The sequence below is a fragment of the Oreochromis aureus genome, linkage group 3, assembly GCF_013358895.1.
Source record: "Oreochromis aureus strain Israel breed Guangdong linkage group 3, ZZ_aureus, whole genome shotgun sequence".
NCBI lineage: Eukaryota > Metazoa > Chordata > Actinopteri > Cichliformes > Cichlidae > Oreochromis > Oreochromis aureus.
Genome location: NC_052944.1, coordinates 20,335,195 through 20,402,821, shown reverse-complemented (window position 1 = coordinate 20,402,821; position 67,627 = coordinate 20,335,195). Strand labels below are relative to the sequence as shown.

General features: G+C 40.3%; 2 protein-coding genes across 3 annotated transcripts; both read left to right on the top strand.

Moving 5' to 3' along the window:
* The first annotated feature begins 7,312 nt into the window (after positions 1-7,312).
* On the top strand, positions 7,313-25,244 carry trmt44 (tRNA methyltransferase 44 homolog). 2 transcript variants are annotated; one of them, XM_039610071.1, is made up of 12 exons: positions 7,313-7,885; positions 7,962-8,079; positions 9,224-9,443; positions 9,542-9,610; positions 9,956-10,063; positions 11,426-11,497; positions 13,572-13,678; positions 14,022-14,205; positions 15,872-16,220; positions 20,102-20,275; positions 21,646-21,762; positions 23,208-25,244. In XM_039610071.1, the coding sequence occupies exons 1-12, from the start codon at positions 7,555-7,557 to the stop codon at positions 23,438-23,440; spliced, it is 2,082 nt and encodes a 693-aa protein (XP_039466005.1). In that variant the 5' UTR covers positions 7,313-7,554; the 3' UTR covers positions 23,441-25,244. The 2 variants fall into 2 exon arrangements, with proteins under 2 accessions (XP_039466005.1, XP_031583033.1); XM_031727173.2 differs by lacking the exon at positions 20,102-20,275.
* Positions 25,245-57,313: 32,069 nt separating this feature from the next.
* LOC116310381 (G-protein coupled receptor 26-like) lies at positions 57,314-61,469 on the top strand. Its single transcript, XM_031727147.2, has 3 exons — positions 57,314-57,984; positions 58,081-58,194; positions 61,162-61,469. The coding sequence occupies exons 1-3, from the start codon at positions 57,314-57,316 to the stop codon at positions 61,397-61,399; spliced, it is 1,023 nt and encodes a 340-aa protein (XP_031583007.1). The 3' UTR covers positions 61,400-61,469.
* Positions 61,470-67,627: the final 6,158 nt, after the last annotated feature.

Below are 67,627 nucleotides of genomic sequence, written 5' to 3'. Positions count from 1 at the left end.
TAAAACTGTTTTCATTAAGTTTATTTGTATAAAACGATCTCTAAATAAAAACTAATATATAAGGGTCGACAGTTTAGTGAAACTGATAAAGCAAAATAAAGTCTGTCTTATTTTAGTTAAAATATCAGCTAATTTTATTTAACGTTAGCTTTGAAGCTAATAGCGATTTCTTATGTGCACTTAGTTAAAAGTAGGTAAATTTATTGGCAGATAAACATTAGGCAGCTAAAACTGCTTAAAGGTTCAGAAAAGTGTAAGTTGCTTAAGCAGCTCTAGCTGATTTTGACTATAATAATTATAATCATCATCATCATGCCACGTTGAACATATGTTGCCTGCATGTAACTTAATTCTCTCAGAACTTGCATCTGTGACAGAATTTGGTTCAGTCGCCACTAAATGCTGAATAAATATTTAGAAATAAAGTACTTAACTATCATTGACATATAGCTTAACAGACCGCAACTCGAACTGAAGACATTTTTGATGACCTTCAGGACTGTGTGAACCCTTTAGCAAATACTGCTAAAGTTTATGTAAAACTTTTAATTTTAAATGTTTTGTGGGTTGCCACTGCTGTAACTAGCACGTGTTATTGCACTGGTAAAAACCAACAAACAATGTGGTCACTTTGTAAATACATGTTAGTAAAACAGCAATGTGTGTTGTCTTGCTAATACGTGTGCTGCTTGTAATGTGATTACTTTTAATCAGACATTGACTATAGTTTGAAAAGAAGATATATATATTATTTTGGTAAAGTGTTTGTAAACAACCATGTCTTTGTCACCGTATACTGAAGACATTAAGAATGACAAGATGAACTATCTGTAGATGCATGTGCTACATGATGAATCCAAAAAACTGCCTTTAGGCTGGATGTTTGCTAAGAATAATAATTATAATGATGATGGAAATAATATAACAACATAAAAAAATGACAACTTTCAAAAAGATTACAAGGTTTAATTAATACTTCTTTGAACTACTTTTAGTTTGAATCTCTGACTGTATTACTGAATGTATTACTTGCCTTAACTGATCAGGAAATGACCATACTAAATCATAACACTACTCCACATGAATAGTGTTGTGATTAATTTAAGTTAATGAATACTAGAGTACAAACTGTTACTACGGTGTAATTAACACTATTGTGTTACTCTTAAGACTGAGCATGGATGAAACCTGCTATTAAGTTTGAGTCATATGAAGTGTCACAGATGGTTTTCTGTTTCAGTCTTTCTTTCCTCCATGCCTGTTGTTGCTGAGCCAGTTTGACGAGATTTTTAACCTCTCAAGTTGCACATGAATGCAAAGCAGGCAGCACAGATAGAAGACCTGCCTGAACTTTGCACTTCCTGGTACAGTCTCTCCTACTTTACTCCTCTCTGCCTGCCTGCCTCGGTTATACAACCATGACAGCAGAGGAGCCTATCAAAGGACCGTGCACACATGATCGCCCTAAAAGATCTGTTTCCACTTCTTTCAAGCGCTTCCAGCTCGGCTACGGCTTAACAGACACAACAGGCTTGTGATGACTTAGACCTCTTTCAGGAATATGTTTGGGTTTTTTTTTTTCTGTAATTAGCTTCAGGCAAACAATAGAAACATTACGACATAATGAGGTGACAAATTATGGTGTCATAAAATTTCTTAAATTAAGATGATAATAACCCGTTACACATTTATTTAGAGAGAAATGTGTTGTTTCCAGCAAGCGACGACAGGGTAGAGGCTGACAGGAAGTGTGTGTGGGAGAGATGTTTCCTGTTCTCCTAAATCTCCTGGTTTTCTGTTACACTGGGCATAACTCTGATTTATAGGACACAAGCTTAGCTGGAGTTCATTTCATTTCTGTCTGACCGTAGCAAGATAGGCAGTACCATCCAAAACACAGAAAAACAAACAAAAGGGGATGAAAAAGATACATATAATAAAAATAAAGGGGAAACATGACTTATAGAAGATAAATATGTTGAAAAGTGCGAGAGCTCGTATATGTGAACTTGTATTTTTTTAAATGAGATACAGCAAAATATTTAGTAATGTGTAGACTGCTATTTACACACAGAAATATTTGACTCATATATTTATGTTTTTTAGTTAATATTTACAAGTTCTCACATTCACAAGCTCTTGTATTTTGCAATGTATTTAACTCTACACGGGCGAATCATTGCTGTGAAAATGAAAAATGTCACGACTGAACTGAAAAGACCAGAAGCAGAAAGAAATATAATAGTCTTCACTGTCACTGTTTGTAACTCACACACAGCCAGACTCATATTCATACAGTAAATAAAAGAAATAAGAGACTGAGAACCAGTGCTACCTCTGGGCTGGGCTGGGTTCACCCTGTCAAAAAATGTTAATTATCTTAAAGAGTCCCATGAAGAGAAATAAGATATATGGAGGATGGGTAAAGAATAGAGACTTTGACAAGTTCATTCAGCATCTTGTTATTTTAAACCTTTTGTGTCCGTGTACTTGCTGCATTGTGTGACACTTGTGTTATAAAACTCCACAAGGACTATTTGTTTCAGGTATAATTATTGTAGTAGTCAAAACAACAAAAAAAATCTAATAACCATTTATTGTGTTGTAAACACACACACACACACTGTACCACTTACCAAATCTCACTTTAACCCCCGACTGTTCTTGTTTTTCTGTTTAGGTGTAGAGGTAAAGCCAACCATGTAGGCAACAGAAAATATATTTTTTAAATTCTCTTTTAGTGCTTACAGCTGTAACATGGATTTAAACCATAGCCCAGCAGTGATCGCGCTAATGAATGAAGCGATTCCTGAAGTCTGGGCCAGGACCACCCCCCCTTGTGGGCTGCGAAGGTACTGCAGCTCGATGGCAGTAACAACAAATGAGCCACAGCTACAGTTACATATTTAAAGAAATCTATCTATTTCTATTAAAAAGTCAATCAAAACTGGTACTAAGAGGCTGTTAGTTTGCGATATTACGCATTACTCTGAGCTAATTTTCACTGCTTAGGTCTTAACACTTTGCACAAGAGTGGACAGTATTAGCAAGTTAAAGCCACTAGCCAGTTTTGTTTATGCTTTGAATAAAAATGTAAAGGAAACAGATCATTTTCTTGGCAGCGGGGGGTCTTGAGTTCAACTCCAGCATCTGGCCAGGTCCTTTCTGTGTGGAGTGTGAGTGGGTTCTCCCTCAGTACTCTGGCTTCTTCCCACAGTCCAAAGACATGCAAGTAGCGGTTTTAAGTTAATTGGTGATTCAGAATTGATTGTGTGAATGTGAATGGTTGTCTGTCTCTCAGTGCTAGCCCTGCGATAGACTGGTGACCTATCCAGGGTGTACCCCACCTCTCACCCTATGGTAGCTGGGATAGGCTCTTGATAAGGATAAGGGAAAGAGAGTGGATGAATGGATAGATCACCTTCTCTGATTAGACAGAGGATTTCAGATTAGAAGCAGAAGCAGCTTTTTCATTGTTTTTTTTTCTCTAGAGATTCTTCTCCTTTTCTTTAATCAGCCAGGATCTCTCCTGGACGTACAACACCACAGCACTGGCCAAGAAATCACAGCAGCGTCTCTTCTTTCTCCGCAAACTAAGAAGAGCAGGAACACCAGCCCCCATCATGTACACTTTCTACAGAGGCACCATCAAGAGCATCCTGTCGAGCTGCATCACTGTGTGGTTTGGAGCCTGCAATGTGTCCTGTCATAGAACCCTCCAACGCATAGTGAGAGCTGCAGAGAGGATCATTGGTGTCTCTCTCCCCTCCCTCCAGGACATTTACAGCACCCGTCTCACTAAAAAAGCCCTTTGCATAGCGGCTGATCCCACGCACCCAATGCAAAGCTTCTTCAAGCTGCTGCCGTCAGGGAGGAGACTGCGGAGTCTCCAGGCCAGGACCAGCAGACTGAAGGACAGCTTCATCCATCAGGCTGTCAGGAAGCTTAACTCCCTCCCGATTCTGCCCCCTCTCCCCTCTCTCCTCCACAGTCTCACTGAACTCTGTCACACACACACACACACACACACTCTCTGACTCACTCACTGGCCTGCACCAGTTATTAGTCACTTTGTGGAGCATTGGACTGCCATTACCTCATAAGACTTTGTTGTTACACTATCTCCTACCGTACATTACCAAATCTCCATTTGCACTATTTGCCTATTTGCACTACCTTGCCTGGTTTACACTCAATGTCATTTACCCTTACCTGAATATTGTATATTGTATAGCTTTTTTTTTGTTATATGTAAAATTATACTGTATTTATTTAAATTTTTACTTTTTAATTATTTTACTTGCATTTTTAACCACTCTCTTATATTTAAATGTTCATTTGGGTTTGAGAGTAACGAAATTTCTATTCTCTGTATGTCCTGTACATGTGGCAGAATTGACAAATAAAGTTGACTTTGACTTTTGACTTTGACTTTCCTCACACAGTGAGCTGTTTATTCTGTGCATTATGGCTAAGGAACAGAGGAATCAAGGTCATGTTTGAATCCATCTTTAATTGGACCACAGAGGAAATATTTGCTGGAGGACACATGGTGTCTCCCAAATTTCTTCCTTTTTTTAAAGTTTAAAGGGTCAAACTTTTGAAAATGACCACAACTTGAAATCAGAACTTCTATTTTTAACAGAGACATAATATGTCTCCCGTGCACCAGAAAGATGGTGCACCATTTTTGGTGTTGTAGGTTAGATTTCAGTTCAGTTCATTGTTAGAGTCAAAATGGGCACAGGGTTTTGGACCCAAAGGCAGACAGTGAGAGAGAAACCAGGTTTGATTACACAAGAGAACGGGTCTGAGCCAAAGGCAGACAGGTGAACAAAGTTTTTCCTAGACAGTTTGTTTTCTTTCAGATGGGCAGACCAGAGGGGATCTAAGACCGATGGAGAAAAACAACCAATGAAGACGATTTCCTAGAGCTGCACTAGTTACTGAGTCCAACACTGAGCTGGACATAAGTGGATGAAGAGCCGATTCGTACACGTGCAGGTAACTAATGATGGAAAGTTTGTGTGCCAGCAGCACCAGGTGAGGAGAAGCTCCCACATCTCATCGCACCAAGAAGGTGTCCTGACACACTCACTCAGGAAACAGGGAGAGAGAGAGGACACTGTGGAGTCAGGATAATAACGTCCAGCAGGAAAAACCTTTTGAAATCCAAGCAAAATCACAAAGTCACACTTGACCTATTAGATTTGACTGGTGATTCTATATGTGCAGTTTTTATGATGTGATGACCACTGAAAATAGATATGTTAATGAGTCGGTGTATAATAATATGAATGTCACAATAATTGCAGAGATTGAAACTTTACTTATAATTCTTCCAATAAAATAAAATAAAATAGGAAAAAAATCCCCTATTCAAAAGTGTCATGTGACCAGCTAATTTGCACATGTAGTGTTGACCTCAGCAGCAGCCTTGTGAGATTTTTAGGATATAAAATTCACCTTTCTTTGGTCTGAACTTTTAAGTAGGCAGAGAGAAAGTTCCATTTTCAGCCCAAATGTCTGTTTGTTCAGAGCTTTAATGTTCACAGCCATCAATCATTCAGTATCAACTAAGAAGAATTCGAAAACATTCAGATTCTTAGAAGAGTCGTAGTATCGAGATACTAAAACTAAAAAAAAACAACCATGAAAAAAGGCTCACCCCATCGCTCCTGAGTGGAGTGAATTTGTAGCACTCAGAAAGGGATTTGATAAACGTAGTGAGGAAAAACTCCACCTGGAGAACAGGATTAAGCAAAGGCATGTGGAAAAAACTCAGTTGGACAAGAAGTATCGTGAAGTGCGGTCAGTGTTCCAAGACATGGAGAACAAAAATAAAGGCCTGCAAAAAATGTTTGATGAAAGAGAAAGAGGAGCAGGAGGAATTACGCCAACAAATGCAATGTAAGCTTCAAGATATGGAAGCTGAACTGAAAGCAGTTCAGCAAGAGAAGCAAGAGGCACTGAGATGGAGATCATGACCCAAGACATGATTGATGAAGCACAGCAAAGACATAAACAAATGTTGTATGAGCATGAACAGCAGGAGGAAATACAACAACATTTGCAGTGCAAACGTCATAATATGGAAGCTATACACCAAGTGATGAAGTGCAAGCTTCAAGTGGAAGAGAAGAAAAAATGAAGGGCTGCAAGTAATGTTGGAAGAATCAGTGAGACGAAATACCCAACTGTTGAAAGACAAAGAACAGCAGGAGGCAGCACACCAACTGATGAATGGCAAAATTCAAGAATTGTAAGCTATAAATCAAGAGATACAAAGCAAGCTCCAAGACATGGAAAGAAAAAATCAAGGCTCACACACAATGTTTGATAAAGCCTGCCAAAGAAATGCACAAATGCTGAAAAAAAAGAAAGGGAAGAGTCCAAGCTTGAAGCCAGGGAGAAGAAACATGAAGAGCTGAGATTATTTTAATAATTTGCCTTAAATTTGTGAAGTAATCTATGTATTAGTGTTGACTAATCCTAAAATCAGTTGAAATGGTTCAGCAAGGGGAAGAACTCACAACTCAGAATAAGTTCTATAGCAGGGGTAGGGAACGTTAGTCCTCGAGAGCCAGTGTCCTGCAGGTTTTAAATCTCACCCTGGGTCACCACACCTGAATCAAATGATTAGTTCATTACCAGCCTTTGAAGAACTACAAGACATGTTGAGGAGCTAATTTAGCCATTTGAATCAGCTGTGTTGGATCAAGGACACATCTAAAACCTGCAGGACACCGGCCCTTGAGGCCTGGAGTTGGAGACCCCTGCTCTACACTGACAGTACACTGTTCATACTAACTTATAATAGATATTATAAAGTTGGTACGAAGGAGGAATTCGGTGAATGAATTTCATCCGCTAAAAATCATATTAATCTCTGCTACACCTGATGTAACCTAACTCTGACCATGAGAACAGCTGCTGTGCAACAGTCCAACACCGTGTTACTTTCACTTTATACCACAGGCATCCAAGCTGGTAGCAGTTAAATCGTTGCTTATAAAGCCATCAGTTGACCTAGCTTTCTTAGGCCAATCTCCAACCTAGTAAAACAGCATCCTGATCATCTGCAGAGGAATGGTTTATTTGAAGAGTTTCGGTCAGGTTTCAGAGCTCATCGCAGTACAAAAACAGCTTTAGTGAAGGCTACAAATAATCTTCTTATACTTTTAATGATTTCGTTTTGACTTGTTCGCTATTTAATAAAACAAAAACATCCCCCTAAACCGTGAATGACCACAGAGTCATACAGACAAAGATAAACAGCACCCTCTATTGGGCATGCGACGTAGATGATAGAGTTTTGTCGCTGGTGTAAACGTCATCACTCAGCGACATAGTAGTGTGTTTTTCTAGCTCCCTCTCGCTTTTTCTTTTAAATAAAGCTCTATAAAGGTTTTTGGACCAAAGTAGGATTTATCGTAAATGATCCGTTTTTGATTTCATTGTTCTTGGAAACATATATCGGTGCAAAAAACCAAAAACAACCTGTCCGGAAGTTGATTCAGTGATTGTAAACACACATGGTTCGCTTGCTCAATTATGCCAAAGCTCTTCGATATAAAGTTCCCGGGAGGATGTAAGAGTCTCCCCGATGGCTTCTGGTCAGCCGTAGACGTGTGGATAAAGAAACCTCATGTTGTAAACAAGCGTCTTTGCGGAGTTAAAGAGACAGACAGCAAAGATGCGGACCAAGACGACCTACGGCTCCTGCTGCATGATCCTGAACTCTTCACAGATGTGCTGCTCTTCATGATCAGTGGGGCCTCACCTGCCCACGAACCCGACAAACCATGGTCCTCCAGCGTCAGGACATTTATTCCCAAAGTAAACTGTTATGGGACAAACCTGCATAAAGAAATAATTCTGAAAGGTAAGAGCTTCTCACTTCTACAAACTGTTGTATCAGTTATATTAGTTTCTAAGGCCTTTTCTCTTGTTCTCTGCAGACTTTGGTAGACATCGAGTGACCTTTATTCCATTTGAAGAGGATGCAGAGGGAAAAGTGTCGCTGAGGAAAGGCAACATTTATCAGATTCAACTCTGTAATCAGGACTGTGAGGAATGGTGAGTCTGCAGTCATCATCTTTACGTCAGCACATTAAAAAAAAGAGGAAATGTCTTGTTTTGGATGATAGTTTACTGGTTGATTATACAATCCTTATTAATGCAAATGTCTAATCAGTCAACCACATGGCAGTAATTCATTACATTTAGGCATGTAGACATGGTAAAGGTGACCTGCTGAAGTTCAAACTGAGCATCAGAATGAGGAAGAAAGGTGATTTAAGTGACTTTGAGCATGGCATGGTTGTTGCTGCCAGACGTATAGGTCGGGATATTTCAGAAACTGCTGATCTGCTGACATTTCTAGAGTTTACAGGGAATGGAGTGGAAAAAGAGAAAATATCCAATGTGCTGCAGCTCTGCTTCTTCATGTCAGAGGTCAGAGTATGTCCAGACTTCTTCGAGCTGATAGGAAGCCAACAGTAACTCAAATAAACACTTGTTATAACAAAATTTATAACAAGAATTTAGCATTGCTGTTGCTTGAACATGACAATGAGTTCACCGTATGCAAATAGTACCTCCACCTCTCCACTCACCAGTCAGTCTCAGTCCAACAGAGCACCTTTGGGATGTGGTTTAACATTTTGGGCCAAAATCTTTGAGACATGTTTCCAGCACCTTGTTGAATCTGTGCCATGAAGAATTAAAGCAGCTCTGAATACCAAAGAGGTCCAAGTTGGTGCTAAAGGCAAACCTAACAGTGGGTGTATGAAAGAAAGACAAGTTATCAGGATTTTTTGAGGGTCTTCACCATATATTCCATACTACACCACACCATATAGTATTATTATTTTTGTAGTCCACCACTGATGTTTAAAAATGGGTCAGGCATTCAGTGTCAACAGATATAAGAAAATTTAAACCACAGAATATAATTTAGAGTTGTTATTCTTATTGTTTAATAGTTTTAAATAAAAAAGACTTTGTTACATTGTTTCTGGTTTTTTATTTATTTTGGGTTATCTCCTTTTTCTTGTTAATATTTACAATTATTTTCATATTTAAAATCCTCCTCATGTTGAAATAAAGGAACTTGGAGCAGCGCACTCAGGAAAGGCGACATCACAAACTCTCAGTTAATATACATGTTACTATACTTAAATGAGCACAACACTGTAGATGACTTGTGCTTTATCTGCAGGTCCCTGGAGTTGTGTGCGCTGTCGGTCGATTCCTGGTTCTCTGATGGCGTCGCCTACCCCAAGCTGCCCTGGCTGTCCTCTGACCTGCTGCCTAAACTGGTGCGCTGGGCCACCGAGTGCAGGAGTAGCGAGTTCAGGAACACGTTGTCTCTGCTGCCAGTGGAGAAGTACAGCCTCATGTACCAACAGCTGAAGGACAAGTACAAGGCCATGGTGAAGGTGAGGAGACTGGATGATGTGAGGCTTGTTTATTCTTTTGTTTACGTCCTATTCTCTTGTGTTGATATATTCATATATATTTTTCATACTGTTTCCAGGTTTGGCCTGAGGTTACAGATCCTGAAAAGTTTGTCTATGAGGATGTTGCTATTGCTACGTATCTCCTGGTAACTTCAAACCTTCCAATAATGTTCTTTTCACCAAATGAGTGGATCCTATCACGATTATACTTGTGTTAGCTTTTGAAATAATTAACAAATATGTCCACACAGGTACTGTGTGTGCAGGTAAAAACAACAAATAACTCACATGACCTTATGCCACGTGTCACAGGGTCATGCAACTTAAGCTAAGTCAGTCAACCTGAATGTGAAAAATGACCTTTGACCTTAGGAATCTATACGTAGGTCACGAGTATCAGCAGCATCAGCAGCATCAGCAGCATTTGTCACTCTGCAAATTTGACTACAAAGCTCCCTAACCATGAGTCTGTGTCACCGTGCACGCTGCAGGTGCTGTGGGCTGAGGAGAGAGCAGAGAAAGGTCTGACTGCCAGGCAGTCCTTTGTGGACCTCGGCTGTGGAAATGGCCTCTTGGTTCACATTCTGACCAATGAAGGGGTGAGTTCAGTGCTTGATGAATTCATGTAAAAGCAGCAGTTTATTAGGCCAGATCTTCACGCTGAACCTAGTGTTTGATCTTTGCGAGTGACTGAATCATCAGCTTTTGTTCTGCACATTGATTTTCTTCTAAACTCAAACAAACAGCAGCTACTTCCTGGTTACATTCTCACCCAAAGCCCACAAAGTCCTCAAAATCAACCACAGTATGAGATCACTGTTCATATTTGATAACCCTGTATATGGTGGTCACATATAAAACATTTCACACTAACTTTAGGAAAGCCAGAAGCGCTGTCTTAAAGGTACAGTCAGTATATTTCTTTTAGTTTATTTGATAAAAAAAAAAAAAGATAGTTGTACTCATAAATATACATATATTAGTGTGTAATTACCTCTTTCACCAAACTGATATGTTCATATAAACTTAGAATGAATCCATTAAAATTACATCGTAGAAACGGACTGCCATGTTTCGCCGTATTTGACTACCGTAGTCGGGAAGGACATCTCCCTTATGATTAAAGGCTTTTTAAATATCTGTCTAAGCCAAAGTCGAAGCAAAAGAGAACTCGTAGACTTTTGAGTGCCGTGGAGGGACATTTAAATTTGTGCCTGCACATTTAGGCTCGCGACATGAAAAACTATACCTGACCACTTCTCTGTTATCTGAGAAGTGGTCTGCTTCCCCAAACAAGCAAAAATGCAAAGGCAGGAGACAACGTCACCGGCATCTTAATAAAATATAATATAAACCTTATCTCATACCTTGTTTCTTGAACTGAAGACACGAAAATATTCATAACTATGCTGATTTATTCCAGATATTGTCCCAATTACATATTTTCAACAGATTAGAAATGTGACCCTCTCATATTCGGGCAACTGACAATGAGCTGGCTAAACAACAACAACAGTTAGTATAATATAGTTTAAAGGTCACATTTTCCCTCTGATAATCAGTTTGATTGCATTCTCACATTGGATACAAGTTTATTCAGTAAGTGTCTGATTCCAACAATGTTGGATCCACTTCACTGACGTTGGCTAACAGGAGCTAACAGCGGCAAAAACAGCAGCTCAACCCGTTTCGATCTCCTTTGACAAAGTAAAGCGTAAATAAAGATGCACATCTGTCACTCAGAAGCTGAGGTAAACATTGGACTGACAGCCTTTTATAGACAGGGGAAAATGCCGGGGCAGATCCAGATCTGGTCCAAACAGTAGTAGAAACAATTCGGCCGCCATTGTCGTTAAGGGGTTCATTCTAAATTTGAATGTTTTTGATCTGACTTGGCTGAGTGTGTGAATGTGTTTGAGGTTGATTGGCCTCTCTGACCATCAGGCCATCTTGTGTTGCAGCACCCTGGAAGGGGCATCGATGTTCGCAGGAGGAAGATCTGGGACATGTACGGCCCCCAGACTCTGCTGGAGGTGAGCGAGCCGAGCATGTGTCGTTATCTTTTCACATGAAATGTCTGACTCCGTGTCCTCACTTTGTGCTTCAGTTTATTGTAATGAGAAAGTACAATGCAGCATTCATAAAGATGTAAAAGTAATGATCAGTGAGAATTTTACACCCGCAGTGCTGTGAAAAAGTATTTTCCCTCTTCCTTATGTGTTTAGAAATTAGAAAAAGACAACCCGAATAAATAAAAAGTGCAGTTTTTAAATCGGGATTTAATTTATTCAGGCCAACAAAAATCTATCCAAGCATACACGGCCCTGTGTGGAAAAGTAATTGCCACCCTAAACCTATGAATGTGGTTTTGCCTCCCTTGGCAGCAAGAACTGCAATCAAGTGATTGTGATAACTGGCAGTGAGTCTCACATCAGCGTGGAGGAATTTTGGCCCACTCATCTTTGCAGAATAGTTTTAATTCAGCCACGTTTGAGGGGTTTCCAGCATGAACTGCTTGGTTAAGGTCACACCAAAGCATCTCAATTGGATTTAAGTCCACACTTTGACTAGGTCACACAGAGAGAGCATGCAGACTCCACACAGAAAGGCCTGACAACATGGCGGATTTGAACCCTGGACGTGTGCGACGGTGAGGCAACAGTGCCGTTATCTGAGCCGTTTAGAGGTGGACCTGCTGGTGTGTTTCAGATCTTGAGGTTTAGGGCAGAACTTGATGGTCGTCCCATCAGACGTTCTTTTTATGAATTGCTTTGTTCGATTTATGCCCGATGTAACGGGACTCAAACGTTCCAAAAAGTTCAAATTTTGTCTCATCAGTCCACAGAATATTTTCCAAAGGTCTCTGTGATCATCAAGATGTTTTTTGGCAAATGTGAAACAAGTTTTTTTTGGTCTGCAGTGGATTTCTCCTTGTTCTCTCCCCTTGATGCTGTTTTTGCTCAGTCTCTTTCTATCGTTGAATCATGAACGCTGACATTAACTGAGTCATACGAGGCCTTCAGGTCTTTAGATGTTGTTCTGGGTTCTTTTCTGACCTCCTGGATGAGTTGTCAGTACTCTTGGAGTCAATTTGGGAAGCCGACCCCTCCTGGGAAGGTCCACACTGTTCCAAGTGTTCTCCATTTGGGGATTATGGCTCTCAGTGTGGTTCAGTGGAGACTCGAAGCCTTTGTGACCCTTTCCAGACTGATAGATGTCAGTGACTTTGTTTCTCAGCTGTGTCTTGAGATCGCGCCATGATGGATTGCTTTTTGAGATCTTTTCGTCTGCTTCACTTTGTCACACAGGTTCTGTTTAAGTGGTTTCTTGACTCAAAAAGTTTTTTTTTTTTTACCCTTAATAGTGAAAATGTAATCTAAAACCTTCAGTTTGCATTTGCTTGGGTTACCTTTGTCTAATATTAAAATGGGATTTTAAGTGTTAAAATTACACAGAAATGCTTTTTCACAGCACTGTACATTTCTCGTAGTATACTTAAGAGATTCTTGCTTTTATGATTGTATTAAGCTGCACAAAGAAAATACTACCAGAGAAGCTTGCATACACATGTGGACACACACATTTCCAGAGAAACCTGCCCTGAAAACGCCGCTTTCTCCCATCTGCCTCCTGTCCTCAGTCGCTCATTTAACAACAAGCTGCTGACTGCTTCCATTTCAGGTCATCTATTATTGACCGATTTTAGCGGAGCGGATGTGGTAGAACAATCTCTCTGCGCCCCCGGGGCAGCTGTACTCAGTCCTCAACCTTTATTCGGAAGCTCTCTGGACTTCACAGGCTCTTAACTCTCATCATTTGTGATGTTGGTGTCAGGGCCATCTGTTATATATAAAAGGATTTATATAAACTCTCTAAAAAAAAAAAAAGTTGTTGGGATCTTGTAGTTGTTTTCTAATTGCAATTAAAAAGAAAATTAGTTGAGCCCACTAAGAAAAAAACAAGCCAAAACTTTAAATGCATCTCAAATAAAAGTCTAAGAAGATAAAAAGACTTATTTCTATTAAATGATTCTGAATTAAATTAGACCAGCGTGCATCCCTCCTGCTCTAAGGACCTCTTGTGCTCTTTGGGTCTGTGCTATTTCAGGAAAAGGCAATTACTCCCAGCGAGAGCTTCTTATTCCCGGGTACAGACTGGCTGATTGGGAACCATTCGGACGAGCTCACACCGTGGATCCCCGTTATAGCAGCCAGGCGAGTCATCAGGAGACACAATCACACTCAGCAGCTCAAGTGCCAGCTGATCTCTCCAGTTTTGGAATAACATTATGGGCAGGGGGTGATGTGTGAAGAGTGTGTGTGTGTGTGTTTACTGAGACGGCCACCTGATGGCGATGTTGAGCCTCAGTGTGAGGAGTCAGATTTTTCCTTGTTTGAGACTGCAGATGATGATTTCTTGTAGTGTGTGTGTCGCTTCCTGTCTGAAAGCTTTCAGTTAAAGGTGGAAAAATGCTTAACGAAAACAAGTCCTCTGCAGTCTGACTGTATTAAAGAGTAATGTAATGATTTATTTTGTCCCTTCTTTTTCAAATTATAGGTCGTCTTATTCCTGCCGCTACTTTGTCCTCCCCTGCTGTTTCTTCGACTTCTGTGGAAAATACCAGAGACGCCAGTGTAAGAAGTCTCAGTATAAGGAATACATCGACTTCATCGCTGAGGTCAGCCAAGTCTGTGGCTTCAACACTGACGAAGACTGTTTGAGAATACCTTCTACTAAACGGGTAGGCTGACAAAAACAGAGTGGAGGCGGCTTCACAGTAAATCCATCTGACTTGTTGTAAACATTTGTTTGACTCCGGCCCCTGTTTTTTTCTTCTCCTTTCAGTCTGTGCTCCAGAACAAATCACATTGTATTAGTTCAGCAATTTGTGAATTCTTCTTCTCTCTCCACCCGTCTACCGCGCAGCTCTGCTGTCAGCTATCAAATATTTAATACAAGACAGAAAGGGAAAGAAATAAAGACAGAAATCCGTTTGATCCATTTGATTTGTGAAAATTAAAACACACTCTAGTTATGACGTTTCCCATAATGCACCTCAACTGCATTTCTCCCCTGCACATATCTGAAAGTTATAACTCTTCTTAAAGAATAGCACAAAAGGTCCGCGTTGCCAAGACAGCATCACAGTTGCTGCACATCCATGATGAGAATCTGCCGTTCCACCGCATCACAAAGGGGCTGTGTTGGGTTGAGATCTGGTGACTGTGGAGGATATTTGAGTACAGGGAACTCGCTGTCATGTTGAGCTTTGTGACATGGAGTGTTATCCTGCTGGAAGCAGCCATCAGAAGAAGCTACACTGTGGTCATGAATGTATGGACATGGTCAACAACAAAACACATGCAGATTGTGGTGTTTAACATTTGGTTAGTACTGAGTGTCCCACAGTGTGCCAAGACTGCCTGTTGATCCAAGGCAGGATCCATGCTTTCATGTTTACACCAAATACTGACTCTACCATCTGAATGTCACAGCACATAATTGAGACTTATTGGATCAGGCAATGGTTTTCCAGTCTTCTGTTGTTTGGAAAGTCTGTGTGAACTGTAGCCTCAGCTTCCTGTCAGCTGGTATGGTCTTCTGCTGCTGTAGCCCAACTGCTTCAAGGCTGGATCTGTTGTGCACTGAGATGCCTTTCTGCACCTCGGTTGGAATGAGTGGTTATTTAAGTTACTGCTACCTTCCTGTCAGCTCGAAACAGCTTGGACCTTCATCAGGTTGTCTTGACCAGCTGCTGTCATGCAATTAGCTTATTAGCATATGAGCAGTTGAAGCTAATAGTGGTGAGAAGGTGAATTTTACGTTTCGATAGAACAGAAAATCAGTACTTGTAGAAGTTTGTCAGCAAATTCATTACATGCTTTTTATAATCCTGGGATTATGTGGAAACACTTCTCAGCGCTATGACAGTGGATGGCTGAAGTAAATCATACAGCTGTGCTTCCCAGCCTTTTCTCCACCTGGGCTTCGTTTAGTGTAGACGTACAATAAATCAAGGATGTCTTTATAATCCCAGAGGGAACAATAAATCTGTTAGCGGGTAGCCATTAATAGCTACAATATACACGTGGCCATAAAAAGAACAAGCTATTATTTTCTGGGCTTTGCTGTTTGCTCATCAGTAACACTCAGTTTGCTCATATCAGCAAAAGCTCTCCCACAAAATTATTTCAGTGTGAACATTTTCAAATGAAAAGAAAAAGTATGATTTCTTTTTTTTAATCATGAACATAATTCATCTCATTTAAAATGAATGACAAGAAAAGAAACCAAAACAGGGAGAAGAAAATAATTATTTGTCGTTCCTGGTTTTACAATTTTAATCCTCAGCACGTGGGAGTTGCCCTCACACTCAGCTCTCTTTTTTTTTTCTGTTTTTCCTGCAGGTGTGTCTTTTAGGAAAGTCAAGAAACTATCAGTTATCTGACGAACCTGAGGTAGAGCAACAAAGGGCTCATTACATCCACAGCCGCTGCACTGCTCCCGGGGTCACAGTTCAGAGGTCAGACGTCAGTAATGACGAGGACTGTTGCAATGGGAACGGAAGCTGTAACGGCACCCCCGGGAGCTCCTGGGGAGCCGGGTTCCAGCCGCGAGATCGCGTCGAAACGGTGCGAAATTGTGCTGCTCTCCCGCGGGACGTTGTTGATGGTGTTGTTCTGCGGGTTGCTAATGCTCTTCTGGGAATGACCGTGGGCGATGGAGAAGGATCCTGCCATGACTGGAACCAAGGAGGTAAAACGACTGACATGAGTCGCTGCTGAACCGAGTCACAGGTTCAGATCAAATCCAGAATAGGATCAGTATCTGTGAAGTGTTCCTATTTGCCTGTAGGACAGAAAGTCTCAGCTCTGGCATTCAGATGCATCTTAGGAAGGTTCTTGTCTATATGAGATATTATGATGTCATCATGTTGCCTAACAACCACCTAGCAGTGGGCTAAATTCACCAATTTTTCGCACCATAAACAGCTTTTAAAGGCATTGTCACGTTTTTATATCACAATTATTATTAATTATTGTCTTTACCAAAAAAAAGCACCTTGAGGCAACTGCTGTTGTGATTTGGCGCTATGTAAATGACCCAGTTTTAGCATATCAAAAACATCTATCACCCCTATTTTTTTATTAACTTTTCTCACTGTGATTAAGTGTATCAACCTGTAATTAAAGGCAAAATGACTTTATAATGTGTTTTCTGCTGGAGAGGTGGCTGAGAAGAACATTAGATGAGCTTGAAAGTGTATATAATGTAAGAAAGCCTAAAAGGGCTGGTAGGTGGATGTGAATGTCTTCGGATAAGCAGCTGTTGTGAACCACACTATTTAAGCCTTGTCCACATATACAGGATACAGATTCACTGCTCTCCCTTTGCTTCGTAGCTAATCGTTGGCTATTAGTGGACATCCCGTTGCTTATGTGGTCCTGTAATGTATTTACCACATCGGTGTACAGTACTCTGCTAAAGTCTTCAGCCACACCTCATTTCTTTATATTTTGCTGGGAAAATGAGAAACGGGTCCAATGATTTATTGAAGAGTGCAAATATTTGAATGTGGGAGACAGACCTTTTAAAATCAGGCTTATCTTTCCTTTTTTTGAGAAAGATTATAATTAAGGCTCGATCAGGTAACCCTTAGTTACGCTGCTGAGTTGCCAGGGGCTTGTTGAGTGTTTCTTGTTCTTTCACCCTTTTTTACTCTTTGTTTTTATGCACCACTCTGGATTTCCACAGTGTGCCTTTTTTCCTGTCTCCCTCCCCTCACCCCCAACCAGTCACGACAGATGGCTGCCCCCCCCCCCGAGCCTGGTTCTGCTGGGGGTTTCTTCCTGTTAAAAGGGATGTTTTCCTTCCCACTGTTGCCAAGTGCTTGCTCATAAGGGGTCATCTGATTGTTGAGGTTTTGTCTTTATCATTGTAGAGTCTTTACCTTACAGTATAAAGCGCCTTGAGGCATCTGATGATGTGATTTGGTGATGTCACCCTCTGCTGGCCATTACAAAGAATGCAGGTTTGGGGCATTTCCCTACCACGGTCACTTTTCCGATCCCCGGGGCTACCTCCATCTTTTGTACACAGGCTTTGCCCTTGATCAGTTACATAGTGAGTGCTTTTCACCTCGTGTGGTGCGGTGCAGATGTAACCAGATGCCTCTGAAACGGCACCGTCACAATCAATCGTTACATATAGTGTCAGCACTTTTTAAAATACACCAGCTACACCATTACATCAGCAGCACCTACTGCCTGAACTTCGAATTTCACTCTTCGTCCATCATCCCATCTAACCCCCCACCTCGCTGATTACCATCCTGCCCCTCAGCATCAGCCGGTGAGACCTCATGACACAGAGCGACGCCTCTTTGAACTCTGCCACACCCTCCGCCAGCTGCGTACCACACAGCCCGTATCAAACACCCACAGACACGCACACACATGCTCTTTTACAGCACCCACGCAATCACCTTTGTCAACACCTCTGCAGCCCCGCTGACACACACACTCACACACAGTCACACATTATGAACGAGATAAGAGCATGAAGCCCGCTATTATTAAAACAGAACGTTTCTCGTCAGGGTGTCGGTGGAATTAAAGGTAGAAAATTTTAGGGAGAGTGAATAAAGGGAGAGTGTAACTCTGTATGGAGATGACTGGATGAATAATGCACCACCATCTATGATTTATGCATGAGCATGCATTTGTATTGAGGGATTCCTACCAGTTATCTGCTGTGTACGAACAAAGGCTAAATTGAGAGGGAGCCAGCGCATGTTAAATAAATCCAGATGGGTCTCGGAGTCATTTAAAGTGCTTTGGAGTTTAGTTTCTGTCTGTTCTTTAATGCATCTTCAAAAAGTCTAATCATTTTCAATATGTGATGCATCTCTTTTTGGCACTTAAGCGGATATTTTATGATCATTTTGTTTCTGTGGCTCTGGTGCGACGTCAGACGATGTTCTTTTATCTTTTCTTTTATCTCTTTTACTGTAAAGACAAACAAATAATCCGGTTTAAGCTCTGAAACTATCAGAAACAGGTTTTCACTATGCATAAGAGTCAGTATTTTTCCTGTTTGGCCAACTAGTGTTGGGTTTGTATCATAAGACTGATACTCAGTGATTTATAGTAATTCTTTGAAATGAGAATTCCCGATTAACATCAATCGGACTCTTTTTTTTATTTGGGCCAAGTTCTTATATTTAACAGATTTGCACTGAGCAGTTTGGCGTATTTTACTAAGTGAAAAAAAACAAGTTAAAACATCTTAGTATTGTTGCTGCTGCTGCTTATATCAGTTGCATATATTGTGCTTCCTGTGCATTAAACTTAAATATATCTCACAGCTCTTCTGAGACACTGTAAATATGAAGCAAGTTACTAATTCATGCATGCTGTAGTGCTGAGTCACAGAGTTATGCAATCATGCCGAGAATGAAAATCTGTGTGTAGCTGTACATCGAGCGACACTAAATGTCAACTCAGTAAAATGTCAGAGGTACAGTAAACACGCTATTGTAGTGAATAGAAGCAGCCTGCGTGGAAGGGCGCGGTGTGTTTTTGATGAGTGAATGCTTCACTTCACTCTTTTTCACGCTGGAACATTTTCTGCTTTCTGCTTTCCTTCAGTTTAAACCAAATATTTTTCAGATTGTCGGTTTGAAAAAATCCAAACTGTGTTTTTTGGGTTGTTTTTTTTTTTTTGTATACTTTTGCTTTTGTCTCCAAAATGTCATTCATACAAAGACCGGTTTAAAAGTTGCTTTCAGCTGCTCCCTTTTTCGCAAAGGGTCACCACAGCAGGTAGCTCCGCATGTTTGATCTGGATGTGCTGGACGCACTTCCTGACACAACCCCAAAGGGATTTGTGTCTCCTCCCAGACTGAACCGGGGGATCTTTTGCTTGGCAGGGAAATGTGTAAGCCACATGCTCGAGCCATAGATATATGAAGATGAGTGTAAACATTATTTATTGGGTGCTATAAGAAGATTCAGCAAGCATGCATATTAACTTTTAGTAGTAATAATAATGTAATTATTGGTTCTAGTACATGTCAGTGTCCTGCATTACTATATAAATGCCAGTAGTCCATTTTTTTTAGGTTGCCAGGCAACATGGTGGCATCATAATATAGCAAGTTCATGTTTCAGTTCACCTGATTGTTACTAGCTTTGCACCTTTGCCAGAACGTTTACCAACTTTTCATCACCCTGTTAATAGATTTTTTTTAAAGGTCTAGCAAAAAGCTGGCGTACTCATTCCTTTGCATTGCAGGGCCGTCTTGCTCTCCCGGCACAGCAATAGCATGTCTCCTTTCCTCTCTATCTGCTGTGTTTATTGCTCTGTGAGCTGAGGTTGCAAAGAGAGACGGAGCGCAGCCGTGTACAGAGAGATGTGATGGAAAAAAGTGAGACTTCTGTTGTTGTTTGTCTGAGTGACCATTTTATACGCAAGTTAAACGGTTTGCAGAATCATAGCATTGCTATTGTCTCCAAACACTATGATTCCCCCTCCCTCTGCTCGCCTGGAGAAGCTTTGATTGTTTCTCAAGCCCAAAACTGGTATTCAGGACAAGTATATAGATTTATTCTTCTTCTTTTGGCTGCTCCATTTAGGGGTCACCACAACAAATCACCAGCCTCCAACCTCTTCTGTCACCCCAACCCTCCGCATGTCCTCCTTCTCCACATTCATGAATCTTCTCTGTGGCCTCCCTCTATTCCTCCTGCCTGGGCAGCTCCGTGTCCACTACCCCTCCTCTGCTCATCAAGACAAATATCACCCTGAAAGTATGTCATCCCTCAGAAATATGTCCTGTCATCCTTAGTCGCCTTGTGAGAGTTGCAGTTTTTGCAAAGATGGAAATCACAGCTGAGCTCTTCTCTTTTTTTTCCTTCAGCACAACAAAAACAATCCTACACAACAGGCATCGTTTCAAACACACAAGTCCAACTGTACTTTAAGCCAAGCCATTAATACTCGTCTGCACCTGGTCTTAGTCCAAGCTGCATCTACTCTGTCGATACTGTCCCTATCCCATTAATCCCCATTAACATTGTAGGCAGTAAAGGGCAGCTCTAAACGGTGTATTGATATTATATTAAGGCCTGGAGCTCCCTGGCGTCAGAGCTGTGGGATGAGAGTCTGCCCAGTTTCACACTCTGCAGCATACGACTGGGTTTGGCTGCACTAGTGTCTGTGAATGTGGGAGTGTGTTGCATATTTTAGGGATTAACGCAGCAATTTGGCCAACTAAAATTAGGATGTATTTGGGTGGACAATATGTTTTTCGATGAATTTCAGCAGCAGAAAGACAAAGTTCAGAGACCCGACAAGCAGAAGAGTTTAAAGCTGAACAGTTTCTTTGAGGAACTGAGTTTTGGATAAGAGGGGCAGACGGTGCTTTTCATTCATATTCAGTATTCATATCGTCTCTAAGCCAGCAGGGATTGCAGGGAGTGACCACAGAGGTATGATGAAGATGTCATTGAAGATGCAGAATTAAGTCAAATATAGTTATGAAATCATGTGGCGTGTCTCTCCCTCCAATACGTCAGAGAAAGGAGGAAGATTGTCATTTGTATAAACCAAAGGTCAGCTCTGATTCAATTCCCTTGTGGTGTAAAAAGGGCAAGGCCAGAAATGCCAAAAGATCTTTCTAACCATTGCGTGAAAGCATGTGTGAATACAAAGGGGTTTGTCACCTATACTATGCTAATCCTAGAGGTTAGAACTGTATATATCCTCTTTTTCCTTTCTAAAATCTCTGCCCCAGTGGAGAGGTGACAAAAATGATTCAGGCTCCCAAATGGCTACTCTGGCAAAAGGCGTTCCAGTTGCCCTGACAGCTTGTTGGAACAGCTTTAACTGAGCATACTTTACAGCTCTGACAAACACTGACAGATAGCTACTCTCTACTGTAAACCGATCTGTATATACTATGTGTATATATAGCTTTGCTCGCATTTTCTTGTCATAAAACAGCTGATAACATCAACTCAAGCCGAGTGGTTCTTTGTCTGAAATGCTGGATAAAAACGATCTCTGTGCATGCTGAAGCACCGTGTTAATGCATTGATGATTATAAAATCAATAGACCTCTTCCTGCACATGTGTAACTCCCATCTTTCATTGTTTGTCCCTCTTCCCTGCTCTTCAGGCAGCCTTTCTGTGAGCGAGGTTGCGGGGCTGTTGGGGCAGGAAACCCTGCGGCTCCTGAAGAAAGAGTGCGGAGGTCTTCAGACGCTTCTGAGGAACAATCATCAAGTATTTAGAGGTAGCTTTTCTGCACGCTTCTCTACGTTATCATAGATGGTTCATTTGAAAGTCGTATTGTTGAGAACTAGACTATTCATTAAGTACAATATAGTGCTTAAATGAAACCAGTGACAGTGAGAGAGATACTGGAGGTTATATGAGTAACAGAAAGGGTGTTAAATAAAAAACGTTAGCTTCTTTTTAAAAAAAGATTTTGTTTGAAAGAATTTTTTCCAACAGTTCAAATCATAGACTGTATATAAAAGATGGAGACCTTAACCCTACTTTCTGGGGATATTTCAAAGTTACCCTATTTCTTGTTTGTTTTATGACTTGAGTAAACGGTTAAAAGTAAAAGTCTATCTTCCTAGATTCTGGTTTCAAGTCTTCTTTAATAGATCCCCCCAAAAATGTCTTAATTAGAATACAGCTTCTGCTTTATTTTTTACACCTTGCTCGTTCAGTGTTCGTCAGTAGAAAAAGCCCTCAGAGGAGTCAGCTGTCCAGTTTTTCCATTACGAACATTTTGTTTGATCTAAAATGAGCATCCTATTTAACATCACAGTGAACAATGAATGTAAGCTAGTTCTTCAAACTAGCTTGCTAGCTAGCATTAGTCCCACCTCCTGGTCTAAATATGGTCACTTCTTTAAAACAATAAGGTGGCGATGGCCTCGTTCCAGGTTGCAAAATTTTACCCATATGTTGACATCTTTTAAATACAGTGTATGCTTTAACTTAAGACTTTTAAAAGGGACTATTTTTAAAGATAACCATGGCGACAACATTTTTTTTTTTTTCAAATTTTATTCACTCACTAGTCACAAAGAAGTCTCAAATGCTGCCATGGAAGTCGTACCGTCATTGACTTTGCTACTAGACCGCAAAGCAGTGTGTTTTGCTGCTGTCCCTGGTTAAAAGTGTCAGACAGCAGTGTGAGAAGTATGCCTTCCTTTTTTTCCCCGGTAACCACAACATTGACATCAAAGTGTGTTTAAGCGTACTTGTGCTTGGCAAAACTCTGAATCGTCCGATCCAAAGAGTTAGTTTGCTTGGTGTCATGGCATCAAACTGGGCTTTTGTTGATTGAAAAAGAGGGGAAATGAGCGCTTTTACCATTGTCATTTGGAATTTGGTTGGTCTCGAGGGATCAGTTTGAGAAAATTGGATCCCCTCCCCTACAGAAATTGCTTAGAGTGCAAGCAAAGTGAGACTTGAGATAGAAACAAAGTTGACAGTTCTTTCCGATAATAGATAAAAATGACCCTCGAAAGGTGAGGAGCTTAAAACCTGTGGGGGTCAGCACAGACATGACTTTTTCTGCCCTGGTGCCCTTACAGCCAGGCATCTATGTGGTGTTCTTTTCCAAATCTCTTTCTTTTGGGAAAATGTTTATTTGTATCTTTTGGGAGGAGTGTTTCAGTCTGATAGATTTTGTGTCTCCCTCTCGTCACTCGTCTTTAGTTGAAGGAGGGCGTGTCTACATAAGAGACTGGCGGGAGAGGAAGCCCTTCAGGGCGGATGCCAAAAGGAAGCCCGTCGCCCCGGGTGCCCTGAAAACTCGCCTCTGCTGGTTTCATGCTCAGCACCCTCAGGGCTGCCCCCTGCAGGCCGAAAACTGCGCCTTCGCCCACGGAGCAGACGATCTCCGACCCTCGACGAGGCCGCTGAAGAAGATAAAGAATGACGCCTTTTGATTGACTTGTTCGTCACGACTTTTCATTGACTTTGTTTGGATTTTTAATTTGTGCAGAGCTCTGCACATCGTTGTTTGAACTCTAGTTCCCAGCCCTGTAGCCTCAAAGATAAGATTCAGGTCCAAGCAACGAGTTTTATTGAGGCAACGTTACATCATTTCTGGGAATTGAAGCCTTGAAATCTCACTGTCCTCTTTCTTCTTTGTAAGGCTGCCAACATGCGATGCTTCCTGGTGGGGCTTCACTGCTGGAGCTCTCTAAACCTCTGGGTTATGTTGTCTTGTGAAATTTAATTTCAAAGCATCCTGTCTCCTATTTATTTAACTGTTGGTCTTCTGTCGAGTTCAGGTATACTTACTCACTATATAAAGCTGATTTCAAGCTACGTCTTTGTATTTTTATTTAAAGATTATCAGCTCTGTGGTGGATCTTCTCCTCGCCCACAGCATAAAAAACTCTAAAAGCTCCTGTAAACTTTCAGTATTTAGCTGCGTGCTTCACTTAGACATTTCATTCAGCTCAGACGTGTGCTTTGAGGTTCACAGACAGGGCGGGGGAGAAAGGCCGGACAGCATTTGAACAAAGTAAATGTTAGCAGTATGAATTATTTGTTGGCAGGAGTCGAGGGCTGAGCTGCGTGTTGTCCCGTCTGGATGGGCGCTCACTGCTGCGTCTTTCTAACAGCTTCCATCACCCTGTGGCTCAAATGTCAAAGACGGTAAGGCCCTCCGAGGGACTGCAGCCGAGCAGTGAGAAGAGCCTCCCTGGGGTTTGTTTTGTGTATGTGACAGACAACAATCAGACTGCTGATACAATAAAAACATTGATTATACAATCAGTGTGTGGCAACACTTAATCATATTTTACCAGATTGCCTAACAATTTGCAATTTGAAGCCTAAATGTATTCTGAGTGCTGTGTTTCTGCTGTTTGAAGCTAAAACATATACATTTAGTTGGAGACTGTAACAAATGTAACACATACCAAAGGTCCTCAAACACCACTCAGCTATAAAGAGAGACAGTTATGTATTGTGAAAGCGAACGCACCATTAATGCTGAACGTAACGCACTGACATTCAGAAGTCTTTTTTCAGACACCAGGCAGTAAAAAGAATAAAATAAAAACACAGTAGAGGAAGCGAGACTGAAAAATACTGGTTTCAAAACTACTTTTGTCGACTCAGAAACATGACGACGTTTAAAGATTTGACTATATACACAGTGGTGTGAAAAAGCGTTTACCCCTTCATGATTTCCTATTTTTGTATGTTTGTCACAATTAAATGTTTCAGATTATCAAACAAATTTAAATATTAGACAAAGATAACACAAGTAAACACAAAATGCAGCTTCTAAATGAAGATGTTTATTTTTAAGGGGAAAAAGTGTCCTGTGTGGAAAAAAAAAGACCTAAACCTAATAACTGGTTGGGTCAACCTTAGCAATCAAGGCTGCAATCAAATGTTTGCGATAACTGGCAACGAGTCTTCTACAGCACTGTGTTGTAATTCAGCCACATTGGAGGGTTTTTCAGCATGAACCGAATTTTTAAGGTCAAGCCACAGATAATTTGTATCTGTTTGATGATCTGAAACATCTGTGCGTGCGTGCGTGTGTGTGTGTGTGTGTGTGTGTGTAGGGGGCAAATGTTTTTTGCAGACATAAATGAGAAAATCTTATTTATGTCTGCAACTGAAAATGTCTTTGAGAAAAGCTTCCTTTGTATTTTTGTACTTCACAAAATAAGATACAATCTGCTTCTGATACATTTGTCTAACACATATAAAGAAATCACCACTTTCGCTTGTTGTGTCCTAATTTCCTGACTTAACTCATGATGGTGACTCACAGTAAATGCTTGAAATTGGCTTTTGTGGCATCAAACATATACAAAATATAAAAGGAAACTCCCCAAATTTGACTGAATGACTCAATTCAGTCTAATTCAGTTTATTTATAAGTCGAGTAAGCACTTGGTGACAGTGGGAAGATAAAACTCCCTTTTAACAGGAAGAAACCTCTAGCAGAACCAGGCTCAGGGTGGGGCAGCCATCTCCCATGACCAGTTGGGGGTGAGGGGAGGAAGCCAGGACAAAAGACACACTGTGGCTCCATAAAAAGGCGAGTGTGTCTCATAAAGTCCACACTGTGGTTGAAATGGACATCTTGAGGTTACATGTAGCTGACCGGGTGCTCACGTCTCCCTGCTCAGTGGCTTCGTCACTGAATATTGATGTGGATTCACAATCATTTGCTCAGCCTGGTCAAAGGTTCAGTAGAGGAAGAAAGTTCTCTAGTGTTTTTGAGTAACTGCGATCAGTAAATAGAAACTTCCTCAGAGATGACAGAGCATTTAAACATAACAGATGCTTCAGCTGTGAGATGGACATAAACTGCTCAGTCGTAACGTGTATAGCAATGTGTGGATTTTAATGACCCGTTTAAATCACTTGTCCCCCTCCCACCCTTCACCCCACTCTGTTATGTTTCTTGGAAGAAATGAAATGATGAAAATGCTCATCTGATCGACCTGCTGCCCTATATTTAACTGCTGCGACATGGCCGGGGAGTGGAGGCGGGTACGTACCCATCCCAGCTCTACACTGTTGCTGATCCTGTTGTTGTGATCTTTTGGCCCCGGCCCTTACACTGTTGAATAAACCCACACAATGACTGTTTATGTCTGTTTCACACCGCTACCCTGGAGATCAGTAAAGCAGACCCACCCTGTCCCTATAAAACATAACAGGAAGTCTGCTGTCTACTCATTTGCAAAAACAAATATAAACAAAATAAAATATACATATGCACATGCATCAACTTAACCCTTTAAAGCCCCAAACCATGAAATACTTGGCAGCAAATTCAAATTTTTTTGAAAATTGAGTGTTTATCGAATGCTCTGACAATTTAAAAAAATTATATTATTAATTATTATTATATTATTATTGCTTAAAAATGTACTAGGTTCATTGCACTGATGATATACAAGTCTCAGAAACTCACAGGATACACCGGACGTTTAGGGGTTAAATAAAGATGCAGTGAATACGCGTCTGTGTTGAGTCGCTGTCTGGGACTAAATGTTGAAACCAGACTTCATCTAGTTCAGCAAAGAAAAAAATTTATCAGTGTTACATAAAGCCATTTCAGGAACCTGAGCGATATTAAAACGCAGTTATTAAAATGCTCTTTCCATTATTGCTGAAGGATTGTCAAGTTTCACAGCCTGCTTTTTAGCCAATTATTTAAACCTCTTCTGACTTTAAAAAAATCAGTTTCCCGGGAGCTCCTCAGTGGGTGCAGCATTAGTATTAATTATAGTAAAAATGTTCACTATTATTGAAATATGAGGTTGTAAAAAAACTAATTTGGACTCGTGATTAGAGGCACAGAGAAACAGTAAGAATGATGTAATTAAACAGCCCTCTGTCCTCTTATTCAGTCATAAACTGGAATTGTGAAATTCAGGACCAATTGTTTATCATTAGCATCAGTAGCTCTGGCCTCATAACTGCTGGGTTAGTTGTATTTAAGTAGCCTGGCTATCACAACACAGATTGCAGATTTACAGCTGGAATATGTTGAGCAACTTTCTGGTCTTGACTCACTAAGCAGTCAAGACCAGGTCATGAAGACCGGAAAAGAAGAAGAGCCCATCAAACACTGGAAACCACACAGAAAGTAGAGATGGAGCTGCCTACATGTTGCCACATAGGGGCATCAAGCTGTGATCTGATGTGTTTTTTAGGTATTGGATTAATTTTTATCCTTGAAAGCCTCAAAAGACTTTCATGGACTTTTTTTTCATAGATGTTCTGTGTTTTTTATTGTAATACCTGTACTGAGTTTATCAATCTCCTCTGAATGGGTGACCTCCATACAGTAATAATAAAAAAAACTAAAGTAAATTTAAATATTAAATAGTCCTGATTTATATTGATAAAAATAAAAGACCTTTAGATAATTAAGATTTGACAAAATGAAGCTGTAAAAAGGCAAGATTAATCCACTCCATAATAAGGCCTGCGCATTAAAAAGTATTACATTTGTACGATATAAGATCGGGAAATATTGTTTGATTTTCTGCAAATTAACATTAAGAATTGCACATTACTCAGTAATAAAATAACTGACTGAATAATTGTTTTCTTTAAAAATCGGACGTGTTACCCCTGTATTCTAGTGTGGCTACTTTAAGGAATTTTATTTAAATATAATAAAACTTTTGAAAAAGTAATTTCAAATAAAAATCATTGAAATTTCATGTAATTACAGGGAATTATGCCCTTAGTTGTGGCAAATGAGCAACTTCATTTGGAAACAAAGTGAAAACAACCAGAATTGAAAACGAAAAGTCAAACTGAAATAGAAACATCTCAGTAAAAACAGCACTTTTCTAATGTTTTACTATCATTAACATAAAGTTAACATGTATGATGCATCTAATCCACTCCTCGTGTGTCGCTCTCAAAGCGTGACAGTGGCACAAGAGAGGATTCAGGCCCTTTCAAACACCTTTGGTCAAATACAGTGCAGATCTCCTTGGCTTAGTGAACATCAGTGTCCAACGCTGCAGTGTTTTAAATCCTGGTATTTTGCTGCCTGTTGCTGGGGAAACACAAAACGACTCGACCTGATCTTTCAGTGCATTTGATATTCTGCTTGGCAGACCCCCCGAAATGGGGTGAGGCGTACAGACAGACCACCTCCCCCTGACCACTGTGAAAATGACAGCCTGACACATCACAGAACTTTGTCTTCTGTGTTATCCCAAATTCACATGCAGGTGAAGGATGCTCTTCCCACTCCAGGAAAGGAGTGGTTTTGTCTGACAACCAACAAAACCAGAGGGGAAGAAGTAAAGCGGTATCATACAGCAAACACCAGGTTTGGAAGGAAAAGCCTGTCCTCAGCTTTGTTGCTTCACTTATGAGAGAGGAGTGCTTTGCTCCAAGCTCCAGCCATCCGTCCAGCTCTGGGACAACAGAACAGGAAGGACATGTCACAGAATGAGGACCTCAACCCAACCGCTGCCATGAGCTGGATATGTGTTCATTGTGTCTGTCATATTCTCTGTTGTGTAGTGCTGTGTGTAAATCTGATGCTGCCAAGGTATATCGATCACTCCCTGTCAGATGAGTGGGTTAAGTGTGCGCCTCAGCCAGAATGTGATGAAGAATCACAAGTTTCAGTGTAAAAATGGACGTTTTGTCTCATTACTGCTTGTTACGCACCAAGGAGTGGCATTAGCATGCTTTCTGTATGACACACTGGGATGACCTCAGTCGAACTTGACTGAGTGTTTTGGGGACTGATGTTTATGTCGTAAATCTAATATACTTGTGTGATGATCAAAATGAGGAATGCAGTGGGAAATTTTTAGGATTGTGCTACTTCACCGTGTCATCTTTGAGATACACCACATGTTGATGCACAAATGACCTTTTGCAGACAGTGATACAAATCTATTCTGTGACTATGGCAAATAGATAATTTGATCTGTGTTTACAGTCCCTGTTTGTCAGAAAAGCTAAGGTAAAAGTAAATAAAACTCATACAGACGAGCTGGTTGCGTGCGCTTCAATTTATTTCAGATTTTTACAACACTGCCTCAGAAAGTGTAAAGCTTAGTGTCACCGATCCAACAGTAAATTCTCCATCATACCAGAACTTTTCAACAGGATAAAGACTGTTGAGCACACTGGCAAATCCTCAGAGAAACAAAACAGCCAACAAAAAAATAGCAGCTGAACAAATTTTCAATGATTGAGGACGTAATGTTAGAAGCTATAAGAAGTTATCTGTGCTAAAGGAGAAATAAATAGAGTAAAAGGGCAACAATGTGCATTGCAATTAATTCTTGGCCTAAGGAGTTATACAACTTAACGTCCTCCCACAAACCTTTTTTTTAATCCATAAATAGTCTGTATATAAGTAATGATTAAAACAGAAGGCATTAAAACTTATTACTGGGCTGTACATGAAAAATTATGTTCAGTACAGTAGGAGAGCAGTTTAACGTGACTATGTTCCCTAAAGATAAACACATATAACACAAATGCATTTCTTCATTTTCTTCCATTTTCAAACTGCTCAGTTTATACAAGGGTCAGAATAGCTTAATCCTATTGTTGCTCCACTGGTGAACTATGTGAATTATGTGAAATGTGTAAACAAACAGCCTTTCTTTAAAAGTGGGTCTTTGTTACGCTGAAGCCTAAAACTGATACTCTGCTACTTCACATATTTATATGTTTCTTAGCTAAAGTAGTTTGTACGACGTCCATCAGTTCTGATTAATGAACTTGGAGATGGTGAAAGCAAACGACAGGACAGATGAAATGACTCCCCGTGCCCGAAATCTAGGTCAGAGAGAAGCGGCTGCATATCTTTGCCTAAGCCAACAACTTTCCCCGTGTTTCTCTCATGCTTTATTCATCGTTGCATCATGGGACTCGATGTAACGCAACGTCTCTGAGACGCCGGATGAACAGAAGTCTCCCTTAGCAAAGCGAACCATATTGGACTGTGATGCTGACAGCTGTCACGGCGATGACTTCTTTTGTGTGTCTGTTTCCATTTTAGAAAGAAAACAAACCTTTCTTCATTTTATTCTTTAAGTTTTTTTTTAAAAATGGAGGGTGTTTTTAATACTATTATTTTGTCAGTATATGTGAGTTTGTTTACAGCTCAGTCACACTAGAGTAAAAATAGGATGGCGAGCAACTTGCAACAAGAGGAAAAAAATAAATAAATCAGTGGTTGCCTGGCGATGGCATTTTTGGCTTTGGTGATTTCAAGTAGCTGGGTAAGTAACTGGTTTCCCAGCGATTGAGCGTCCAGCCCTCTCAGTCTCTGGATGACTGTTTTCATCTCCACACAGTCATCGTCTGACTTGGACTGACCGCAGTCGCTATCAGACAGATTGTGACAATAAAAGCATATTTCATTTTACCAGAAGCTGGTCTAAACAGATAACCTGTCATTATACATGCACAAAATCATATATATATATATATTAGTAAAACTTTGAAACTCACAATGATTTGCTCTGACTAATGAATTGCATAGAATACAATAATGCTATATTCTTTGATTTGAGGCTTTACCTGACTTTGTTTTGTCTCTCAGACACATCTGGCTTCACCTGGACTTTTTCAACAGGTAGTTAAAAAGGAAAATGTTTGCATCTGTTTCATATTTTCCAAACAGCAGCTCTTACTTTTGGTCTTATTAAAGAAACAGCTTTTTAATACCCACAACCTTGAAATAGCTGTTAGTCACTAATAACTGCTGTAGGTTGGACCAATGAGTCATGTGACACACTAATGTGTGCATACTCTATATGTGTTACAGCTCTTTATGTATTACACCTTACAGAAGCTTTGCTAGTAGCTTACAAACCCAGCTGTTTTTCTTTAATGGATTTAACGAATTAAACAAAAACTACTGTATGTAGAAATGGCTTCAGCATTTAAACCCCGTCCTCGAGATCAAATCTAAAGCTATTATTTGTTGAGTGGCTCCATTAATATTCTTTCAAACTGAATTTCTTGGATGACTAAGTCGCCTCGCTCATCCCAGAAAAATTCTGACTTGTGATTTTACATTAACGAGATATCAGTGAGTCACTGGGTGATTCGTTGTGGTGATGTCATGTCATGTGTAATAACGTGTTGAAACCGAGGAATGCCACAAGATATTTTTTCACACTCTGCTTTCATGGTTCGGTTGTGTTTTCCTCCACGTTCTCTCATCCTCAGTTTGAGTTCACCTTCTTCTGGTTGTGTTTGTGATTTGTCAGGGTGCTCGGTCTTTTGACGCAGCACTTTCTCTCCATTTCCTTGTCTCCTCAGCCTGTCGTGTGCTCCCATGTTTGCTTATTCCCGTCCTAGTGTCACTGTGCGTGTTCGTGTTACTTCCTGTTTTATTTTGTTATCCTTGTCTCATGTGCATTGTGTCCAGTTTTGCTTCCCCTGTTATGTTATGCCTGATTTGTCCCTCTCGTGGTCTCATGTATCTTCACTTTCCACGCGTGTCTCCTCACGTGTATATATTGTGTCTGTTCCCCTTTGTCCCTCGCTGGATCTTCTTTTCGTCTCCATGCTCCGTGCTCTCTCTGTGCTAGTTTGAGTTTTGCCCAGATTAGTTTCTCATAAGTGAACATCCAGTCTCCTTTTGCTTTTGTTTTACATTTCCATGCAGCCCCAATAAAATAAACAACTCGCTTTTTGTTAAAAATAAATTTTGCCTCCAAGTGTCTGCTTTTGGATCCTCTCTGCAAACAGACGATCTGTGCCTGCAGATCTTGACAAATCCAGAAGGAAAATCAGAACAAAACAAAATTACTAATTACCATCCAGCCATGGATTCTCTGAATTCAGCATCTTTTGGACGAGTGATTCTAGATACTGACACCATGAAAACATGGATCAATCATGCTTTGAATCAGTGGCTCAGGCTGGTGTAATTGTGTGGGGGATATTTTCTTGTACCCATCTTCTGATGGCTGCTTCCAGCAGGATAACACAATAAAATAAAACAATTCAAACAGGCCCTCAAACAACCCTTAGTTATAAACAGACCCAATTATATACTTTGGAGCTTTGGAGGAAAAAAAGGGGGTATGGCCTCTGTCACTATATCCTGTAACTGTTATCTTTGTCCAAACAGAGTAGAAAGTACAAATAAAAAGTACATTCCAAAATCTGAAGCATTTCCTGTTTAAGGTTAGTATAGAAAAAAGTTCCTAGGAGGATTTTCCAACAGGAAATCTCTCAAAATCTCTGCCACTTGAGCTTTCATGAATTGATCCAGGCACTCGATCAATATCTCAAAGCTGCCGAGTGAATGGCCACGGTAGATGAGTCAGATGTCCCTGTACACCTGAAGGAAACACCTCTTTACCCCCTCCCACCTGCCTCAATTGTCCTCATCACCCGAGTGGCACTCAGAGATAAGGGTGTCAGGCTTACCAATTCATACCTGGTGCTTCCTCAGTTTGGCATCGTGTAAACTTTCCTGCACCCCCACAGACAGAAAGAGAAATGAAGGGAGGGTTTGTTTGGTAATATTTCCACATTCAACACGTTCTTTATTTGAAATTCAAAAAGTTTAGCTTCGTGCCATCACCAGTGGAGAGCTGCCAAGCGCTGATGGCGCTTCTTCTCAACGCAGAGCTGGAAATACACAATAGACACATGGGCTGTGCAGTGGCACCTACCCAATTCACTCAGATTAACATGCAGTTAAAATTAGTACACTGTTTCCCTGCAGATACAAGGCTGCTGGATCCCATCCATATCAGTCCATCAGTTCATCAGATTTATCAGATCCAAACTGCTGAACAGAAGAAGAATATAAATATATATTGCATTACTTTAGATGAAGTGTTAATCTTATACTGGTTTCATCACAAAATGTGAAGCCTCACAGAGTGTGAATTCCCACTCTCTTGGTCCTTTCCTTCCCCCTTCGCTACTCATCAGATAAAAATATACATTTTCTTGCTTCCACATTGCATTTAAGTCACCTAATTTTGTGCAACTGAAACATCTTTTAGCCATTAAAAGAAACAGGCCAAGGCATCATGACACTCAGACGGTTTCTTTGCTGGTTTAGCTTCAGTGTCACAACAACAACACCAGGATTAAATAATCGGAGACTTGCTGCTGCTTTCACTCAGAATGCATCATGTTGTCACACGCCCACAGGTTCTGCTTCTCCAGGTTTTTGGTTTAAAAAAAAAAAAAAAAGATTTTATAAATTCACCGCTTTAAAGTCAGTGGTGACAGCAGATGGGTACAGATACATGTAAAAAATCCAGAATTTAATTTAAAATCCTTTTCCTCACACACAAGGTTTTGAATATACAGGCCTCATCTTTTCTTAAAGGCCTCATAGTAGCACAATATCACTTTGAGGAAGGAGAGGCAGAGCTGTCAGCTTTCAGGCCTCTCTACGATGGAACCAGCTCTTAGTTTAGATTCACGAAACAGCCAACCCTTTGGTGTACATAAAATGTACATCGTACCCTCTACTTTTATGATCAGGCTCAGAAATACACTTTTTCAAAAAGCCTTATAGTTAAGGATGTTTTCTTCCTGTTAAAATGGAGTTTTTCCTTCTCACTGTCGCCAAGTGCTTGGGGGGTTTCTGATTGTTGGAGTTCTCTCTGTATTATTGTACAGTCAATTAGTGCCGTCAGCGTTAATCTCGTTAAAATGACATTAATGTCATAACCGCATTAACGCGGCAAATCTCAGTTAGCGAGTTAACGCGGATCGCCCCGTGCGTGGGGCTGCACGGCGTCAACGCATTAGCGTTGCTCGTCATTGCGTTAGTGCGGTTAGCTTATTAACGCTTTAGCGCAGTTAGCTCGTCAATGCGTTAGCGCGGTTAGCTTGTTAATGCGTTAGCGCCGTCCAGCCCCACGCACGGGGTGATCCCCATTAACGACCTAACGGAGATTTATGGCATTAACGTCATTTTAACCAGATTAACGCTGACGGCACTACTTACAATAAAAAGCACACAGAGGTGACTGTTGTTGTGATTTGGTGCTATATGAATAATGAATTGAGTTTTTTTGCTTATGCTGAAATCCTCTTGTTTTATCATAAATTAACAATATTCTCTTTTGCCAAATACAAAGTGACTTTTGGAAAAGTTGATTTATAGCAGCAAGAGCTGCAATGTTGCACATTGTTAAAGGATTTTTATATGTATTCTGCTTTATTGTAGTTAAAAAACCCCTAGTTGTTTAGCTTCATTTAAAACTCCTATTTCACTGTGTTTCATGACAAAGCTTGCATGAGGAAATATCACAGGTGCCTCCACCTTTGCTGAGTTTGCTGAGATAAGCTTGACCGGTTACTATTTTTAACAGTTTGAACATATGTTTCATGCTTATCACCTTGTAAGGAGTTGTTTTACACACAAGGGGCGCCGACCTGACATATTTTAGGAAGGAGCAGTGTATAAATAAAGAGGGAACTGATATCTCAGTGTGAGTCTCCACTGAGATCACCCATGTATATACATGTTTGAGTTGTGTCTTTCTTTGCCTGCTGAAACAATTCTTTGACACACATGACACAAAAAACTCCATCTAAATATGGAAAACCCCATAAATAATTCTTCAGTTTTAGCGTTTTGCTGTTCAAGTTTCAGCATATTTGTGGTAATTTATTAATTTCCCTTCAGTCTTTAAATCAGAATAAAATGTATTGGATCATCTACGCTCTGCTGTGGGAGTGCAACAATTCTCACAGTGTAAACGCACATCCAGTTGTGCTTTTCATTTACAGCAAATATGATGCAATGCACCATCAGAACACCCGCCGCCCCCCAATTCTTTGGTTTTTAGTTTGACATCACACCTTTAGCTGATGATCACATGAAGGATGTTAAAGTGCTGTGAAAACCCACTATCCATTAGGTAAGCCTTCACAAACCCGCTAAAATGAAAAAAAAAGAAAATGCATCTGACCAACATAAGAGCAGTGCAACGGCTCTGATGTGAAGTGAAAATGGGGTTACCACAGAGGCAGACCAGGGAGGGGGTGTTGTTACCATGGGCGACGGGCCTATGTGACCCAGATGGCACAAAAGCAGCTGAGACTATTGGACCACTGTGACAGCTACACCTAGTCTGTCTGCAGTGATTTAGAAAAGCCAACGATGCTACATTATCCACAATTTCAAATAAGGTCACACGTCTGAGTGAAGAGAAAGGCAGCATCCTTGTTTACTCATTTCCTGCTGCTGGATAATGGACTGTCAATGGTTTAATCAACAGCCATGAGTAAATGAAGATTTTAGACAAAAATAATTAAATAAATAAATGAAACCCATCAGTGGCGTGCTTTCATCAGTCACAGCTTTTCAAATACAGCTCATGTGTTTGCTTGAAGGTAGGTGGCCCTGGCAGACAGGTGATCAGATCCCACGGGTCTCTCAGGGTAGGCAAACATTGTCAAAATACAGACTTCTGCTGTCCTGTTCCATTTATGAAAGCTGACCAATGTAGCATGTGCTTTATATGGATTTTATAGATGTTAAAAGGGAGTTTTTCTTTCCCCCTGTCACCAAGTACTTGTTTATAGAGGATTATTTATATAAAAAAGCTGGAACAACTGATTGGATTAGTCTGTTTTGTACTCATGCATTTCTTTTTAAAATGTAAAACGGACACTTATTGTGGCTAACAACAGAGCGCCCTGCAGTTGCTCTCCAGAGTTTGCTGTTGATTTCCTGAAACTGTTTAATCACTGAATAAACATACTTGAGCTTGGAGTGGTATAACAGCCATTTAACATATTCTGTCATATGAATGTTTGGCAGCATAGCTTCACCACATACTTTACCTCCTAAGTCAGTCTGAATTTTAGCACATTTCCTACAAATACACATACAAGTAGCTTAACAAAAATGCTTTGCACAAGCTAACACAACAAGAAGCAAACTTATTTGCCATATTTTCTGCACTCCCGTTGCTGCCCAGGCTGCTTATTCAAGATCGGTTTTGGATTCAGGAAGTTATAATTTTTTGTAGGTTTAGTAGCTCTGCAGTTTGATTTTGAACCTCCACACTGGCGAGACAAGAATGTGGAGCTCATTTTCACTGGGTGCTACACCTCAGCAAGGTTTCCAGAAGTTGATCTATCAGAGGAAAGTGGACTTTGTAGGGAAGTGGGAAGCTTAAAAGGACAGAAGGTAATATGGCCTCTTTCAAGCACATGCTCAACTGAGGTGCTGCAAAATAGGCGATATTAAATAAAGGGTTTAATAAGGATTTATTAACTGTGAATAATGCACAGCTGTCTTAATGGAGTACCTAATTGGAAATATAGAGCATATTAGATCCACTTTATGTTTGGGTAGAGCCATGTTTATTCTCCTTACCTCTGCTGCCTGTATGCTAAACCAAATTACCTGCCTCCTGAGTCTTGCTCCTCACTTATTGAACTGATTTGAGATCGATCTTCTCATTTAACTCTTGGTTAGAAAGCCCACAAGCCCATTTCCCAAAATCCTCAACTAATCCTCCATGCTGGTGCTTGATATTGGGCTTATAATACCACTAGCATTATTCCATAAGCCTATAGCTGATGCAAACTCGGTATTTTCTAAATGATAGCAAATTTGGTGATAAAAATGGCCAGGAGATGGCTTCCAGCTACTTGAAGTAAGACCAGTTCCAGCTGAAATGGGCATGGTGTGATGTACTGTCCTAAAATATTCAGTGGTTATTCATTATTGTCTTCATCATGTCACAGTGAGAAATGCTGATATGCAATGACATTTCACTTGTTCTGGGTTCTTAGTGCACAATGTAAGCTTGATGGCAGGGCCAACATCAAGTGCCAAAGCACATGAATTATGAATCAGGAAGACTTCCTGTTTCGATATGCCACATCTCTAATCATATTCCCTGAATCTCTCGAATGATATCAAGCACAAGAAGTCACATGCTGCAGACACCATGATTATTTTACAGCATGCATGTCACAATCCAAACAGACATATGCTTTGGAGTGTCCTTCCTCAATCCAATCACTCTTTGACAGGACTGTTGGGTAGCCTCTTCTTCGCTTTTAAAGGCTTCCCCTACCTCCCCAGAGAGGGGAGGAGTGGGCAATGCTGGCTAAAAATAGATCTCGTTGAGAAAGGATGAATCAACACTGCACCTTATGCTTAATTAAAGATTAAAGAGAAAGTGCTTGCTGGCGTGGAGGTTTCTCAAAGCTTCACTTTACTTCTCTGATTAAGGTTATGTAACACTTGTTAATACTGCATAGGCCATACTAAAAAAAGCGATGACATATGCCAGTGAGGCAAAATCAATCCTGTGATGACAGGTTACAGAAAGTTTTGTATTAATTTGCTCCTCACAGCTGCTAAATCACTTAAATCATCCTGATTTGTGCAAAATGTATCTGAATTAATAATGAACCCGACATGAGAATGTCCGAGGATCTGGCCTAAATTTGTCATGTGTCTGAAGCACTGAGAAATGGTCGCTGAAATGGACTAACTTGCTCTACAGAATGACCCCAGCACCTCACCGGTTAACATGAAGACGTGGTATGTTTTCAACACGATACCTGTTGATGTGATGTTGGCTTCCTGTCGAGCTGTTTCCTGTGTTATTTTGTTGTTGCTGGCCTTTGTGTATTCTTGTAACTTCCTGTCTGTTTCAGTGTAAGCCCTGCCTTGATTCAATTAGCCCATCACAATGTAAATACTTGTAGTTATTCACTTATCTACTTGTCTTGTAGTTGGGTATTTTTACTTCAGGTCTCCTCATAATACCTGAGTTTCGGTCATTTAGTACCAGAGCCAAAGTAGAGCAATTTTAATCCTCTAATTGAAAACAGTAGTTGCTAGAAAAGTAGCAGCTACCTACCTGTCACCAATGGATATTCACCCAAACTGAGCTCAAGGTCAAAGTCACATTTGTCATTTTACCGCAAAAACCTGTGAACTGAGTTTCATCGTGAGGCATTATATGGGTTAACTCACCCGTTTAAAATGTGTTAAGTTTTAAAGTTATACAATACTCTGCAACAGTCTTGGGTTAAACTTTATATTTTACTAGAAAAATTGAAAAGTGAGTGAATCAATTTATTGAAATCTGCAAACATACATGGACTCCGGGGAATCCATGAGTTCTGCCCCATTGTGTTTTTGCATCCAGGTATGCTTTTACTGCTTTGGCAGTGTGTTTGGCATTAGAGCAAACAACGAAGCTGATGCCAGTCAGATGTTTTCCAGGTGGCACTGATTGGTGGATTTAAATCTGATGGTATTTTTCTGCATTCATAATTTTATAAATTTTGACAAGCTCTCCAACACCACTGGCTAAAATCATGACAGACCCCCCAACGTGTTTTACAGATGTCTGTAGACAATCCCTGTTGTACTTTTCTGCTTTCCTTCTGCGCACATATTGACAACTATTTGAACCAAAAACATCAAAATTGGATTTATTGCTTCATAAGACCTGTTGCTACTGATTTACAGTCCAGTCTGTCTCCTTCTTTAAGAAAGTTTTCTTGACAGCTACGCTCCAGTGAGGCCATTTCTGATGAGGCTTCAGTGAACAGTAGATGGATCAGCTGAAGGGCCAGATGCATCTCTGAGGTCCTGTGTCAGGTCTTTGCTGGATTTTGTTTAAGGCCATGTCTTTCTGATGCTGTTCATCTGCTGTAGATAGTTTCTTGGGCCTGACACCGACCACTTTCGAAAATCACTCTATAGAATCAAAATGTAAAGAAAATAGTGGAACTCTTTGGGGACAGTACAGTACATACCAGAGGATGTTATTTACAGTTCAACGACAGTTGGTGGCATTTTGTTTTTGGTCATTTTTTTCTGGTAAGTCAATTTTAGTTTAGCAGCTAGCATTAGCTGATAACTCTTCAGGTCAGAATACTACTCCACTCTCTGATTCAAGTTTATCAAATTAAAACAACAACAACAACAAAAAAAGGTGATTGTTAGATGTTTACAGAGATTAAAATTAAGAGTAGTAGTAGTCCTTGAACTTTTGGTTGACTTAACGGTGGCTAGGCTAGTCTTTTATAGTCAGAGCTAGCTATGTCTGTGAAGGTTCTCAGTTATCCAGGTCATCGTAGTCTAAGAAGCTTGAAAAGAAACGCGTCTGGACTTCTTTAAGTTTGAAGACTTCACCTCTCATCTGAGAATCTAATTGGTAGAGAGTAACAGATTTTTAAGCGGAGCTAAAAAGAAAAAAAGCTGAGCTAGCTAGTTAGCCCCCAACCTTTAAGGGTTAGGGTTTCAGACAATCTCAGTTTGGTCAGCTGTAATATATCCAATTTATGCAGCAGATGACAAACAAGGGGGAGATGATCCAGAGGTAGCTGAAGCCAAAATCAAAATCACAGCTTCTCCATCTTGCTAAACTTAAGGCAAATACAGCATCCATTAGTCAGTGTTTATCTGGCCCCAGCCATGCAATTTTCCCCCAAATCTCATTTTTATACAAGAATCCTGAATGGCGATTAGGTGTAATGGGGTACTGGCTGCCACACTCCCCTTTCTATCTTTAACTTTTTTCCGCTTTACTTTGCCTTTGACAAAAACTGTGCCTAAATGAGGCAAAAATAAATAAATAAAGCAACCGACAAAACCATTTTCTATGAAAAATGTCACAGAATGATTGTTTATCTGGATTTGATCTGAGGTGTCTCACCCACCACTTCTGCCTCGACTCCCTCCTGACCCGGAGCGTCCCCCTCGCTCCCTCTCCTTGTTTGTCTGTCTGTGTCGTGTCCTGATTATACGAGTGGGATCAGGTGCACAGGAGATGAGCAGTCGGCTGCCAATCATCTCCAATCATCCCTGCCATAAACCACACTGCCACATCATAGACTGGGATTCACAGTTAGCCCCGTTCCAGCCATTCTTTGAACATTGTTGCTTGTTAGTGCTTTTTGCCTACTCTGCTTTGCATCTGCGAGCTCTTCCTCCCCCTGCCCGACTCCTGCCAGTGCCAGAACAGTAGAGAAGTGGCACAGCCTCTGACCTGCTCTGCCATTTCCTCAAGCACGACTCGGCTCAGCTCCTGCAGCCTCTGGCCCTGCTGCTTCCTTCTTACAACTCAATTTGTTACTACATATATCCTTGCTCACTTGTGATTGTCTGTCAGGATTTTGGGTTCACGAAACAAGCACCATGACATAAAGCTGAAAGGATCTTTTATGGATCTATGTCGCCCGATTAGATTGCAGATAATGACTATTTTACAGCATAAATAATGCAGGCCGAGCTTGGAGCTTGGACTATGGTTTTTAACAGAATTTGCAAAATGCACTTTTTCTACACAGTTTGCATTAAAATATAAATGACTTCATTTCAGCGAGGAGCAGGTGGAGCTTATCATATCCTCCTTTAGGCAGAGCCCAAGCAATTACTCAACCATAAACCTCACCCGTGTCTGCTGCTCTCCTCGGGTCATCGGGTGGATAAATGGAATAAAAGTTCATGAGAAAGCAGAGGAGATTAGCATGGAAATTAAGTATAATAAGTTGTAGCGAGTACAGGATTCTTTTCTCTTTTTGCTTTCTTCCCATCTCCAACAGTCTCTCTGTCATAAATGTGAGGTCTTCAAAGTCCTCCAGCTTTTACTCTAGGCTGTCTTTATACATGTGTTGTGGTTTTCAGTCATTCCAGATGTCTTGCCTGCTCATTGTTTTGGTGTGTTTGTGTGTTACAGGCAAGTCTTTGCATTTTTTTTAACCCAAAAGAGGTGCCTGAATTAAGGCAATAACACTTTTTTAAGCTCCTGTTTCCCCAACTTTCTCCATGGCATCTAAAAAAAAGAAAAAAACCCTGCACAGTAGGCTTTAATGAAAAATTATATAATCTTCTTTCACCTAGATTGGCATCTTCATCTTCAGCTTTATTAAAAAACACAGTCTTATTCATGGACCCAGCCAGTGGGAGTAGTTGTTGAGCAAGGAAAAATTACACACATACACCCACTTGGGAGCCACCTAGTACAAATACAATCTTGTACTTGTGGCAAGTGAGCCGTGAAGCCTGCTCACCGGTGCAGTCACAGTTGTTTTTGGAAAAGGGAAGCACATTTCCTTTTAGCGGTGCTAGACAGAGTCTTCTATAACTTTCAAGTTATTGCTGTCCACTCCTGTAAACCTGTTTAGCCTCCACTTTGCAGCCTTTAAATCTTAATAAATATCACATCTCAGTGTACCTCTGCTGTGACAGGAAGTGTAAGGTGGATGTCCTGACCTTAAGCTTGGTGTGTAGTGACTCATGCAACTTATTTAGATGAGTCATGTGTACTGCAGTCCACACCTTTTCAGATCACTCAAGCCTAGAAAATGCCTTGAAGCAGATGTTTTTAGAAACATCCTGTTCTGGGGGCGTCTTGTCCTTACGGCCAATGGGCTGCAGTAAAGGTTAGGTGAGGATGAGTAAGAACCGAGGACTCGGCTTTGGATCTTGGTGTGTGCAGGGAGAGAGAAGAAAATGGGCACAGAAACGAGTGAGTCAGTGCTTGGACTGTGCGTATAACAAAAGGCTGGAGCACAAGGAGACAGCTGGTGAAATTATAGATCTCATAATATATTCACTTGCTGTGCAGAAAATGTAAAATCTCCAGAAGCCTCACGCTGCTGTAGCTGTTGGTTTCCACGAGCTATGAAAGCAAAGCTCAGTGTGCAAAGATGAGCTTTGCTTTACTCTTGGATGATCAGGAAGCTCCTGAACAGCATTATGTTGTGGTATTTGAAAGTGAAGGGCGCAGCTAGTCCCTCCTTAGCCCAGTTGTGCATTCACCAAGGCCCTCTCAGTACAGTTTGGCTTTCTTTTTAATAATATCTAAATATTTTTATTGATGAGCCAGTGATTGAAATCAGTTTTTACTATGTACAGTGGATATGGAAAGTTTTTAATACCTGTAAAAATGCATAAAAAGTTTTTATTTGCCATATACAGGTAACGATGGCTCATTACTACCTGCAATGAAATTCCTAGGCTCAGTGTCTCCTCAATCTTGAACATTGAAAGGTAAAATTGGACTTAGATGAAAAAAAATTAAACTGTATAAATAAAGAAAATATATATTTATAAAAAAGAATAGAATGAATAAATATAGAGTGTTAAAAGGACTGTAGCTGTCACGATCCTGGGTGTTTTGAGTCCTTCAGGTTTTCTAAGTTCATTTCTATTATGCCTAGGTTGACATTATAGTTCTTTGTTATTAGATTCCCCTTGTTTCTTTAACCCCTGTGTTAAGTCTTCCTTGCCCTTCATGTGTTTCATGTCTGCGTATCTTGTGTTGTCGAGTTCTTGTTGTCATGTCTGTCTCTCATTATGTTTCCTGTTTTATTTTGAAGAGGTCTTGTGTTCCTACGTTCAGTGTGTTTGGTTTTACTCTCCCCCTGTGACGTTGTTATGTTCATTCATATCAGCTGTTTCCCCATGTGTTTCCACTTCCCCTGATCACCTCATGTGTGCATTTACTCTGTGTGTTTCCAGTCATCCGTCGTCAGGTCGTCTGCTAGGTTCACCTCATGTTTCCAGGTATTCACGTATTGTTGTCAGGTTGGGAAAAACCTCCTTGTGATTCCTTTAGCCGCTAGCATATTGCTGTCCATATTGATGGACTTGAGTGCAAACACAGTCCAGCTGCTCTCTGAGTTGTTGTGAAACTGTGAAGCCCAACACAAACTGGAAAAGGCAACGGTTCAATCACAAAGTAAAAGATGTGCTTAATGAATCATGCTGGCTGCAGTGCTGCCAACATGCTACTTTAAAGGTGAATTGTCTTCATTTCCAGTTTGTGTTGCACTTTTCACAGTTTCATGACAGCTCGGAGAATAGCTGGACAGTGTTTGCACACAAGTCCATCACTTTACACGTTTCCCTAGCAACCAGTGGTTGTGTCACATCTGATATGGCAGGGAAATTTCAAGCAAAGTGGGTATTATGTGACCAACCTCAATACTAAGTTGCATCTTACAGCAAAGAGTTTACAAAGCATCAAAAGGTCTCAGTCAGGAGAAGGGTACAAAAGGCCATTAAATGTCCTGTGGAACACAGTGTAGCCGGTAAATATGGCACAAGAGTGGCATCACCAAGAACTGGATGTCCCTCTAAAATTGCTGGAAAAACACAAAGAAACCTCATCATGGAGGCTGCCAACAGTTCCGCTGTATCATTAAAGAAAAAAACTTTTTCTTAGAGAAACCATCCAAAAATGGCTAAATTAGCACCAACATACAACAACATACTGCACATCAAGCTTCCCGAAAGCGCGTGGGTAAATGTATTCTGTCCTGGTCATAACACCTACAGAGATGTTTGTTACAAAAACAGGACTGCATACAGTGGTGGTGGCAGCATCCTGGGATGAGTTTCTTCACTGGGAGATAGGGTTTTGTTTAAGGTGCAGGAAATGATCAGCAGTTCCAAATACTTCAACTTAGATACAAAGCTTCAGGGATCTACTAGAAAGCTGAAGCGGAATTCCACATTTAAGCATGATAATGACCCAAAACTCACATCCAAGCCAACAAAAGAATAACTTCACCCAAAGAAAATGAAGGTTTTAGAATGGACCAGCCAGAGCACCTACCTGAATGCAAAAAGATTCCCTTGCAATCTGTCAGACTTGGAGGACGTTTGCAAAAGAAGAGCGGCCAAATATTAACAAGTTAAGGCTGATTAACACAAACCACAGGTAACATTCACATTTTAGTGAGGCATATGCAGACTTTTCCACTGTTGTTACTGTAACAACAGTGGATATAAAACAACTGTAAAAAATGGATGAGCCACCTTGATGTTACCCATCATGGAAAATCTGAACTCCACATTTGGAAGCCTCAACTTTAGCTTTATGGCTGCTGCCATTGTGGAACCACAGGTGACAATATTTGAACAAAAGGGTGAAGATGTCATCAGGAGCAAGCCTTATTAGTAAGAACCACCCAATTTTATGTGTGTGTTGTACTGAGATGGATAACTAGTAATAAGTGCTAAGTGCCTGACTAATAAAGTAACGGCTCACAATTCCATTTAAAAGCTCACACACTGCAGAGAGCTCCAGTGCAGTGACCTGTGTCGGCACATCTACAGCCATACACCCAATTTTAAGTCTTGCCAAAAGGTTAAGTTGTTGTGATGGAGGAAAATATCTGAAGAGATTAAAACTGTTTTCTTATGTGCGCATATAAACATAAGAGTGTTATAGCTGAACTTGGCCAGTTTACGTCACTTGTGGAGACAACCTCAAGTGGTCACTAGAGGAACTGCAGTTTTTCAGACCTGTTCCTATCCTTATTTAAACCAAAATTACATTTTCCACATGCATTCCTTTATATTCATTTTAAAGTTTCTTTTAAAAGGTAAAACTCCGGAATTTATTCCAATTTTAACCTGATCCAGGAATGCATTAGGAGGCATGAAAGTATGATCATGTTTGACAAGAAAATGAGAGATGTGCTTGAAGGTTGTGCCAAATTATCATTTAAGTGCTTTTTAATTAAAGTACATGTCAAGACTGAGAAGGCTTTTGAGATTATTGCGCATTTTCTTAAGTGAAGATTCAATTATTTGTTTTGTTCAGAAATAACTCACAGCCTCCTCAGAGAGCTGTTTTCAAGAAATGACAGAGGGCGCTTTGATCATGTTTAATAGGTAATGTTATGACAGCTAAAAAATGATGACAAATCCTCTGAAATAGGTTTTAAAAATTAAAAACAAATGCCCCAATTTCAAAGATTAGCAGGGAAAAACCAATATCACGCATTACTTTTGAGAGAGGCTTTTTCTTAGCACTTTTTCTCTCTTTTCAAATTATTTTCACACAGCTATCAAATCAGCTTAAATGGGTGTCCACTGTATGTCACTTTTAAAGTCAAAGCTTTCCCATGCAGTGGCACACGAATCTTAGAAAGCAGTTCTGGTGTCTGCACATCATCATTTCTAAAGGCCTGAGCTGTTCATTAAAGCCCGCCTGTAAAAAGCAGTGTTTTCTTCATCAGTGGGCCGGCACGTTTTACGAGGCTCTTTTCATAGTTGGCTGCAGAAGCTGTAATGCACCATCACGTGCCTGCTGGCCTGGTCTGCCTGCCCACTGGCTTCAAAGCGCTGCTGTCGCCTAATGGTAATGAATGCAGTGTGTCTGCTCACTGTGCTTGCGAGCTCACTGTTAATCCATTCCAGTCAGACTCAGGTTACAGTCTGCTGTTGCTCTGCTCCCCATGCAGGAGAAGCTGCCAAGAAAGTCAGTTTTCCTGGTTCTGCGGCCTGTTGGCTGCGCTGAATCTCTGGTCGTGAACCCTCTGCCATAACAATGTGTTTGTTCCCCTGGTCCGAACCAAAGGAATGCCTTTTTAAATCCAAGACAAACACTTCGGCCAGCAGATAGAAACAGCTGAACTCGCTGCATTATTCTTCCACAGATCCTTGTGACACCATCCAGGATGGCTGTGGATCATATGGAATATATACAGTTCCACAAAGAAAATCTTTAACCATGTAAAAAAGGATTAATAAAAACATCAATACATGAGTAGGCCATTTCCTGCTGGGTCATTAATAAAACACTAAAGGAGTCCTTTCAAAAGTGGCTTTGTGTGGTCTGTCCTCATTGGGTCAAAGCAATCTATTTATGCTTCGTCCTCACCCCTGCTATCTCCTTTAGGTCTCCAGATAAAAGAGGGCTCATTGTGAACAAAGCAACTGCTTTGACAGAGCTTTGGGCACCTGCAGCGGATCAAACCGTTCTGTGCGCTCAGGTTCGATAAAACGGGGACTACGTGATGGTGGGGGAGACCACTGTGCCTACATGTTAGGAAGTCTATCAGCTGTACATGCTTCCTTTGATATGCAATTAAAAAACAAACAAACAAAAAGCAGCACCAGACAATGGAGACCTCGTAATCTCCATTAATCACAACAGCAGCCTCCACGTAAAGGATATTTACATCCACAACGAGAGCATGTGCTGCCAGAGATGGTGCGATAACTTCTTCGAATGAGGCGTTGCTATGGGAATATGACTCACCACAAGTCTTCCTGCCTTACCTGTGGCAGCTGCACAGCACTCATGAAAGCTATTTCATGCTCCTTTTGTTTGCCAACCAGCAATAACGTATCATTATCAGATGTCTGCGAAAACACAGTGAAACTCGGGTGTCTAAAAAAAGGCTACTCTCGCAAGTTTGTTATTTTTTCCTTCTGAATATGTTTTACTGACTTTAGAGTGAGGCTGCGACTGTTTCATAATCAGGCAATCAAGCGATGATGACGACATCCCTGATTGTGTAACGAGGGGCTGAAGAAACTGACATTTTCCTGCGTTTGCTTTGGTGCTGCGTTTTGTAGAGACGTGATAATTTCTTCTGAATCAGTCGAAGTCTACCCTAGCAACAATCTCAAACTCTGCGAGGAGTCTCGTACAGCATCTGACTTTTATTTAGCTACTTAGGAGCTGAAAATAGAAATGTTAAACATAAATACAAATCTGGCTTAGAGGATATGATGACTGACTGACTAGTTGGACTCGGCGTTAACTAATTGTTCTTAATTGTTTTTATGATTGTTTTGTTAATTTTGAATCAGTACTGAGGTTCAGGAATTACGCTGCAAGCTTGGAAATAATCATCATTTTTGACCTACGGATCTGAAAATGACCTTCTGCTCTGTAAGAGCAAGCAAGTCTCATGGAGCTGAAAATATCTGTGCTTGATTAGTCAGATCTTGTACTCAGAGGTTGAGTTCTGTGTTCTGCTGCCTTTTAATGACTCCTTTCAGGCACGCCATGCACCTCAGGTATGGCAAGATGCTGTGGTGGTCTCTGTACTTAAATCCAGGTAAAACTCTAATTGATTTCAGGCCAGCCACCTTTAGATCAGGGATAGTGAAACTGATGAGGACAAACGGAGCATGTGCCTGAACCCATGCAGTTAGCTTCTAGACCACATAGAGGAGCAGAAGGTGCCACAGTGACCTTTTTGAGCCTGATTGTTAAACACTTTAAGGGAAAAGTTTCTCGTGTTCGATTACTGTTTGCTGATTTTTCTTCAGCCTTCAGAAAAACTGAGCCTCATATTTTAAACAGAAGTTTTTTGGAACATTTCAGCCTGAATAATGGATTTTTAATGAACAAGACTCACAAAATCCAGATTAACGGACTCCCATGCAATAGAGTCTGCTCCTCAACTGGCTCCCAACAAGAAAGTGTGCTCTCGTCGTCGTTGTTTATCCACTACCCAAATACATGTCACAGCAGTTATGAAAATAGGATCATTTTAAAGTTTGCAGATCGGTCTATTATTGTTCTGTTAGCCATGGTCCATTCCTCTGCAACTTTGTTTAATGGTGTGATGAGTTCTTTCTTCAATTACAAATCTGAGACCAAAGATGTGACGTCCATTAAGGATCAGACGAGGGAATCTGATCAGTCTTATAAATATCTTGGAGTTCTTATTAATTCAAAGTTGAACTTTGAGCCAGGTTGTGTGTAAGAAAACCCCCCCCCCCCCACCAGTGTCTGAAGTCTGAAGAAACGTATTTATTTATTTTCAGACTGACAAAACCGCAAAGATTTCTATTTTATTGTCCTTTTACTTGGTGTCGTGGTTTTAATACTTACCCGTGAACAACAGAAACTCACTCAGTGGTGAGCTACAGCTGAACCCAGCATCTCTGTATACCACACAGTTACAGAGGTTGGCTGGTTCAATTTTACCGGACAGTTTTCAGCCTTTGCAGAGTGAGTTTCTTAAATATTTCACAAAGTGCACAACAACATAAAAAACTGCATCGTTCCATCAGCCAAAACTCAGATGTTTTTTTCTTGTCTTACATGATGCAGTGTAAATTCTTTATCATTTATTCATCTCTTCATTTTATTGTGTCACACTTGTTTGTTGACTATTGTAACTGTGTTTGTTTTGGAAATGTACTCGTGAGGATGATGACTCATCTGCTGCAGACCAAATCTGCATACAGGAACTAATAAAGTAACGTGAACCTGAAAATTCAAAGTGGTTTTTATATTGATGTTTGATGTAGATTTGTGTAACTTGATGATCATGTGACATGAGCACTGATCTTGATCAGTGATCTTAATGTATTGGTTGATGGGCTGATGTAATAGGAGCTTTGAAACATTAGCGTGAAAAAGCTAGAGTCTTACAAGTTCCAGTTGTGTTTAATATTGTATAAACTTTTAAAAATATAAATAAAGCAATTAATAATAAAGTGCAGTTGCAGTTGCTGAATGGAGTAAAATATACCACGAAGATTTATGTCATATACACCTACGAGTGAATGCAGTTAATAAATCACGTAATTTAAAAATAATTTCAAAGAAAAATTAGTCATGAGGCTTTTAAGGTTTGTTTATTGAGTGTGGCAAAAAAACGAAACAAACGCAAAGTGTGAACTGATCAGTATTTTAAAGTAAGATCTAGTAGCTGCAACTCCAGCAGTGTATTAAAAAAAGATACATTTTCTGCAACCAGCTGAATGTATCCCAATACCAGTGTGATGAACAGTTTGCACTGCTGCAACTTTAGCAGTAAGCTCAACAGGTTTCATATGTAAGTCTAAGTCATCAGCATATTGTAAATATGCTCTAACTGCAATATGAATAAGAATCTGTGAAAAAGTGCCAATTCCAGATAATTTTAACCCTTTCACGCATAGTGGTCACTACAGTGGACAGCTATTCAAAGGCTGTTTTCTTGTATTTGTGTCAGTGTTGATGGTATACTTGCACATAAACCATACATTAGACACTGATGTGGTGGTACTTTAATGTTACTATAGATGTATGACGTGTTTCATTGTAATTATTGTTATTTAACCCTGTCATGGATGACTTATAATTCATGCATGACAGGGTTAAAACAAAACTATCAACCTAACCTGCTCTGGATCATTTACCATGTTGATCTAGCCAGGTGAGATAGCCGCTTTCCTTACACTGAAAATTCTGACTTTAGGCTCAAATTATGTCGCTAACGCAGGGATCTTACTTCATTTCACGCCCCTCTGAACCTCTTCACTAATGTTTAAACTGCTGGTTCTTCTTTAACGTTGGATTTATCTGAATTAAAAGCTGTGCAGGATGTCAAATTAATCCAGTATTTCTTTTGTAACTTAGCAGTCGTTAGCAAGGATCTATGTCTATACAATATATGTAAGCAGCTTGCTATCATCAGCTGATAAATTAGCGCTCCATTGTCTGGTCCAAACATGGCCGCTTCTGTTTCCATAGCAACCTGGAACTACCCAAAATGTTGTGAATGTTTGATCTAGAATCCAGTGGGTGATGTCAGGCTGTCTACTCCCATCTTTTTTTTACAGTCTATGTTTTTTTTAAAATTAATAATCAATATTGCTGTTTTGTTTATCAAATTGCTACTGACCTGCTGTCAAGTAAACCAAGTGTCTGTTTAAGTAAAGTCTTCACAGCTGATTGGTGTGAAATTTTAAGTTTGGATTATTTGTATTGTGGCGATATAAACTTTATTTTAAGGGAAAATAAAGAGGTATGCTTCTTCCATTGCAACCGCTAAACTGCCCCCCCCCCACCCAAACACCTTGGCAGATAAATATGAATTTTTATAATTGAAGCTATATTTCATGCAAACTACTCCAGCAGGTAAAGTTACAAAATGAATGTATAAAAAGACATAAAAATGAGAATATTATTCCAACAATAATGACAATAGAACAAAAGTTTTAATTTCATTTTTACAACGTCTTTTCTGAAGGTGCAACACACTGTCTAACAGACAAACTGCAAACGGCGGTGCTTGTCACCATTAGATGTAGCACAGAAATGAACGCACGCGTGGCAGATGTTTGAGTTCGGTTTTGTTTCTGTGTGGCGCTTCAGGTATGTTGTCATACACTGAGAAGTGTGGAGGTGGCCCATCTGTCACAGCACTACTAACCCTGTAAACAAAATCCTGAGCTGTCATTCACTACACGCCCACGCTCTTTTATTCTCACTGGTTACTTCTCAGGCAGGCAGCGCCGATGAAGGTGAAAAAAAACCTCCCCCAAATATAAACAATTCTACGTTACAAATACAATGCTGAACAAACCGGTTTGCAGAAGGTGTAAGAAGTGAAAGTCACAGTGTGTCGCTCCAGGCAGGCATAAAGATTAATGAGCTGGAGGCATGAAAAAAAAATGCAAACCTCAACATGAAATTGATTTGTACATAATGAATCATTGGAGTATGAGGGTGATCTTCCTTTAAAGGTTAATAACTTCTGACCTTGTTTCTAACCAGCTGACCTGTAGTTAATATGAACGCAAACAATCAGCTGGGTATTTATACTTATCAATTTACTGTATAGACACGCAGATGCTGAATAGGTGTGTATGAAATTAGGACCAATCAGGTAGTTATGCACACTCAAGTCCATTTTCCAAGCCGTTAAAAACAGATTTTAGATTGATAACCATTCGGTGTCGCTATCATTTAGATTTATTGCACATTATACTATGCAAAAAGCAATTCATCACTTCTAGTAACTCACATTGATTTGTTATAGTTAACTATGGATTGCAGCTAATAGCAGGAACTGTTCTGAACAAGACTAGATTTTAATGGTGGGTTCAAGTCCTGCAACCAAGACCTGCACATCCAATGTTAAACTATTAACATGGTTTCAATCCCTCCTTCAAGGATGTTATTGATTTTTGTTGATTAGGATTACTCAAAAACATGTGGTTGGTTTTCTAGGATTTAGTTTTTAATCAGATGTTAGGAGTTAATCTAGATCCAAGAACGTTTATTACGAAAGTTATGAAATGGTTATAACAACTAAACAAAATTGTACAATTTTACATCCCATCTTCACAAACGCATATCAAAGAGAAATAAGAAAAGTCCAGGCAATCACTTGATGTTATCACCGAGATTTCCACTATCTGAAGGGACTTTTCAGCCCTGGCAGAGTCAAACTGCTCTTATTTCCAACTAGATTAAAATATTAAAACAAGGTTTCTCAGTTTATATCTGCACTCTGTCCCAAGCTCACTGCCTCAAAAACCTTATCAGCACAAATGCCACAATAACAGTTTATTATTTTGGCTATGAATGAAGCCGTGTGTTCCCACTTTTAATAATACCAAAACTGACCAAAAGTCTACTCACTGTTCTGTCTAATCAAAGTAGCTGTGAGGAAAAAAAAAAATCAGGTTGTATCTTTAAAGTTTATGATTGTTGTACAAAGAAAAAGCAGGTTTTTTTTAGTATGGTTAACATGAGAGCAACAACCAGTTCAATCTGTGAATATTTTAGCGGTTCAGTAGAACACAGTAAGGATCTGTGGACTGCTTGATCCTCTTTATTCCATGTACCTGTCCAAAAGCATCGTGTTACCCTCTACTGTATCTTGTGCTGTGCCTCCGAGACAAGACATACCAACTGCTGAGTTACCTAACGCATGACCTGAGATCCTCCCCCTCTTCCTTCCTGTCCTCAGGCGCTGCTCTGTGCTCTGGGGACGCTGTAAAGGCAGCGTATTTAAAAAGGCGCAGCACAGCTACTGGATCCAAGTGACATCAGGTACTTGTAGGGCCGCAGGGGGATTTCATGACTGCACTGAGATCACACTTTTTCTGAACATGAAGCACTTCTCCTACTGGCTTGAGGTGATCATGATATAGGCCTTTATGAACGTCAGACAATGTTGCATAAGATCATTGGTTAATGGAAATCTGAAGAGCTCTCAGAGAGGTTTTTGTTATGAGGCTGAGGCCGTGACATGCTCACAAAGATCCAATTTTGCTCTCACTGAGCTCACTTTCAGTCTTGCCTACGCTGCAAAAATATTCATTGTGTTGTTCTATATCGGCACTGAAAGCCCATCTTGGTGTAATTTAAGCCTCTAAACACCACATGTACCAAACAGCAGTATTACTTATTTGATATGAGGCTGTTTTGTCCAGATTTGATTCGACATCATATTTTTTAATCCGCATTTAACTGCTCCTTAACATAAATATCTAATCAGCAAATCACCTTTCAGCAATTTAAAGTAGTTAGTCAAGTAGACACAATGAAGGTGACCTGCTGAAGTTCAAACTGAGCAGGGTTGGTCCCACACAGCCATCTCTAGGGTTTAAAGAAAATGGTCTGAAACTGGAAAATATCCAGTGAGGGTTAAAATACCTTGTTGATTTCAGAGGAGAATGGACAGATTGTTTTGAACTGACAGGAAGGCAAAGGTAACTAAAATAACCACACATTACAAACAACATTTAGCCAACCAATACAAGACTGGAAAAACACTGCCTGGTGTGATGAGTCTCACTTTCTGCTGTGACATCTGGCTGTTAGGGTCAGAATTTGGCATAAACAGCAGGCATGGACTCATTCTGCCTTTTATCGATGCTTCAGGCTGCTGGTGGTGTAATGTTGTGGGGGATATCTTCTTGGCACGCTCGGCCACTTTGCACCAACTGAGCATCATTTAAACACCACAGCCATCCTGAGTGTTGTTGCTGACCATGTCCATCCTTTTATGGCCACAGTGTAAATATCTTCTGATGTCTGCTTCTAGCAGGATAACACACCATGTCACAAAGCTCAGATCACTCTAAACTGGTTTCTTGAACATGACTTGAGTTCACTGTATTCAAATGTCCTCCACAGTCACCAGATCTCAATCCAATAGAGCAACTTTGGGATGTGGTAGAACAGCAGATTTACATCATGGATGTGCAGCTGACCAGTCTGCAGCTACTGTTTAATGCTATCATGACAATATGGACCAAAATCTGTGATGAATGCTTCCAGCACCTTGTTGAATCTGTTCAATACAGAATTAAGGCTGTTCTGAATGATAAAGGGGGTGAAACCCATTACTAGCAAGACATATAATAAAGTGGCTGATGAGTGCAAGTGGTGGTTTCCGCCACAATAGCCTCATTTCCTTCATGTTGTAAAACCCAGCTGAGATGTGTTTCAGTAAGACTGATGCAAATGTTCAAAACTTTCTTCATATTAAAAACACTTCACAAACAAGTGTTTTGGGAATAACTTACATCTCATCTGAGTGAAAACTGTTGGAGCAATTCCTCACGGAGACGCATCGACCGTTTTTGTAAATAAATTCGACTTGTTTAATGTCACTCGCACCTCCTCTGGTAATCAGTCGAATGTTTTATCCCATGTAATGAAGCAGGTGATGCCTCACGATGTCCTGACCCTCAGACTGGAAAGTTTTTTCTTTTACCCGCCCACGCTGAACATCAGAAGCACAGAATACCCTCCCACTCACTACACAGAAATGAAAAATAAGCTAAAGGACCAAGGACCAATCCTGTCCTCTTGATTCAACCCACCTACATGTCCTCGGGTGTTTTTCTCATTTTACCTCTGCTTTTTCTATTTTCTGATTATTAGACGGCGAGCATCACACAGAGCCACTGTTTGCATAGATCCTTGTTTCCAGTAGCCGATGCCTGGCACCTCCTTCTGTAGCAGGTTGTGAAAGACAGCAGCGTAGGTGACCAGTCCACAGCCTGTTATGTGTCTCAGCTGAGTCACACTAAGAATTTATGACTGCAGTAGCCTAAGCTAACAGGGTGATCATCCTATCAAACAAAAATATTGTGTGTTTACTTATTGTTTTAACTGGAAGCAACAGTGCATATCCAGCCCATCTTATCTCTAAGGGATTCCCCATCTGCTCCCTTACATTTACTTTGTGGCTCATTCTGACTCACACATTCAGAAATGAAAATGTACTGAATGTTGCCTAAACTCTCGGGGACCAGTGTTCTTTTTTATTGTGAAGTTGGATTTGTTTTACAGTTAGATGGTGGATAATTAGAAGATTTTGTCGCACTGTTTGAATGCCTTCTTTTAAACTGCTAAAAGGCCTTGAGGCATTTTGGAGGAGGGGACAAAAAACAGCATTGGATAATTACTTTATGTACATAAATGCATCTTCTCAAAGGAATGTCATTTGAGGCTCTAAAGCTGTTCAGGGCTTCCACTATGATGCATCACTTGGGTAATACAGCGGTGCAGAGAGTTATATTGGAGGTGACACCCCGTCAGGGCTATAAATAGCTTTGCACTTTCCCCCCAGGAGCTCAGCTAGCGCTCTCCCAGGCATTTGATCACTTGTTTGTAGTGAACTGACATCACCCACTTCTGCCTTTTTCTCACTGACTTTCTGACTCCTACACATAAACACACGCACACACATACAAAACGCTGTAGCTTAATTATAGCTTGAATACAGTGCTCATGGAGACCTTCATCAGCTGCTGTGATGATGATGCCTTTGGGGGCAGATAGTTTGCCTCAGGGTTTCCCTAAACTACGCTACTACACTTACTGATGACTCACCTAATCGCTTAAGACTCAACTACGACTGCTGCGAACAAAGCCGTGGGCACCGAGTAAAGTCAATTCTCAGACACAGCATCACTCTTTAATAAATAAACTGCCGCTCTTAATTGAAGGGGAAGGGGATTCAGGCACAAGCCTCATAACATGTGGGAGTATGAAGCGAGTGAAAACGAAAAAAGATACACAAAACCCCTGCAGGCTGTGTCTGACCCCGGTGAGTCACTGTCTACGCGAGCTTCTGCAGAACTGAACATGACTCAGTAACAAGCACAAACATTAGTGAAGTGCACTTCTATTGCTGGTTACCTTACTCCAGCTTGGAGTTTTATCTCATTTATTGGAACACAGAGTGCCGCTTGTACAGTTTTTGCTTTTTGAAGTGCAATTCCCTTTTTCCTTTAGACAAAAATGCCTCACTGAGATGTTCCAAAAACACCGAAAATTGCAGTATGTTTTGGAGACGGGGTGAGCGTGTTCTCTTAGCACTTAATCAATTTACACTTTAAGAATTTTTAAGGAAGAAACAACTTTGTTAATGGTTAGTAAACTACTATGGTTATTGACCAATTTACGGGCAATTATAAAGTCTGAATTCATATAAAAATAGACTGGTGTTTAACTAACAACATGATGTAAACTGATTAAAACTTAATTTGATTAACATTTTATTCTTGTTTAAATGATTAATAATGGTTGTGAACCCAAACTTTGCTTTATTAACATCAGTTTTTAAATTGTCAGGCAGTGAGATGTTCCAGAAGTTACACCCTTTGACATAACATTTAACCCTATAAGCATTTTTAAAATACTATAATATATAACTAATGGCTTTATTAAACAGAGCACTGTCGTACTGAGCTTTAAGGAAACCCCCTTGTACCTTAAGAAAGACTTATGGCTGTATATGTAGCAAATGTTTCACTTACTAATAATTTAAAGCTCCACCTTCCAAAGTCATTAACATAAACAACTTCAGTGCGTCCAAATTAACTAGCTAAGATGGATTATAACACTATCTGCATCCACTGAGAGGTTTGCGAGCTGACAGAAGGCTAACAGAGGGTGAAGAACTTATTTTCCTAATTAAAGACCCACTGCTTCTGATATAGTGGCCGATTAGAAGTCAATAGATCCAGGATTATTTAACTTTCAGTTACATACGTTATTAACAAGATTATTGCCAAATTAATAAAAAGATAACTACATGGACTCCTGAGAGACAGCTGATGTTGGATCTGCAAAGCAAGTCTTTCCAAGTCGGTGGGAGAGTGGGACCAAAAACACAGCAGGTTTAAACAAAAACAAAAAACACAGTTTTCAGGCTCAGTTAGAGGTTTGATTATGTGAAAATTGGTGCTCTCTAAGAATTTACACATATCTTTATGTTGGATTTTTTTTTAAACAAATGACAAACGTAAACGTTAATTTTTCTTACTCTATGTAGCGTAACAGTCCACGGGTTGTGTAATCAAAATATATTTAAAATATATTTAAAGTGTCTAAAGTAAATGCAGTCATTATGTGATGCATGATATTGTATGTATCATATGCATGACGGTACTATATCTGATGACTGATATGTGTATATTTTCTCTCTTGAATTTTGCACCTATTGATGGTTTTAAGTACTTATGTACTGCTGGTTAGCTTCATCTGTCATAAAAACAAGTAACTATTTTAAAATTAATATTATGGAATACAAAGTACAATAACTGCATCTTATAACATAATAGAGAAAACTTTGTACTGTGGAGTAAAAGCAGAAAGCCGCATAACATGAACATATAAGCACAAGTACATAAACCTCAGTAAACTACTTGATTGTACTCGGTTACATTCTTACTGTTCCTGTTTATGCTCCAATCCAATGGAGTTGAGTACTCTTAATCTTACAGTCCTTTAGTCCATCGTATTTGATCATGTTGTAATTTCTTTGTTGTGTTACATAAATAGAAAGTGAATTCAAAAGGACATTTTTTGGCACTGTTCAATGTCCTCCCCTTAAAAATGAATCAAAGATAAATTAAATAAAAAATAAAATATAAAATCGATTCAAGATAAAATTGTGTAAAGAAAAATATATTTTACTGTTACTGCAGTAATTAGTGGCAAATAAATGTATCTTCGTATATTTAAGTCAAATTTTAGGCGAAAATCCCGTTAAGAAAATTTAAAAAGTGACATTCTAATAGTCCTTCCTTCAAACTATTTGTTTATTTTTGCATCTAAGACAGAAAATATGACATGACAAATCCACGCTCGTAATAAATAATTCATATGGGCAAAAGGAGGGCGTGTGCACCTTGTGCCATTTGGTGACGGCTGATCCGTCTCACATTATTCAGAAACACATCCCGGAGTTTATCTGTGCCCTTTGCCTCCACATCCACGCTGATTGGGAGCAAAGCGCGATCAGTGCGAAACTCGCCGGTGAATAACTGAAGCGTGACGACTTGTGTTTGTGCTCAAGTTTGCTCAAGGTGAGCCGAACGAGGCATCGACAAAACATTCGAACATGTAGGAAACGAGGTGAAGCTTGGGTTCATTTTTTTCTGTGATCAGGTTTTTGTTCAGTCATTCATCACACTTGCTTTTCTCGGTGCCCCACAGATCGCTCTCTGCCTGATGGCTGTTCCGTTCGCGTGTTGTTCAAACTGTCGTTGCTGCTGAAAGACGTGACCCCCGCGCATCGCAGAGCGCCACACGCGCACCTGTCGGATGTAAGTGGGAAGCGGTCGGTGAGCTTAGAGAGGGAGAGGGGGAGAGAGAGAGATGGTGACTGCTGGGTTCAGCACGCTGGATAGCGCTCGAGGAATTTGGAAAGTACGGCGGCGGCGGCGCGCGGACGCACGAGGATCTAAGTGAAACGAGTGCGTGGAGCCGCCGGAGAGATGAGCCACCATGGTGGATTTGAAGTTCTCGTTTGCAACAACAGGCGCAGGTAACGTGCGAGTGGACTTTCTGGAGTGAGACATGGACTTTGCTGAAATCATTTTCGCTTTGTTCATCGTCGTGGTCGCGATCGTCTCTCTGTTGTCCAACTTGTTGGTGCTGCTATGTTTCGTCCACAGCACCGAGATACGCCGACAGGTGCCCGGTGTTTTCACCATGAACTTGTCTTTCTGCAACATACTCATCACTGTTTTGAACATGCCGGCCACTCTGGTGGGGATTATCAGAAAGCAGCAGCCCTTTGGAGATTGCGTTTGCCACACGGTGAGCTTTCTGGAGACTTTTCTCACCGCAAACACCATGCTGAGCATGGCGGCTCTCAGCATAGATCGGTGGATAGCGGTCGTCTTCCCGCTCAGTTACTCCACCAAAATGCGCTACAAGGACGCGCTGATCATGGTGTGCTACTCCTGGCTGCACTCCTTTACCTTTTCCCTGACGGCGCTGCTCTTCTCCTGGGTCGACTACAGCGACGTTTACGCGTCCTGCACCTTGCAGCCGAGCGAGGAAGGCAGCGACAGGATTAAGTTTACAATCTTCACTATCGTTTTCCACGCCACCAGTTTCATTCTGTCCCTGCTCATCTTGTGTTTCACCTACTTGAAGGTGTTGAAGGTCGCTAGGTTTCACTGCAAGAGGATTGACATTATCACCATGCAGACTCTGTTCCTGCTGGTCGATATTCACCCAAGGTAGTTCACCTCGTGTATTGTGAGCATGATTTCTCCCGGTCTGTTTTGACAGTGGCCTTGTGGCAAAAAAGTCTAAATGTTCTTTGCTGTTTTCAGCGTGAAACAAAGATGCTTAGCAGAGCAAAAGAGGAGAAAGCAGAGAGCCACGAAGAAGATCAGCATCTTCATCGGCTCATTTATCATCTGCTTTGCTCCTTATGTAATCACAAGGTGAGTCAACTCATACATAATTCAACTTACTGCAAAACAACTGCTCAAGAAATAACCGACCCCACACATTTGCAAAATAATACATCTTCGACGGCATTTGACTAAGTAGAAAATACATTTAGCCAGCATGTTGAGATCCGCATCCACACTGATCAGCTTTGCAGACCTCTTTTCTTCACATGCTAATGCAGTACAAACTCACAAACCTGTCACAATGTCAGATCAGATACAAGCAAACAGTTTATTCCTTGCTGACAGCACACCGCTCATAATTTCAATGATCATTTCCTTAAACTGCGATAGGGCTCATTAGCCACCTGTGCTGCGCTAAACATGGCAGGCTACTTCCAGTGAAAGACACGCATTAGAGTCTAGGACAATAGATACAGTTTAAACAACCAAAGAGGCTCCCAGAGAAACGTGGAAATGCTTTAGTGGGCCACAAATCGCCCAGATGCGGTGCTGATGATCCATCAATCTGACATTTGTGGTGTGCTCATATATGGAAGGGAAGAAGGAGGACAAATTAGCAAAGAGCAGCGTTCGAGGTGGAGTAACCCCCCAATGACCGTGCCTGCCCACAGGAAGTGTCTAGAGTGACAGTTGGCACCAAAGCATCCAATTATAATAATATATACACATATTTTATCTTTTGTACTTTTAAAGGAGTCTTTGCCTCTTTGGTATTTTGATGGTCCTGTTTGATTTCACTGTTCCACATCCCCCCTGACCAGAAGAATACAGGAGACTGTGTTAGAAATGTGGAGAGGTGCTCAGCTGTGTGGTTTAAGTTGAAAAAGGCTACTTTAACTGATAATATAATAAGTAAATAAATAAATAAGAAAATGTAATCTCCACTGGATAGAAAAAACAAAAGAAAAAAATTCTTTTTTGGATAATTTGAAGTGCCTTAATCAAATCTACACAATACCCATGATCATATGTAATGCCTTGAAAAATTATAATTTCTCCACCTTTTTTAATGTTTTGATTTGATGTTAACATGGCATTGAAAATTCTTTAGCATTTAATTCAGTCACTAACATAATGATTTGGAAACTATCTAAATGTCTGTGTAGGTTCTCAGTAATCCAGGTCATAGTAGTCCAAGGAGCTTGAAAAGAAGGCGATGGCACTTGTTTAACTGAAGACGATTCTTAGATGAGACATGAAACATCGTCAAAAACTTAAAGTCCAGGCATCTCCTTTTAAAAAATTGTGTCAAATGAGACCATGTTTTGAAATCTATCTGTTCATTTTTAATTTGATGGGATCGATATGTTAAAAAAACGTTAACTGGTGAGACAGGGACACGTCTGTCACTGTGCTGCTTCAGCGTTTCTTCTACATGCTGTAGTTTTCAAATGTATTTTTTCACCTGCTCAGAGTATCCTTGACTAGGATTTTTAGACAAAGTCTGCCCAGTGAGAGTTAAACCTCACATTTCCTTAAACATGATGAAAGTCTTCAAGGCCTTTTTTGGGTACATTTTGCTTTTGTGGTGTTTTTAGCCAAAAAAAGTTAATTATTAGGTTATTAGAAAGTACCTTATCTAAAATATAAAAATGCAGTGAGTAGGAGGACAGCTTAACAATTGGGGTAATTGAGAGGTTTTTCTTGGTATAGTATGGTAAATAAGCCACAGTAAATAAGCCTCCTGATGTTTTCTTTCTTTACTTAGGAAACTTGGTTCTGTCAAAATATATAATAACATTAACATTTTGGCTGTTTTTTTTTTTTTTTACTTTAATCATAAAAATAAATGGTGGTTTTCCTGCAGGGTAGCCAATCTGTCATCAGGACCCCCTTACTGCAGAGTCATACTGTTAGATTACACACAACACAGTTTGGTGTTGTTGTCTTGGTGTTATAATAGGTTACACTTTCACTGACATTGTCCGTGTGGCAGCATATGTCACTTCGAAACCTGTATACATTATTCAGCATTAATGGGCCGTCATAAATGTGCATAGTACTCATGTAGTGTGCACTAATGCACCCTCACACTGTCAGAGACAATAGCTTTTGAAGTGTGCTCTGATAACAGAAAGCAATGATCCTGTTATAGTTCTGAGACTTATAGACACAAATATACATAAACGGAGACTAAGTGGTAGGAGAGGGCTATTTATACACACGGGGTAATCAGGGAAGTGGAGACAGCTGGGTGAAATGAGACACAGGTGAAAACAATCATGACAATCAGGGGAGGAAGCAAAAGTCTGATACAGGAGACGTGTTTCAAAGAAAAAACCAGAAATAGCAAAAGCTCCAACCAAAAAACAGGAACAAAAAATACAATAACAAAAAATCTAAACGGGATTTTACAGGAAAAACTCAAATCCAGATACTTTTACTGAGCAAACTGAAAACAGGGCCAAACCCAGGGACCACAGCAGGTCTTCTTTAATCCAGAGGACACAGCGTCTGTGGTTTAAAAAAAAGAGTCAGATTTAATTGAAATAAAACAAGAAAAATGATCAGTTTCATCAGCTGATAGTTTGTCTGTGTGCTGTTTTTTAGTTAAATATAGCTTTTGATCATTAGTTTTTGTTAACGTTTCACACAGCCTCCCAACTTTGGTTGAAACTGAGTTCTTTGTTTGGTTTGTTTTTCATTTAGACATTTTAAAATCTGCCACACAGTTCCTTTTGATCATTAATAACACGAGTGGTTTGAACATAAAAATCCGAGGTGAAAAAATGATAAAAGATCTCCGTCTTTTGAAAGGTCAGAGTTGTAAAAACAATTACACCACGTTACACCTACCTTTGCAAAAGAAAAAGAAAAAGAGCACACAGTTGCATTTCCAAGCCTCTTTTATGATCATTATAGAGTACCTAATGTGTTAAAGGTTTTATGGTCAGTCTTACCTAATCATCTGACATAACATCAGGACAAATCTCTGAGCGGCACCTTCACTAAAATCCACTCTGTTTAGTCATGTTTCTCCTGACGCCCCTTCAGGTTGGCCGAGCTTCTCCCGTTCGTGGACGTCAACCGCCACTGGGGAATCATCAGTAAGTGCCTGACATATAGCAAGGCTGCGTCTGACCCCTTCGCCTACTCTCTCCTACGTCAGCAGTACAAGAAAGTCCTGGTCACCGTCGTCAACAGGCTACTCCGACGTGACCTGTACCCTTCGTCTGGCCATAACAGCTCTTTAGACACGGAGAACGACTACTGTCTCCAGAGGATCAGTTAATGGCAAATGCAGGACGTGACATATACACACGCTACAGTGCAGGCCAAAAATAAAGGTTGCCTCTTGCAGAAAGAAAAGGTGGGTGGAGAGAAAAAAAAGAACAGGAGAGAGAAAGAGAGGACAGGTTATTGTTAGAAAGAGAAAAGAGAATCGAAAGATGGGACAAGGAAGTGGGTGGAAGGTGAAGAAGAGAGCAAAAAAAAAAAACCATAAGGAAGACGGTGGGCGGACAGGAATGAAAAGGTGGCGATGTGGGGGAGGATGAATGGGCAAAAAGATAAAGAAGAGATGGGTAAGACGACAGATAGGGAGCGACAGGAGCAAGGTGGAGACGTTGGGGAGTGACGGCAAACAAGGGATCTGTGATTCATCAGGAACAGCAAACCCCAGAAACCACACAGCCAGTCTGTTTCACTGAATAAGTCATTGGCTCATCTAAAACTGAAGGGCCGCACAGCTGGAGATGAGGTCCCGTCTTCACTCTGAGCGACATGTAAAAGGTGGCCTTCCTCTACTCCAACAACTTTATAATCATTTCAAACCTGTTCTTGGCCCACTTAACACGGAGGCTGGTGGTCGATAAGCAGCCGAGCGACGACGGGCAAAGACGGAAAGACTTTTGTTGCTCCTGCTTCTGTATAATGTACCGTCAGTGAATGGATGCAGACTTAAATGTGGAGGCTCAGCTGCTGCACATTATTGCCATGTTCTGTATTGACTGTGTTAGACTACTTTGCAGTGTCATGTCAGTCACTTAATATTGATGCACTTTGTCTAATTCTCTCAGAGATGCTATACCTAAAGGAGCCAAAGGCATTTGACATTTACACCCTAATCTTAAAGGATGAGTCTGGTGAGAGGCTTTATTCTTTGTTACTGTCACCAAAATCAGTTGGTTTGTTGGTTTCTCAGTATTTTCCAACTTCCCAAGCATCCCCGTTCTTTGAATTTCTCAAGTATAGACAGCAATTAATGTGCATCTTTAGACTATTTCCATTAATACACAGGCCAGTCTTTAAAAGCTTTGTTTTTTTAAAAATACCGTAATTGAAAGTTAAGCTATATTCTGTATTCATCACATGTACAATGGAATATGCCAAGGCTTTGTTTGTTTTAGTTTTTCTAATTATGTCTTATAGCTCATGAAAATCGCACATCCAGTACAACATTTACTAACATCAATCACAGAATTATTTATGATGGAGAGATGCCCAACTTTTTAAAAGTATGTAGAGGTGATCTGTGGCTCTGCTGAGGTTGTAATTGAAGCGGGGCAGGTGCAGGAAAAAGAAATCAGGATCTCCATAAGGCTCGTCAGCACATGAAAGCATGACGAGCTCTGAAACCTCCTGGTAGATGCTGCTTTGACTTTGGACTTCATAAAACACAGCGGACCAACCGTCAACAACACCAGCAGATGACATAGCAGCCCAGTTCATCAACACCAGCAGATGACTGGACTTTAAACACTCCACTCCAGTCTCCTCCAGGCACTAGGGCCGAGATTTTCAAATAATATATACAATTTTAGATTCATCTGACAAGAAGACATTGGTCCCAACAGCCCATTTCTTTCCCAGGTAAGATACTTCTGACATCTCTGGTTCAGAAGTGGCTTGATATTAGGAATCAAAGTGGTAAATGGTGATGGACTGGTTCTTATACGGCACTATTCTACTCGACTTGAGCACTCAAAGCTCTCTGATACAACACACCCATTCATACAAGCACTTTCTTTCTACTCTAACATTCACGCACACTCACACTCTGATGGATACATTGGAGAGCAACCTGGGGTTCAGTATTTTGCCCAAGGATACTTGCACGCAGACCAGAGCAGCCAGGGCTCAAATCACCAACCTTCTGGTTAGTAGATGGCCACCACCAGCTGACATTTGTACATGGTGGCCCTTGATGCCAAGTCACCAGCCTAAGTCCACTTCTTGTGAAGCTCTCACAGTTTCTTGAATCGACTTTTTGGCAGTCCTCTCATGGCTACAGTCATCACTGCTGCTCATGCACTTTTCCTACCACACGTTTCCCTTCAAGTCAACTGTCCATTAATATGCTTCAATTCAGCTCTCACTGAAAACAGCCAGTCTTTTCAGTTGAGACTGTCGGTGGTCTACTCTGTTTGTGGAGGGTGTTGGTGATCAACATCTGGACAGCCATCAAGTCAGCAGTCTTCCTGTTGATCGTGGTTGTGAGGCCTGAAAAAGACTCAGAGAAATACAGTATTTATGACGTGTGAATAGTAATTTACTCAAACTGAGAATGAAATCGTAAGATAACGAGATACCGGATTTCTGATTTTCATGAGCTACGATCATCAAAGTTACAAAAAAAATATGTCAGAAATATTTCACATTACATACAATGAATACAACGAATGCAATGAATATTTCAATTAAATTGAAAATAAATGAACCTTTTCACAATATTGCAGTTATCAGGATACACTTGTAGATGCCAGAAAGAAGATAAAAAACTAATTGACCACAAAGCATCCATTACTGAATACTTGGCTTTCTTGGTTTTCCCAAATTTTATGTTAGTATGCAATTGAGTCATTATCTAATTAAATATGCACCAGTCTGCAGGTTGAATAAAGCTAGGTTGTGTGGACATATCCCAAGAAATTAAGAAATGTTAATTTAATCAGTCCATAATTTTAGCATGCCATTTTAGCTTTGAGAGTTAATAAGAGGGGGAAGAACACTTTTTGATTTTTTTTCATTTTGTGGATTTGTTGACAGTAAGAAAAAATATGGCAAAGTACCAGATTTATACTTTTAAGTTAGAGTTTTTAACTGAATGTACCTGATCGCCCACTTTTAACTGAAACGCGTTTGTATAATTGTGTTTTGTTTTGCCAGCTGACTGGAGAAGTCGTTTCTATGGCTATTTACATAATGATATTACATATTTTGCACTGTACAGGAACAACTTTTTGTCTAGATACATGGGGAGCAACGTGATGTAGCATAGGAGTGTTTTCAAAGTGCTTTAAAACACACTGTTCTGTGCTTGTGCCAGATTGAAATATGTGACTTTTCCAGCTGTTCCACACCAGAACCAGAATAGCTGCTTTATTATAATAACAATTATTATTATTACTAAAATAAAAATCTGTTTATTTGGATGTATTTTACTCACATGTATTTTTTCCTCCCGTGAGCCACTTGCTGTTCTTTGGCAGTGTGATTAGCTATTAGTGGAATATGTGCAATAATAAAAAGCTGTCAATTATAAAATATGAATATGAATGTTTTCACTGCAACGTTGCTGAACGTACACAAATGTCCTTTAATTACATCATATTTCATTTCCAGATTTGATTTGCGAGCTTTTATATTGAATTCAGCCCATGGACACGACAGGCCGGCACACTGAAAGACAAATAGCACGTCTTTTATTTAAATTTGGACTCATTAATTTCAGATTTTACAATCTTAAACAAATAAAGTTGAAACAGATGCATTTGAAAAGGCTTACACGGGGAAGTGTTCTAAGTTATTCTCTGAATAATAAAAAGCTTTCCGGTTTGCACCTGTTTCTGCCTCACAGCCCTGATTGTGGCGCAGATAGCATGCAACATAAAAAATGACTCTGGTGTCACGTGGAGAACTTCTCTTGCAATATCGGCAAGTATAATTAAAGAGAGGAGTTCATCTTTGTCAATTAATATATTCAAACTCAGTAATGAATCTCTTTTAATCTGATGCGTGGAAACAGACCAGCAGTAATTACTGGCAACATTAAAATGAGAAATTCCCATTTTTGGTGGCTCAACCACCGGCACCTCTGAATTCACAAGCAGTTAACGCTAAAAGCAGCTCGGGCTCGTGCAGAAGCCAGAGCTCGGCTATTTTTGCACCTCTTAATTAACCCCAATCACCAGAACCTGATAAAGGAGAAACTGGTAATTAAAACTGCTCAAATGGAAAATGTATGCATGGCACAATATGTGTCACAGCTGCTCGAGTTTAAAAGTACGGAATCGACTGAGCGAGTTTGCAGACTGTCGGGCCTCTCTTGAAAATATGCTTTTTACATGGCTATTAATACATGACTCCTCTCACACTCTAGAGCAGCCTGAGGAGGATTTAAAGATAGCAGCATTGTCTGCATCAGTGGTAAATACCTTAACCTCCTTCCACACTTCAGTCCACCTACATATGCTGATAAAGGAGACAAAATGATAACCTTGTAATTAAAATAAGGAAGAAAAAAATCCAAGATAAACTGAACTAGAAGAGTCGATGGAGAAGGAAGAAGAAGGTCAGAAGGTCAGAAGGTCATAGGAGAGGGCGCCACGAGAGGAACTGTGGTGCTGCATGAGGAAGTCAGGAGCGGCAGAGACATGTATGAAGGTGGTGCAGGACATGTATGAGGACAGTGAGACAGGGTTGAGGTGTGCAGCAGGAGTGATAGATGGGTTCAATGTGGGAGTGGGACTACATCAATGATGATCGGCTCTGAACATCTTCTTGTTTGCAAAGGTCAGGCAGGAGTCTCTGTGGGCTATGATGTTTGCAGAAGACTTTGTGGTGTGTAGGGAGAGTGGGGAACAGATGGAGGAGAGCCTGGAGAGGTGGAGGTATGCTCTGAAGAGAAGAGGAACGAAAGACAGAATACACATGTGGGAATAAGAGGGACACAGGTGTAACAGTGAAGCTGCAGGGAGCAGAGGTAGTGAAGGTGGATGAGTTCTCATGAACCATCCACACCGCACAAGAGAGGTGAAGATAAGAGTGCAGGCAGGGTGAAGCGGGTGGGGATGAGTGTCAGGGGTGATTTGTGACAGAAGGATAACAGCAAGAGTGGAAGGGAAGGTTTACAAGATGGTAGTGAGACCTGCTGTTATGTATGGTTTGGAGGCAGTGGCACTGACAGAAAGAGGCCGAGCTGAAGATGCTCAGATTTTCATTGGGAGTGAGAACGAACATATATTTGTATGTATATATATATATATATATGCACATATATATAGTTGTTCATTAAAAGCTGTTCTAAACACTTTAAAACACTTGTCCGTTGCTACAGATCCACTCCTTTTTGTCTCCAGCACAGTTTCCCACAGAGACACTTGATCAAAATCACAATTTACAAGTTTGTGCCTGTTTTCCGTAGAGGGTCACGTCTCCCACGAGGCTCTTTTTCCATTCAGTTTCTGGGGCATGTAGTAATTTGCATAATACATGAATGTGTTAAGGATCTAATCAATATTCCTGGTTTAGCTGAAGGATGTAGTAGTATTTTTACTTTACCACCACACCACCCTCCACCTGCCTGCATGATGAATACCCAGGCTTCCGGTTATGCAAATTCAACTCTGCCCAGCTTGAAGAAGAAAGGACTCTAAAACTGGCTCAATAAGAAAAACAGATCACCTTGAAAATGGTATTTACTACTACTAATATTTTTTGTCTAATAATGATTAAGATTTCTGCAGTATTTTATGTGATTAAGCCATCTGAACATCACCGTAAAAGCTGCTACGCATCCACTTTGATTGACTGGAAGCAAATTAAATCTCGGGTTTTGCACTATCATAGCAGCAAGTTTGAGGATTTTAAATTGTAAATGTTTCTTGGTTGCTAGGTTTATTTAATCACAGCCAACTTGTTGCACCAACCTTGTGAGTTGGACTCAGGCTTACAAATATTCTTAAAAAGTCTTAAAAAGCTTAATTAGAAATAACATGTTGTCCTATCAGTGCAAACATTAAATACGAATGGAGGCAATTTTTAACAAAGGAAAGCAAAACTGACACCAAAGAGAGAAGGCAAGAATAGATCAAAAGATATCAAGTACTCCAAGTATTTGCCAGCTGTACATCTACATCAGGTGTGTTATATACACTCACTGGCCACTTTGTTAGGTACAACACTTCACCTGCCCATTAATGCAAATGTCCAATCAGCCAATCACATGGCAGCAATTCGATGCATTTAGGTATGTGGACATTGTTTGAAGTTCAAACTGAATATCAGAATAAAGAGGAAGGGTGACTTTGATTGCAGCATGGCTGTTGGTGTTACACTGTCTGAGTATTTCAGAAACTGCTGATATGCTGAATTTTGACACACAGCCATCTCTAGGGTTTACAGAGACTGGTCTGAAAAAGAGAAAATATCCAATAAGCAGCAGTCTCTGGATTAAAATGCCTTGTTGATTCAGAGGTCAGAGGAGAATAGCCAGATTACTTTGAGCTCATAGGAATGC

Bases quoted from the DNA above. Each gene is read 5' to 3' on its own strand.
- LOC116310381 (XM_031727147.2), top strand. From the start codon at position 57,314: ATGGACTTTGCTGAAATCATTTTCGCTTTGTTCATCGTCGTGGTCGCG. The intron at 57,985-58,080 runs GTAGTTCACCTC...TGCTGTTTTCAG, and splicing joins CTGGTCGATATTCACCCAAG to CGTGAAACAAAGATGCTTAG. The intron at 58,195-61,161 runs GTGAGTCAACTC...ACGCCCCTTCAG, and splicing joins GCTCCTTATGTAATCACAAG to GTTGGCCGAGCTTCTCCCGT.
- trmt44 (XM_039610071.1), top strand. From the start codon at position 7,555: ATGCCAAAGCTCTTCGATATAAAGTTCCCGGGAGGATGTAAGAGTCTC. The intron at 7,886-7,961 runs GTAAGAGCTTCT...TGTTCTCTGCAG, and splicing joins TAAAGAAATAATTCTGAAAG to ACTTTGGTAGACATCGAGTG. The intron at 14,206-15,871 runs GTAGGCTGACAA...TTTTTCCTGCAG, and splicing joins GAATACCTTCTACTAAACGG to GTGTGTCTTTTAGGAAAGTC.